Raw genomic sequence first — 72,089 nt, forward strand, 5'->3', positions numbered from 1 at the left:
GAGGCTGTTTGCAGACTCTTCCAGCTCAAGGGATCAGGTAAATCCAAACAGAGAGTGAAGAGGCAGCAAATCTATGGGCATGCTAGAAATTCAGGAGACCTGTGCAAGTTCTGATAATCTAAAGCAAATGATATACAGTGATTGATGGCATGCTATTGATTGATTGCAAAGACATAGACCAGCAGCTTCCAAAACAGGCTTCACAACCCTAGAAGGTTTAAGCAGGGCCATAAACCTAAGTCAGATTTAGGTTAATTTTATTTTAATGCTGTTTAATGCTGATAGTTGTGGTCGTTTTAAGTATGTCTGTAAGTGAGGATTTAAGAAAAAGAAAAGTTGAAAACATTGAGCTAAATAGTGTAACCACAAAATGCAGAAGAGCCCTGAAATTGAAACCCACTGTAGCACCTGCGCTGGTAAAGTGTCCAGTGCCACACAGAGCAGCCCTGAGCTAAGTTCTCTACAAATGTGGCAAAAAGTAGTAGCCATCAGGAGTGCCGTTTTGTGGCATCTGGGAGCCTCACACTGCAAACTCATCCAGACTTGCAGGACACAGCTGGCCCAGCTGCCTACCTGAAACTACATAGTCACCTCAGGGCTCGTGTAAGTCAGAAACTCTCTAAAATGGGAATTCAACTGTTCTTGAATCATGGCAAAGATACAAGAAGGCCTCAGAAAAATACTATACATCCACTTGAAGTGCTGACCCAGCACAGGGCAACACCTACACCTCAAAGCAGATCCATGTAAGCCAACCAGAAGAACCAGATGCAAATTGGAGAAGCCCCTCAGCTCACATCACTACCTGTAGGGAAAAATAACCCTGTAACTAGCAGCAGCAGCAGTAGATCTCCAAACCCTTCCACTATTCCTCCAGATTCACAGACAGTCAGATTCCTACCAGACTCTTGTGTCAGCAGGTCATAAAAAGTTTTAAGTCGCCTTTTCTTTTTCTGGTGTTCTGGAAGAAGTTGTACTAACAATGAGCCACTGCTTGACAGCTCTAAATCCCAAGCTGTTGGGATACAGTGTGACTTCCAACATATTGCTTCCAGCCCCCACCACCCACTGGGAATGGCCTGGCAGGGGGAGCAGCACAGCCTGTTAGGAGGAGCCTTAGTCTAACAAAGAGATCACTTATTCCCTGCACTCAGCTAAAGGGCAGCACCCACATCAGTCAATGCATGGAAACCAGTTCAGCTTCTTGCAGGTCAAGAGATCGGAAGAGTGGTGATGACTTTACACAGTTTTTGTGCTGTGTGGCCCAAATTAAAGGATGTCGAATGAAAGACACCACATCCAGAAAGGATGGTGTGTTTTTTTACCTCAAACTGCAGTTTCAGACCCTTGCAGGAAAGCTAACCCTAGAGGGCTGAAGAAGGAAGAAAAAAATTAAACGCCACCAACTGCTGTCATTGGACCTGGCTTCGCTCCAAGGTCTGTCAGAGCTGAGATTGATTAGGATATATGGTATCCTGGAAACAGTCGGTACCTTCAGCTGGTTATAAAGCCATTTTAATTGTCTCGCTACCACCATGGCAACCATACTCCCAACCACAGCCTCCGGGAGGGGAGACAGGCTGTTGGAGGACAGTCCTGTGCCTATAGACCACATCTGATGACGATGCAGTGATTCAGATGGATAAACGCCAGAAGGGACCAAATTTGGAGAAGGAAACAAAGCCAGTACTATAATACATAGTAAATCATTATCACAGCTAACATTAGGCATAATCGTTTAAATGAACTTTTGGTATTACACAGGGAGGCCCCCATTATGACAATCCCTTCAGCTCTTATCCCACGAACAACCCCTTCAGTGTTGCACACCCATGCGTGGGGTATGCAGGGCCACGTTCCCTGCACAGCAGCAAGGGATGAAGATGCGTGGCCTCGAAAGCATATCAGGGAGTGAAGTCTGAAGGGAAGGGGAAAGGGTGTAAGTAGGAGCTCTGCAGCCAAGGAAAGACAGGTATTTTAATAAAAAGTCACTCTCCTCCTTCCAGTAAGTTTTTGATACTAATATCAGAAAGCTCTGTGTTATTCTTTCTTATTTTCTGAGCCCAAAGCCCTGGCATCTGAAGCCTCTGTGATTCTCATGCTCAGTGCATGTTAATACCCCTTACCTTCTCTGGTACAAGCAGCACCATAGCATGACCAGATTTTCTGACCCAAAAGTCCTTATATCAGCTGTGAATTGACCCCTTTTGCTGCTGCCTGATTTGTGTGAGAGTGGAGCCTGCCATCGGCCAGCTTGCCCATGCCTGCTTGGACCGAGGAGCTATGCTGCCTGGGTTTTCCTTCAGGACATGTAGCCATGGGACTTTATGTATTGCGAGATGCTTCACAAAACCACCTTTTAAGATAATCAAATATCTGCAAATGAATTGGAAACTCTTCTCTTCCCTGTCTCTGAAGGGACATTACTCAGTTGAATGCAACCAGAAAATTGAAGGACTGAGAATTTTCAATCAGGACTGAGGTGATTAATTGTCTTGGAGCACTCAAAAGGTCACCTGTAGAGCAAACAACAAGCTATGACATCTCACGATTCACAACGAGAGTTGTGTCCAGGAGGGACAGCAGCAATCCACAGAGAGAAGAGAGGTGGGAAAGGTCAAATTTACAACACTAAATTCACAAGGTTAATAACACCTTAGCATGATGCATGTTTATCTGATTCCTTCACTTTGGCTTAGCCAGCACGGCTGTCCCTGCTTCTGATGGTACCCTCCAACAGAGGCAAAAGAATTTGGTTTCTTTTAATCTATAGCAAAAATGTTTATGGTAAGACACACCATTGTATACATGCTGTGTGGATGGGCAGTTGCCACTGCTCAGCTGATGCACTGACTTGTTAAGGCACATGAAAAAAGCAGCATACACACCATGAAGAAGCAAGGTGAGAGCTGCATCTCTTGCACACAGCTCTATGGGCAGATGCAGAAGATGGGCACATACGTGTGCAAGCACTGCTGTAGACACCCACTTTGTGGAAACCACACATCTAACCTGGGTGCCTTTGGCCATAATAACAGATCAGAATTTGGGATAGGCTCAAGGCAGGGGCTTCTCTGATGCAGCAGTGCTGGCACTGGGGGCTTGCACATGGTGCAGCTGGTGCCACCCAGGGCCTCAGCACCAGCACATCTCAGCGAGCCTCCTAACCATGGGTTTTCATCTTGATTTGCCACTATCTCTGTGAGGAGCAGGAGCAAAGCCTCACCACACTGTGCAAGGCACGATGGGGGCTGAAGACAGACGGTGTGTCCCACCATACCCACAGGGCTGGGTGCAGCCCCTGTGTGCCACCGAGGCACATCTGCCACCCAGGACTGCACAGATCCTGTGGTGGAGACAGAAGCTTGTGCTTTTCTTCCTTGTGGCCACAAAACCCAAAATAAATAGTTGTTTCTGCAAAACTCAAAATAGCTTTAAAACATCTTTTATTCTGACAGCAGTCACCCCCTGTCCCTGCTCTCCACCCTGCCTTTTGCAGCTCCTGGTGCAGCAACTCAGGAAAAAGTGCAGGCAGCAATGCTCATGGTAAGTGGAGAGTAGAAGTGGAAGCAGAGGGAAAGGTCCCTTGGTGGCACCGCACTGTCCTCACCAACCTCCCTGTAAGATTCTGGTGCCGTAAGGTACGGAGGGCAGCAGCAGCAGCAGTTTCTCTGTTTTATCCAGTGGAGCAGCTTGCCCAGCCCCATGGCTAGATCCTGCCACATCCCAACCATCACCTGCACTGCCCAAGTGCCTGATGGGGTACACAGGCTCCCTAATATCACCCTGGGGTTCTAGTCACAAGGACATCTTCTTCCTAAACATTTCCTGCAATTCCCAGTGTTACTGGGAAGTCAGTTTTAACATCTACCCTATAAATCTCCCCTTACAGCTGTTCTGTCCTCAGAAAAGAATAACTCGCTATTACGAGTCTGGGAACAAAAGTGCCAGAAACAAATGGCCAGCCCATTGCCACGGCAGAGTTTGTTCTCAGAACATCATGTCTTTATGCCCTGAAGCTATATATTGCATACATAGGTTTAAATGGATAGCTACATTTTATACACACTAGCAAAAGGAGCGTTTAAAAAGCACCCAGTGTGTAAAAGCTTACAGCTCAGGAGCAGCTCCTGAAGGAGAGCTGACACAACCACTTTTTGGGTGGCTGTTGAGTTGGGGTCCATGCCCATAACCCTGGCACTGGAAAATATCCTGGTAGATAAACTCTGTATATCTATATCTATATATATCCTTTGGGAAGGAGCTACCTTCAGCCCCAAGTGGGTTCACTGAGTATTGGCACAGATCCGTCCCATCTACTGTCCTGGGTGCATGAAGAGCTGAACGCAGCTGTGCCAGCATTGTCCCACTGCCCGAATTCGATTACCTTCATCATTGCCCGCAGAAACAGGCAGGTGTCTTCCCTTGAATCAGCAGCAGCTGACATTTTTCTCCCCACCAGCCCAGCATGAATCACCCTGAAATGGAGGCCAAGCTCCTCGTCTCCTCACAACTCAATGTTAGCCTGAGCAGAGGAGATCAAAGAGGAGGTTACACATCGCCTGCTCGTCCCCTGCCCACTGCTGGCCGGGCAGAGGCCCCAGTGCCTTCAGCCTGGCCATGCCGAGACACCCCGGGTGCTCTGCGTGCCCTGGGCCCTCCCCGTGTGCTGGCGCTGGTTTCACAGGACCTCACACGATCCAAATGGTGGAAGGGCCTCGCGTGGCTGACACCCACTTCCCCTTCAGTGCCCACGCTGCTCCATCGTGCTGGAAGTGCCGCTCTTGGGAAAGGCACCAGGAAAGGCCTGTTCCGGCAGCCGTGGTGCGTGTCCCTCCTCGGAGCTCCGCTTCCCCCGGGGCCAAGAGAAGAGGGGACCCCCATGGCTGCATCTCTGCTGGCTGAACCCGCAGCTCCGATCGCTGGGTGCGCAGAGGGAGGAAGGCAGGTCTCGGCCCCCCTCACACCCCTCAGCGCCTGCCTTTGAGCTGCTTCCCAGGGGGATGCCCAGCAGCAGGGAGGACCATGCCCCTTCGTGCAGCCCTCGGGGCCGTGTCCCCCCACCACTTCTTCCCAGGATCCTGCCACGAGAGTGCCTCACCCCACCGCCACGTTCTCTGCCTCTTTCCCCAGCAACACAACTACAAGCCGAGCTTCGAACGCTCCCCTGACAGCCTCTCTCCAGGGGGTTCGAGGTGGGCTCCTGACAGCCCCCTGGCAGGGAGGAGCCCCTTACACAGCCCCACATCGTCTGCCTGCCAGCCCCAGCTCTGTGTCCGCTCTGGACAAGGTGGTGACGGGATGCTGCCCACCGGAGAGTGTGTCCCTGACGGGGGCAGGGGATGCAGCTCGGAAACTCACCCTGGGGTGAAACACCCGCCCCCGCCCCCGCCCCCCCCCCAAGAATCCTCCCAAAAAGAACAAAAAAAAAGTTTGTCCTCCCGAATTCAGCATTTTCTCAGCAGGGACTGCTGCGGGGAGGGGCCGGGAGCCCCGTGTCAGCCCCGCACCCGTGAGCAGGGCAAGGGGGGATCCGCTCCAGGGGAGTGTCCCCTCCCGGGCCCCCCTGTCCCGCGCGTGGGCCGGGGCTGGGTGGGGCCCCGCGGTTCCACGCGTGTCCGCAGAAAGTGCGGGGACAGCGAGGGCTGCCGGCCCCACTCCCCCCTTCTCCGCGGGGCGGCCCGGGGCACGGCGGGGGGCCGTGCCGAGCCGTGCCGTGCCGTGCCGTGCCGGGGGGGCCGTGGCTGCGCGCCGCCCCGCCGGCGCTGCCGGGGGAGTGGTTTCCCCGCGCTGGCAGCGGCGGGGCCGGTCTGCGGGCGGGGAGGTGCCGCGGCGGCGGCGGTGCCAGCGCCGGCCCGGGAGGATGCGGACGCGCTGACGGAGCTGCCGGCTCCCCTCTGCCGCCGTGCATGGGCGGCGGGCGGCTGCCGCCTCGCCTCGCCTCGCCTGCCCCGCCGGTGAGCCGGGCCGGGGGACGGGGGGTCTCCGCCGGGCTCGGGGGAGGTGCGGGTGGCGGGGTCCGGCGGCAGCCCGCGGAAGGGCCGCCACCTGTAAGTGCTCCGCTTGCTGCCCCGGGGCGGCCCGGACCCCGGGAAGCTGCGTCCCGCCGCCGCGGGGCAGCGGGGCCGGTGGCCGGAGCCGGGCCGGGGCGGGCGGGGAGCGGGGAGCGGAGCCGGAGCCGGCCGAGCGCGGTCCGGGAGAAGTGTTTCACTTCCCCGCCCGGCTGCGGGGAGTTACGGGGGAAGGCAGGGCGGAACGTGCGCCTCTGCGGTGGTTGATTCTCCAGATGCTTTTATTTGTGAGGAAAGGATGTTAAGGAGAATTCGCTGAAAAACGGGTTCTCCTTTAAAAAAAACCCCACCCAACTCTTTCGGCAGCCGAAAGGGCTGTGTGAAGGAATCCTGGTGAATGAGCGTAGCGCTGAGGGAGTTGTTGGTTTGTGGTCTGCGATCGCCTCAGCTGTTCGTTTATTCATTTTTTTTTTCAAGGCAACTTTTGAGGCGAGGAAGCGGGTAACAAAGCGCAAGTTTAAGACAGTGATGCTTTTGCTTGCAGCCTAGCTGAACTGGGTAAAAGAACACTGAAATCCTGCTTTTTCCATCAGGTAGCAAATACCATGCATATGGTTACTTGTAGAGAAAGAAAGAGCCTACTTTGCTCTGTAAATGAGGACTATGTTTCACTCTGAGCAAGGGGTGTGAATATTTCCCTGCTGCCAAATGAACATACCACAAAAATTTTCTTGTCATTTGGGACAGAGCCGTGTTTGTAGATCTCTGAATGTGGCTACAGTCGCGGAGGGGAGTTAGGTTAGCCTGGACGTAGCATTAACCCCTCAAGCCACAATAAGCAATATACAGAGAGAAATTTGTTTCCATTCGTTTTTTCGTGACTGAGATCTTTACTGCAGTCGTATAGTCAGTGGTACAGTGAAGGGAGCCCTCCTGGCTGTAGTTTCAAATCCTACTGAAGGACCCAGAAGTTGGTGTTCGACATCTGTCCCGTAGCCTGGCTCTCAGCACAATGCCTCCTTATGAGTAGCCTGAAAATGAAGGTGAAGCGGGGAAATCTGCCTACACACAACCAGGCTCAAGCCAGTGTTTTCCATCTCTTAAATTTAATGAGCAACAAATTTTGTGCCCAGAAAAGAATCCAGCTCACAGCTCAGGATTTTGATAATTAATATTCCATTTAAAAACATGTTTTCAGAGTCAACATTATGATAACAGACAGAAAACAAGCAAACAGGGAATGACTTGACCTGGTTTCCTTGCTTTCCCGATCTAGCCTGACAATTTGTCGATCAAGTGGAATTTCCTCTAACGTCTCTGGTACATTACTTTAGCAGAAGAGATGAGTGTGCAAATATAGTCACTACTTTCCCTCCCTTCTCACAATGATCTCTTTGTATTAAGCAACAGGCTTTTGCATAGATCAGGTATCAACCCCACAGTGTCACAGGCTGAAATTAATCCTTCTCTCTCATTTCTGAAATTATGTCCCTGTGCTTGAGCCTATTTAACCACGTCTGTCTATTTTGGAGGGGTCAGTCAGAGAAGCCTTGATCCGGGGCGGATCCTATGCCATGTAAGGCAGGAGGAGCCCTGTCAGGACTTCAAGGAGACCAGCATCTGCCTCAGCAACAGCCCTTCCCTTTGCTCCTCAGGCATGTATACATTCTCTAGAAAAATCTGTAAATGAATATTTCCTGTATTTTCTGTCTTCAAAGGAAGGCTTTATTGCAACCCCCAGGAAAACTGCTGAGCGGTAACAACCAGGTAGAATGAAGAAGACTGATTGATACCAACAGGTCCTTAAGACCTTGATTCGGCCCCCTGTTTCAGCCTTTGTCTCTCTTTGATCGCAAGTCCTTAGGGGCTGGGATCACCTCTCCTTCATGGTTCGGGGAGAGTGTGACCAGTACCATCCTCTGCAGAGCAGATACCAGTGCTGGAAGAAGCTGTGGTCCAGCAGGACAATCCCCTGCTCTCATCAGGGTGCACTGACTGATCCCACAGCGTTTTGCCCTATAGTGCCCATGTCCCTATAGGACTAGGAGAAAATAGTTCAAGTCCAGCTCCTCTGATGAGACCACTGCAACTTCTGTAAGATGTAACCTGAATTTTCAGCTGAGTCCTGTCTCTGAGATGTATACGCATAAACTGCCACTGTGCAAATATTTAGGAGACCTCTAGATCCGGAAGGTGCATTATAATTGGTTGGCAGGAAGACTCATAGTCTTATTAATGCATATTGCTCTCAGTGTTAATGAGTCATTCCAAAAAAAAACATACTGCATTTTTATTTTTTAAATAATTATTTTAGCCGTGTATTGTCCTCACCCTCCATTGTGCCCATTCCTGCTGCGATAGCACGTGGTGTTCTCATATCTTCCATCTCAGACTAGGCAACTTCCCATACTTGGAAATTCAATTAAGGTGACAGAGTTTTAATTCCTAGAGAAAAGGAGCTGCGTCTCTGGTGTTAGGTTGTGATGTTGTGACACCTGCAGTTGTGCTGTTAATTACCAAGAGGGAACATTAAAAGTCTCTTCATTGTCTTTGTTCTCTTAGGAGTGTCTAGTGGGTGTTTGTTTGCTTGTTTTTGAAATCTAACACTTCTGCTGCGTTGGCTTTACTAAATTCTCTACTAACTAAATGCTCAATATTGCATCATATTACAGCACTGATAGCACCGTATTCTAATTTCCCCAAAGTTACAAGGAAAGAACTAGTTTATCTTTTAAGTAAATACTGTTCTACCTGACTGTACATAATCTCTTACCCTATTCTGTTACCTAGAAATGAGCCCAGTGATAGACTGTCCAGAGTATTCTTTCACAGTGCCAGAAAGACGTCGGACATTTTGCAATCCATTTCCCATGACACTTCCATCTAAGAATCACCTACTCTGTGTTGATGCTCTAAGATCTGTTTTTTCCCATTCACCTTCTGCTCGAGGGACTATTGCCTGAATTCAGGACCATCCAGAAATACCCAGGGAATAGTAGAAAGAAGCACAGGAAGCCAGTTTTCATCTGTCACCAATTTCCACAGGTGCTGTAAGGTGAGGGACAATCGTGGTGTGAAATATGAGGGATGAGAGAATTGTCATCTTCTGGAGAAGATCCTAGAAACAAAACCATTTCTTTCTGAGACCCTTTAGTAACGGTTGCTCTGAGTTAGAAGGAATTATATACTTATTTGTAAGGTGCTGCCTTCGTAAGGTTGTTTTGAGAAATTGAAGCCAATGCAAGGTTTACTGCGTGAGCAGAGCTCAGAAACACTCTGCTCAGCACAGGCATTTCTGATCCCGAAAGCATGTTCTCAGATGAGAGTATTTGCACTGCTAAAAACATTTAACAGCTTCTTGAGGCTTATCTCTAATTTTGATGAGGCTGTTTTCTTAATGAGGTCCTCTCACATTAATTAGCTGCTGAATATGATGTTAAAAAAAAGTAAATCCAAACTTTCATTTGGTGCATGGTTCCATGAGGACTCTGTGGAGATTTCCATGATACCAAGGTCTACCAGCATTCAGAGGAGCTGGCTTAGTCATTCTTCCCATCTGCTCTGCTTCTTCCTCCCTCCACTGCTCTGCACATGCTTCCTAGCTGTCTGCTCCTCATCCCTATCTCCGAGCATCCTGGCTGGCTGCCCTGCTCTCCCCCCTTGCCGTACCTATCCCTTGTGGCATCTTCTGCAAGAAAGCTCAGGTAGTTTAGTGCTGAGATCAAAGAGCTGAAATAAATGAGCTTCTTTAAAGCAGCCAGGAAAAAGAAAAACTAAAAAGAACAACCCACCCAGTAGCAAGCAGCATTGCAGACATCATCTGCAAAAAACTTTCAGTTAAATCACCCCAAATCATGAGATTGCTTTAAAAATTGTGATAGTTAGGCACATTTTAGTTCTTTTTCCTTCTTCTTTGACCATTTATGAGTCAATTTTCTAGCTTCTTTTTGCAAACAGGGCCAGTAGGAACTTGGACAAGTACAACAAACTGGAAATTGAGAAGCTGGGGATGTCAGAAGAACAACGGTTCCCTGATGCCTCACTGTGCAACACCAGGAGTCAAGGAGGCTGAGTTAAGAGTGACCTGCCAGTACCATGCCCTTTGTGAGCCTGTGTTTTCTAGTGTTGGTAGTCCACAGATGAGTGTTTGAGAAATTCCCCAGGGTGATATTTACCCCAGTAGCTTCTTTGGAGCAGGAACAGTAAAAACTGCAGCTCGCTGCGAAGTTAGCGGTGAGAGGCAGCATGGTCTGGAAATAGCAGCCTCCTACCCCTTTTCGCTCTCCCCAACTACGTGCTGTGTCTCATGCTGAAATGCCTGCTCCTCCACATCGAGAGTCATTTCATCTTGCTGCTTCCTGAGAGAGATCAACATCTTCTACAGAGCACACGCTGCCAAGGAGAGGAAGGCAGCTTTGGCCTGCGGAGAGCAGAACTCAAGTACTGCGTGGGTGGCCAAAGACAAGAGCTTCTGAAATGAGGGAACAGAACAGATCTCTAATCTCCAGACTCTGACACATATCACACTTTTCTCAGTTGCTTAGGAAAGAGATTTGCATCCAAAAAGAAGTGGGAGGTTTAAATAGGAGTTCATACACACGCGCATTTATCTTCTGTGGTCCATGCGGTAATTTACATTTCGCTAGTCCCATGGAATCCACAACACTTCATAAAGTGCATCCATTACAAATGTGCAACCAGGGGAAACAAAGAAGCTGTCCAAGTTCCTATCCACAGTGTCCAAAAGCTGAGCTCAGTAGGCAGTCATGGAAATTGGAGGCTGCAGGGTGTCACTGAGGTAAGTGCTTATTTTGGGTTGTGCCAAGATGCTGAAAGCGGTGTCCCACCCTCAGCAGAGGTAGTGGGCATGGTTCTACATATGGATGGTCCAGGACACCTCTGTGGCCTGAAGCACTGCAGGGTCTAAGCCATAGCTCCATCCTCCTAGGACACTAACATAGACTAAGGCATAGAAAAGTTGGATCCACAGAAGCACCTGGCCCTAGAAGATGCCAACTGAGATTTCGTTGCAGGGACAGGCACCTTCTGGTGCCATGTGAGCAGCCCCTTCATGGCTTCATCCGCCACAACAACCATAGCTCTGTCCTAGATCTCCCACTCATCCACCCTGGCTGAACTGACAGCCCGATCTGCTGCAGCAAAGTGGCCCAAATAAGACACCCTTTCTTCTAGGTGGAAAAACCTCCTTGGGCCTGTTTGTTTATTGGGAATTGCTGAGCAGGGTTTACTGTGTCGTGTCGAAATTTTCCACTTCACAAAAATCAAGCAGTAGACCATTGCTCCTCCTGCCTAACACCATTCTTATGCATGCCCTGTCCCAATTTTCCTTGTAATCAATAGCAGGGGTTTCTTTTTGTAGCACACACAAAGACTACACTCCTTGAATGAAGAAAAGTTTGCATTTATCCAGAGGCTTTAGTAGGGTGAAGCGGGGGGGACCGGACGCCCAAGGCTGAACTCCTGGTTTGTTTGAGGCACTATCTGAAATCAGTGGGAACCGCATGTGCTGCAACTGCATGGGCAAGCTCCCAGAGCTTGGTCTTTACAGTCTTCCTGCACGCAAGGCTGAGCCTGCAGAGCTGTGTGGGGGATGTCTCTCCACCACAATTTAAATACAGGGCTGGTAAAGCCCCTGGGAATGTCCCGTTGAAATAAGAAGGGGAAGGCTCCTGTTTCTCCGGTGCCAGAAAAATGGTAAATTGGCATGCGGAGCAGTGGTTCCAGGCCAATTTCTACCACCTATCTACACTTATCTCTTAGAAGGTGCACCTTCAATGTGGTATCGTTAGGCTGTTATCATAATGTATCCATGAGTGCTCAGTGGGGGGAACGATTAACTCGGGAATCCCAGGAGGGGAGGAGGCTGTCCTGCAGCCCCTGCTAATCAGGGGCTGTCCCATCAGCCCTGGCACCCTGAGGTCAGGTCTCCCTCTGCCACCCAGTTGTCTCCAACACTGTGACAGCTGGGAGAGGAGGGGTGATGCTTTCAGAGTAGAAAGCATCTCTAAATAAAAGTGACCTGGTGTTGGAGGTGCTGCTGCCTCCCGGGGAAGCATTCGAGGCCCGGTGCCTCTGAAACACAGGGCTCCTTTATCCAGTGGCCGATCTGTGGGCTGCTAGGATTGCAACCTGTGGCCGGTTCCTATTTCTGTTTTGCCCGATGAAGCGTACTTGCCTTAAAAACATCTACTTTGCAATTCACAGTGGATTTATTCCAAGGAAAGGCCTCTGCTGCTGTGCATGGTAGAGTCCTCTCCCCACACAGCAAGGCCAAGCACGACACAGGAGAGACAGCCAGGCTGGGCTTCCCACACACCCCAGCTGGCCAGAATTGCTGCACAACATCCTGCTTCTGCTCCCTGGCGCCGGTTGTCCTCCTGTGGGTGGTGAGACCACCCCACCGCGACAGACCATGTCCTTGTGGTGTAGAAACTCCAAATACACAATGATGCTTTCCAAAGTGGGAGAGAAGCCCAGAGAGCACCTTTCGGTACCTGGGCTTTTGGCCAAGCAGCACAGGTGGAAATCCATCCGTTTGTGTGGGGTGGGAGACTGAGGGCCCTTGATCTGGGCAAAGGGGCCACCAGTGAAGCATTGCTTGGTCTCACTGGTGGAACAAGCTCTCTTATCATTCCCTTGGTTGTATCTCCTCACACTTCGCTTGGTGCTATGGCTCCTAAAGTGGCAGGACATGATCAGCTCTTGGAGTAGTCCCTAAATCAACTGTTCTTTACTTGGAGGTGTAGCAGGGCTCTCCAAGCCCAAAGGAGGGGCGGACAGGCAGCATCACTGGTTTCTGAGATTTGAGACTTCTTGTTTGCTGTTAGTAGCAGCACAACTGTGTTGGTACCCCTGGAACCAGAGAAGAAACTGGTTATCAAGCTGAGGCAAAGGAGGGCAAGTTATTTTGGGGGTGGAAGAGGGTTAGGTTGGGAGAGGGTGCATTGAGTAAATGAGGTCCAGGCTGGGCTAATCAGCAAAACAGCAAAGGTGGGTAAAAGTAAGAAGGGACAAGAAGAGATAGGCGTTACTCAAGTGATTTCCAGACTGTTTCTACTGCAGTAAAGGCTCGTTGCATGGTCTCAGTAGCCGTGCCTTGTTTTTAAAAGATTAAGCAGTATCATAGAAGGAAGGGTATTAGTTTATGTTTCCTCTAGTGTCAGCCAAAGAAGATAATCACATCTGTTAGGTAGATAAAGTGAGTATTTCCTCTTCAGAGAATAAATACATTCTGGTAGTTTTATATACTGGAAACACTGAACTCTTCAACAATCTTGAAATGTGAAGAAGTTTTTCTGTTTTTAAATATGGCCGTGGGGCTGGGAGAAGGGACTTCTTCCATGCCGCAGTCCTTAAGTGATTTTCTTTTTATTACAGCTGAGCTCCAGGGGCTGACATCCCCTCTCAAACATTGCATGCACCATAGGACAGACTTGCCCAAAACATTGGAGAGGAGATTGGTCTGGGATCAGTTCAATCCGGAAGTCCTTTGCTGAGACTGGAAAAGCAATGGATGTGGGTTTAATTCATTCATTACTGCGTGGATCCTTACATACCTCTGAAGATACCTCTAAACGGCAACTGGCCTGGCTTGGATTCCAACCAGTGGCCGTGTGGTGCCTGGTCCATTATCTCTTATACCATTTTGTCTCTCATTGACAGATGACTCAGTGTAATAACTGTTGTTATTACATCCAGTCTTTTCTAAAGGAGAGATTGAAGGTAGACAAGCTCGTGATGAATTTTCATAGGCTTAATAGTAGTGGTTTTGTAATGGGTAGTGGGATAAAAATCTTCTTCCCAGAGTATTGGATAACATGGTATATCTGGTTTCCATACAAGAGACAAGCACTGAGTGTAGTCATGAATTTTTAAGGGACAAAAAAATTAACATCTCTGAAGTTGGTTTGATTATTGGTTAGGAAGGCAAATTGCTAGAGAAGAATTAAACCTTCTGAATTGAATCCTGGGGATGGAGATGTGATTTCCTGCTTCCCTAATTTGCAATAAGCATGGCCTGTGGCATGAGAAGAAACTCCAGAATGCAATGCACAATTTTTCCTCTGTCACTGTTTTTGAATAAAATCAGTGTGCAGTTAATCCAGTGTTATAAATCTTGGTAGGAAGGCTTCCAGAGCAGGTAGATTTGTTTAATCACTTGGGCTGGAATCCAAACCACTGGAGGATATAAAATATATACACTAGTGCCATTCACTTCACTGAAAACACCTTTTTCCCATCCAAGGAAATAGCTGTGGCTGGCATGAATACATATTTGGCAAGCTGTAGAGCTAAACAAATTTCTCAGAAAATCATCTTTGGCCAAGATACTGACTATATTTCAGCACTGTAACCCCTCAAGCTCTTCAGCTAAGACTTTCTGAGAGAGAAGTCATCAGAAATCAGTGATTCACACTTCGAAATGGTGGGAACCTCACCTCTGCTCACCAGGCTCCCTGTCCTGATACCAGTCAGAGTATTACCCTCAGTTTGGAGTAGACCTTTGCAACAATCCCACCTCCTGTGATATCTGAAAGAAACGTGCAGTAATGTAACCCTAAGATATCCTTCTTTCAGCGTATTTTGTCTTTTTTGTGTCTTGACCAGTAGCTTCTTGAGCAGGAATCTTGTTCTTTGATGTTTTGAACCGTGTCTCACTAAGCACACTGATCCTGCCAAATAAGGGTATACATTTTTATTTTCTGATTTTCCAACTATCATCAAAATTCCTGTATGGGAGAATTTCAGAGTGTCCCAGTTTCAGCAGTTTTTATATAGCTTACACTAAGGAATAAGATTTAGCATCACAAAAAGAGTCAGATTGCAAGGTATTTCAGCTAAGAGCTTTGGGTGTTTTCGGAACATTAATTGCCTTGGTAATTCACAAGGTATACTATGAGCTGCATCCTTAGTGAGATCAAGTCACATCTGGCATTGAAAATTATACAGGCCTTCACAGTACGAGTTTCTGCAGCAAGTTTTCAGTAGTATTCTCTCATAGTGGTCACTGCCAGCGTTGTCACTTTGGTTGCATGCTCTGACTGCTTTATTGTCTCTTTCAGGCATTTTTAGGATTTGACAGAATTTGCACGACACTTCATCGACGACGTGAACGCCTGCAGCAAGGACAGTTTTTGGAAGTGACATCTGTTGATGTGATTGAAGGTAACGTGCTCTCTTCTGCCATTGCCCTGTACTTGCTGTTTGTCCCCCACGGAGCCTCATGCTCTGGTCAGGCATTCCCTTTCGCTGTCCGTCCTGGTTCATGAGGTGAGAGCAGGATCAGGCCTCAGTTTGGTGCATGTCTGAGCATCTTCCAGGTTGATCCTTGCTTCAAATAACAACTCTTCCTAACCGTGGCTCAGCCTGTCCCATAAAATGTGGTTTTGTCCCTCTTCTTAAGGAAATCTTTGCTTGCGTCATGCAACCTGCCTATTTTCCATAGCCACATAAGCACTTCACGTTTTTGAATCCTGAAGCTGGTCTTCATTCAAATACTGTTTTGCCACATTTCACAGGTCAGTTTTGTCCTCTGTTCAAAACCTAAAATAAAAATGTCTGTATTGTTTCTGAGTACTTTCTCATGGTAGGTGGTTTAGCACTTGTCAACTTCTATATTGCTCTGTATGTTATTAACCTTGTTAGTGCCATCACAAACAGCAGAAAGCAAGCTGTGCATTTGCTCCATGCCCCTGGAAAAAGATCAGCATAGTGTGGTCCTGCAACTGCAGCAGTTGCATTTAAGATAATCTTCCCTAAATGTAGTTTTCTCACAAAAAAGCAAGAACAGATTTTGCTTTTTTGTTCCTAATTGGTATATTTGCGCTTAATTAAACCTAGGGGAAGTAAACGCATTTCTTAATTCACTGCCACAGGAATTTTAAGGTTCAGAGTAGGTGACTCATCCACCAGAACAGAATTTATTTGTTTGTAAATGCTGTTTGTTGCCTTGTTTTGCATCACTATGGCTGGTGTATGTCACTGGTGATATCAGCATCTACCATACATAAAATGGATGCAAGACCAAATTTAAAAGAGATGTAGTTCTTATAATAATTTGCTTGTATCAGCCACTTTTTTGTTGTGTGTTAGTACACCTCAAATAAAAGCAGCACTAAAAGTGGCTCAGTATTTTTCCATCAAAACTGGCTGAAAATTTAAAAATTCCTCCTGCACATAAATCATATCATAGTTAAAAAAGCCCTAAGCAGCCACCAAACCCTTTTTTCAGATTCTGTGTCTTTATAAACAATTCAGTGATGTCCTACAGGTGATTTTGAAGTTTCAGATGAAATGATTTGCAGTGGCATTCTCATTTATTTTACTTCTAGTTGTTTTTAGCATTAAATACCTAGTTAAGCTTGTTAGAAGCATCACTGCTTTCACAGCCCATATAGATTTTTCTGCTTTCCTTTACTGTTTCTAAGTGGAGACTGAGAACAATTAATTTATTCCCGTTAAAGCCTAATTCTTTTGCCAATTGAATGTCCCCATGTTCTTTTCTGAAACACATCAAGTACAATCACTTCTGCCATCCTATTCAATCAAAGTCTTAAGTTGCATGGATTTTGTGAAATGGCCTGAGCTTCAACAGCTTGAGAGCTGATTCACTGAGGCATCTGCTGTAACACTGGCAGGACTGTCACCATTTTCCTAGCCAGAATCATTTGTCTTTGTCATTTAGAAATAATCTGCGGGGTGTAATGTGGTCTTAGGGAAGCACGGAGCCCCTTATTGCTCAATAATAGAATTTCATGAGGTCTTAACAACATCTTTGAGCTCATATGACACATTTGACAGTGCGTGTGTGGATGTATATCTCTAATGTCCCATGGAACAAGGACAGAGAAGTGTTTTAAACACTTGGTATGTATTGAAAGGCTGCTAAAATAAGTTAGCCAGATGTGGGCAACTGCAGGAGTCTGCTGCTGGCTAGCGGGGACCAACCCCCAGGACATACAGAAATGGGATATGTCTTCTCCATGGTAGCCAAGCCCAAGACTTCATGAATCCCGGCCCCCCACAAAGCGTCCAATATTATTTCCATCCAGACACACACTTCCTCATTTCCCTTTCCCTGCAATCTAGGACAGCTGGGAATGGAGCACTGAACCCCAAAAAGGATCCAAAAAGAAAGATACTCATTTTGGACATAGTCAGAGCAGTGGACCCCATGCTCTTCCAGGCTCACGGCTGGGTCTGGCTAACAGGCAGTCTGAAAGTCCCCCAGACCAACTCTTCCTAAAGAGTTAGAGTGTGAGAGCAGGCTCCTGCTATGGCCCAGCATGGTCATCCTCAGAGGCAGCGCTGGAGGGGCAGCAGGAGGGATGCAAAAGAGTCCCTCTGGGACAAAGGGAGAGACAAGGACCGGGGGAAAAAAGCAAGAACTGCGTGAGCACCAGGGGTGATCAATGAGAGGAGGCAGTGGAGGGAGTGCTGCTTTCCTTTTGGGCAAGGCAGGGTCCAAGGGCACAGCTCTATCCTTTTAAGCACTGTCTCAGGTGGCATAAACAGCTAGCACAGCTGGGCCCATGATCACCACTCCAGGAAAGGGTCTTCTTTCCTGTGCTGTCATCCATGGGTGCCAAGTGGTATGGCCTGCTGGATGCTGCAGGAATAAAAGCACGTGTTGAGAAAATAAATGTATTTTACTGATTAAGTGATTTGTGGTGTCCTGATGTGGTGTCCCTGGGGAGGGGTGCAGGTCCGAGCAAGGGCAGGGAGCTCAAATATCTCTTCCGAGCAGGCAGAATTTGTCACTCTTCTATCGTGCCATGTCTCTGGGAGGATTCAGGCTGTGTGAGCAGAGGGATGCCCCGATCAGGGGTTTGGTTCAGCCTCTTGCTGAGTTTCAGAGCCTGGTTCTGCCCTCCTGTTTTGTGTGTGTGTACCAGGAAGCGTGCTGTTTAATTCAGCATTGGTTGTGTCCAAGGCTGGTGCTTTGGGGCTTTTCCCTAAGCTGATGGATGTCTATGGAGTCGGGTCCTGGCCCACAGCTGAGCTCAAGCGTCTCCTGGGTCTGCTGTGCTCTTTTTTAAATGTGATACAGTGGGAGTGAAAGTCTCTGCGATATCACGCTGCTCTTGCTACAGCTAATTAAAGTCATTGTGAAGGGTTTTGTAGTAATTGCAGATATTGTAAAATTTAGTTTTGTGGGGTAATTGGTAATGTAAGCCTGAAACAAGTTATCCTTCAGATGTTTTAGTTTGCATTTCTCAGTAGGAGCAGCCTTTACAAAGAAGGCTTTTGTGTGTGAAGCAGGACCAGAATTAATGGCAGCATTTAGTCGTGCCTAAAGGGTGCTTGCTGTGGCAGGGCGATGTAATTGAGGATGCCTACATTCTGCCTGCCGCAGGAGGCTCTGGCAGCCAGTAGCTGCTGTACCTGACGAATGCCAGCTAGAGAGTGAAACGCCTGGGGCCAAAGCCATCCAGGGCTGAGGTATTCCCATCCAAAATGAACATGGTCCCTTCAGTCTGTTGGTCAAACAAAGTGGTTCAGACTCCTCCTGAGTGAACGTAGGTTCACTCCTACGTGCTTAATACATGTTATGAAGTTTTCAGGCATCCTCAAATTTTTTCAATGGAATGCTGTATCTATAAATCTCAAATGTGAGGAAATTCTTAACGCCATAGAGACATGCAGCGACCCAGCCATGGGCTGGGCTGAGCTCCCTGCAGTGAGGGCTGCAGCCGGCTCTCATCCCTCTGCTCCCAGGTGCTGAAGTACCCAGTGGAACAAGGAGAGTGCAAGGGCCAGCGCTGTAGTGCCTGCAGGGGGATGTTTAATGGGCACATAAGCAGCTAAGGTTCCTAAGTCCCTGTTTTAAATGGGATTTAGGTCCCAAACCTTCCCTGATGCATTTGAAAATCCCACTCAACACCTCTCTGAACACTCAGAGAAGTAAAGACTACTGAAAATCTGGCCCTTAGACACCGATACAGCTGATATGTCTGGAATTAACAGTTTAGAAAGAAGTGCTGGCTCATGACTAAATGGAAGAGACATCTGGGAAGAGCAAATATTGAAAATGTTATGAAGAATCAGAATGAGAATTTAATTCAAGGCTGATATTTCCACAAGTAACTTTTTTTAGTCAACAGATGCAATTTCTGAGCTCATATATCAGTAATAAACCATTTGCTGATAACATTGGAGGACTCCCATTTTCCTGCTGCTCTGGGACTCTATGAGGGTCCTCTCTGCTGTCCTGGGGAGCAGCTGGGGTCGATGCCCTGCTCTGTGTCATGGCACGTAGCAGTAGCAGTTGGCTTAGAGGGCCAAGGAAACGCTTCTTAGTGGCTGTTTAGAAAGGACAGTCTGTAACTCAGTTATTTTAACAAATATGAAAAGCCAATATCTTTTGTTAAATTAACTGTGGGGCTAAAGCTCAGAGCTGAGTTTTCCCATTCTGCTTTAATATTCACAGCATGACAGAGGTGATGAACACACGGGAACCGGTGATGGAGGAATTCGCACTCAGCCAGACTCCTGAGGAAGAAGGAGGCCCTTCAAGCCAGGTAACTTTAGAAAAACTGGAAAGTATCCTGAGTTGCTTTTCAAAACCAATTTAATACAACTAATAACTGTCATATGTGTAGAGTTGAATCGCAGAGCACAGCTGCCAGAAGAACTAGCCCTGAAATACATGTTTGATCCTACTTAGGTATTTTCAAAAGGTTCTTATTTTTAAAAGGTTCTGGCAGGAGGGTTTTGTCAGATTCCAGGTCTCCAGGGCACGGTGACAATGATGCCCGGCCCCTGTGGGGATGCAGGCAAAGAGGCTGTCACCAAGAGTTCAGATCTGAGCAACCATGTGTGGTGAAGACATCCAGCCAATACTGTACCACAGCTTTTATACAGCCACCCTTGTAATGAGCTAAGTTTCCTTAGGCTCAGAGGGAGCTCCCTTTTTAGGAAAGAGACCATTTGAAACGATTGTGTAATTCACATAAATGGCTGTGGCATCATAGCAGCAGCGCTGGTTGGGACCATTAGCTGGCAGGTGCAAGAGCACTTTCCGTCCCTGGCGGTCTCGCACACCCACTCATGTACCCGCCTGCAGTGCTGATTCCAGCAGGAGGGATCACGATGTCCTGAACCCCCCTTTGTGACAACCCCCACACCCCTGTTTGTGCTCTGTGGTTGTGCTCGTGACTCTCAGTGACACTGCCAGGGACAAACTACCTAAACGTGTCCTGGTGGACCTGAGCTACTCCTCAACACAAGGTGTATTATTGCAAGCAGGCTCAGAAAGCTACTCTAGGAGCAGCCTATTGCAGATTGAAGTCAAGTATTTGGAAGCCAGGGAAGTCAGAACTGAAATTTTGCAAATTTCAAATCACTGTGCATGCAATGAAAGATTGTATGCAATTAAAGAGTGTACCATAGGCTTTTTCATGCCTTATTGACCACACAGGATAGGTCCTGCTCACTCAGAGCACATTTTCAATATTCTCTTTCCTCTTTTTCACTGAGTCCCAGGTTTTCAATATTGTTTTAGTGTACACTGCCCAAACCCTGTGCCAGCTCTGACTCCACCTATGTGTTTAGGACTGTTCTATGGTGCCCCTGAGCATATGCTCCAGAGGTTTTCCCCCAGCTCCTTTACCCTTCCCCTCTGGGAGAAGGTGGTACCATCCCCATTTTAGTGATGACCTCCCAAGGCAAAAAAACCAAAAAGAAATGAGAGGTGGTGCAAAGTCAGTGACTCAGTGGGAAAACTAGGTTTCTTCCAGCAACTTCCAAGCACTCTGGCCAGGAGACTGGTCCTTCTCTTCCTGCAGTCTCCTGCCCACTCGTCACACACTCCAGCTTCCGCAGAAAAACACAGCGAGGCCCGACAGGCAGCTCTGCTTCCTGCCAGTCCTGACTCATTTCTGGAGGGACGTGGTAAATACTGGGCTCTGGTGGAAAAACACATTATGTGATTGGTGTGAGAAAAGACCATATGAGAATGACACAAACAAAAATAGCCAAGTTGAGGCTGCACAAGTGCCTTTCCTAAATTTTGTTGCAGCCATAATAATCAGCTTTTAGTACATTTTTAGATCAGTGTGTGTCATTCCCTAGGGCTTCAGAAAGCAGATTAAAAAGCAGAAATTTTGTTGCATTGGATCCCCCATCCAGGGGTTTCCAGCAGGCTTGGGGATGGGGTGGCTGTCACACAGCTCTCTGGCACCCAAGCAGGCTGAGCAGCAGCCGGGAAAAGAGGTCACTGTCACCGGCATATGCAGTCCTGGGAGGAAATAAGCCAATTTGCCCACAATTTTATGGCTATTTTCTGCCAGCTGAGCCATGAGACTCAGGGAGCTGGGCTCCACCATGGGTCTGAAGAAGAGTGCACTGCTGCTCAGGGGTGTCTCTGGACCTGTCCTGGCCGAGGAGATTTTACCTTGTCTCATATTTGGAAATAGCTGGATTGTATTAGCAACTTCTTAAAAATTCCTCCCAGTCAAGACAGCTGCCATGAAAATGTCTTTCCAAATTATAAACAGCTCAGGAGGAGGCTGTGTAATGGGGAAGTTGGGGGATCTTTTCTGATAGGCATCATGAGTAGCATCGCTTGACCAGGACGAGTTACACCCAATGCTCAGGGAGGCATTAGAAAGCTTTTTCTTCAGTGATTCACTTGGTCTAGTTGAGCTGAAGGGGCTTTCTCACAAAAGAAATTTCTTCTTAATTATGTTTCACTTTGCAACACTAACAATAATATACCACATTTTTCACCTTCGTGTAGATTTGCAAACAGTAATGAATCCCCACAACACTACCTCAGGGAGTGAGACCATGAGGATGATAATTATTGTCCTTCTCCAGAAGTCAGATACAGGTATCACATCAATGATAAAAATGTTCTCACTGCTTCCCAGACATATAAGAAGAGAATTGCCCTTCCCAAGGGCTTGCCTCCCCATGCCAACTCTGATGCCAAGTGGGATGACTAAACCCTAAGCTCTTAGAGAGAGCAGCTACTGGGATGAAGGTTGCAAAAGCCATGGAACAAACATCTCCAGTGGGTTATGACACCCTCAGGTCCCTGGCAACATCCTGGGGGATGTGCCCACTTTTATGGTGATTAGGGAATATCTGCATGTTTCTGCCTGTGCTCGTAGCAGGAGCTGTGCTGAGACTGGCTCACATAACCAGCAGTGCTCAGTCTAACCAGAGACCCTGATTCAGTGGTGAACGTGTTGCAGATGTGTGGGGAGGTTCCCACCAGCACACAGCAAACCTGTGGCAGTGACTGGAGTTAAACTGGGATGGTTCTTGCTCTCAACTCCTAATTCAGTCCTCTAGTCTGCACTTTATTGTTACAAATAAAATAAAACTCAGCTAGCATGGAGAAATTTGCAACCCATTAGTGCAGATATACAGAAGTTTGGGAAGCCAGGAGATAAGGTTTCAGTGAAGCAACAACAGAGTTTGTCTTATGTTAACATCCTGGAGGAGCTGGAATGATTTTTAGCTAAAAAAAAAAAAAAAACAACAAACAAACCAAAAAACCAGGAAAAAACCCAATCCAAAACAAAGTACCCTGAGAGATTTAAATGAACCAGCAATGTTGAAAACAAGAAAGCACTTTTATGTGTTACAGTATCCTTCACTAAAAAGACCTAGTTCAGCTTCAAGCTCTAATCACTGAATAGTGTTTAACCTGCAGGTTCAATGTGACAAATGACAATACTAGCTAACACCATCATCTGTGTAAAGATGATCTCTGGGGCTACCTGTTTTGCATGAATGCATCATAAAATACAGTGTTTCACGTTACAGAAAATAGCTCTGCACAATGGTGGCTTCTTAATAAACTGTCACTGCGACAAAACATGAATATCATATCAGAGTAAAAGGACATCAGCCAGCAGGGCTGCAGCAGTCATTTAGCTTACTGTTACAGCAATGACCTTTGTGTCCTAAAAACCCACCAGAACTGAAACACGAGTGTTTGACAACAAAATGAATTTTGTCTCCTAAGTCTCCATTTTTACTACACATGTCAGATCACACAAGTCAAGGCAATCATCTGCCACACTGGCGAGCAATGTCGGCTCTTTGCCCAGGAAGGGACAGCATGTGCAGAGGAGAGTGTGCTGAGACCTATAGCCCCTCTGCATCAACATCTGGTCAGCAAGGAGCTGGATTCAGCTGCTTTTGAAATCCTCCCTGTGCAGGATTCTTGCCCTGCACCAGTTTGAAGGGGGTTTTTGATGGATGTGGGAGTGCATTTCAAATGTAGAAAGGATGCTAAGGTGGAGCGTGTACTCTGCTTGCTCTGAATATGCATCCCTGGGCAAGGCTTTGATGGGATTTCGTCTCTCACAACACGTCCCCAAATGTCTTACCAGGCCTTCCCAGACTCACGTGAGAAGTACCCCAAGCTGTCCAAAAGACTGCCATCAATCGTGGTGGAACCGACTGAGTCCGGGGAGGTGGAGAGTGGGGAGCTGCGCTGGCCTCCTGATGACCTGAAATCAGCAGAGGACAAGGGTCTTCATGGTGACCAAAGAGTCTGTGTCCAGCAGCAGCAGCAGCAGCAGCAGCAGCAGATGGATCTGGAAGGTCTGAATGAGTAATTTTCATCCTTGTTCCCCACAGGAAAATAGCAGTTTCAGGCCATGCCATGCGCTAAAGTTAATTGTGAACCAAAGAGCAGTAGGTTATTGAAGGTCCCAGAAATGCCTGCACTGGAGAGGGAGTCCTGTGGACTGAAATTTTCCTTGTAGCTTTTGAGCACATGGTGTTTTCACCTGCATCAGGCTCAGTGCTGGCCACTCGCATGGCCAACAGGCAGTTTACTGCACATTAGCCGTTCACTCTAAGTAACAGTAATCCTGTTCAATAGCATATATCTGCCTCTCCATCTCCTGGCCTAGAAGCAAAGTGTTTAACAGCTGTACATTTTCAAAGCATCATGGTGTGCTGGCAATACGTTAGTGTAGCAGGAGCTCACAAATATATAGATATGACTAGTAGTGTCACTGTAGGGTAAATATGGCTTAAAGATAAGAGCTTGTTGGAGTGCAGCTTGCACAGGGAATGCTCCAGTGTGGAACTGGTTTATTTATTTCCATTTTTTTAATCTTAGTGATCTCCTTTTCTCTTAAAGAGTGATTTCAGTGCACCAACATTTGACACCCAAATGCCCAGAGTCAGGATGGGGTGTGCAAGATGCATCTTCCCTTCCCTTTAAAGGGGCAATGACAAATGGTCTGATCTTGAAGTGTCAAATCACCTGCTATTCCAGTTGGCGTTTCTGAGTGGTGGCAACCACAGGGTTTGATCATTCAAGAAGAAATATCAGCCATATCTATGGGTTGACCTCCAGGTTGCACATTATGGCCTCTGTGTCGGTTTTGTGCATTGATGTTAGGACCCGTTCTGTCTTCAGCTCAGTCCTGAAGATTTCACTAAGACAGCAGGTAGCCCTCCCACTACAGTGGCCATCTGTAGGGATCATCACCTCATCTCACTAATATCTGCCCTGAGGTCTCAAGTCCCCTGTAAAGTCAGACTGTGATGCACTCAGAGTTCCCTACTCCAGGTTTAACTACTGGTTTGCAAGTACAGCAAATTGCTCATGTCAAGTCTGGTCACCCTGACGGATCAGCTGCCTGGTGGAGCAGGGAATCAAATGAAGGCTGTTGTATCTGTATGGGGAAATAAATACTGATGAGCCATTTCATTGCAGATACTTTAGCGCACCCAGCTCAAGAAGTGGAAGACAGTACAGATACTCTGGAAAGCAGAACTGAAGAGGATGAGTAAGGACTCCATGGCCTCAGAAGTGAAACTTCATTTTGAACGTTGTTGGAAAGCTAACACACTCTGAAGACATGTCAAAGTAATCTGTATTTAAATCTGCAAGGGTTTTATTTAGCTAGTACCTGGTAAGAAGCGTCTGGGCTTTAGAACTGTTCTTTTCAACATTTTGATTTTCAGGCTGGGATTCATATTATTTGTTTAATTTTTCCTTGGGAAACAATGGGATGTATTAGGAAATATGAGATTATCAAGGAAAAAATGCTCCTAATTTCAATTAGCACATTTCATTGGTTTTACCTTTTTCAAGCAAGGCTGCTTTCAGGTATCAACAGCAGGACAAAGGGGTTACATTTCTACAGGAGGGATGTCTTAAATCTGAAACCTTTCTTGTTTTTAGCCATTTAAAACTAGCACTGTGATATTATGGACAATAGATGTAATATAATGTCACCATTTGATTTTGTAACTTTTGTATAGAGACGCAAGTGTAAGATCTGCCTCCAGGCTGTGGCCCCAGGGCGGCCCAGAGCAGTTCTCTCCCTTTGGTTAACGTGTGCAAATTTGGATGAACCAGCCTTTTCTTAGCTGCCTTTTCAATAATGCTCAAGCCTCTCACTTTGCTGTACATTGACAAAGCGGATTAGCTAGTCGCTGGTGTTTGTGGAGTGAGGCTGTCTGTTGTAGGCTTGGTCGGGTGGATCGTGCTGTTCGTGCACTCTTCAGGCCCAGGTCCAACCGTGGCGTGGCGTGTGCTCTTCTCTCTTGAAGCCAACGAGATGGCTCCCGCTTCTGCCAGAGCTGGATTTGTCCCACCTTGTTAATAGAAATTGTTGTAACAATTCTTCTTTTGGTATGTTTTGTGTGTAACATAGGTGCAGAGGCCCAGCTCTTCTTCCCTTGACCTGAAGCCAGGCAGTGGTTGGGGGTGGGTGATGGGAGCTCCATAGCACAGCCCAAACCTGCCCTCCATTTTGCCTGATGCTGGGTCCTCTCTGAGTCATCCGCAGTAGGAGGGGGGTGGAGGAGGGCGAGGTGGTGGGACACACCACTGCTGACAGGAGCACATGTGCTGGGGGGTGCCCTCACCTGCAGCACGGCCCCCTTGGCTTTGCTTGCACAGCCACCTCCTGGAGACCAGAGCTCACAGTGGGACAAGCTGTCTCTGGACATCTTGGGCCTCCAGTGGATTTTCCTTGGGGATTTGGGAGCCATTTTGACAGGGGTGAACCCCTTTCTGCACAGGGACCTCCCAGAGACTCCCTCCCACTGTCCCAGGAGAAGCAGCCATCTCGGCCCAAAATGCTACCCTTTGGATAGTGTCGGTGGAGATAGATAATGCATGTATTCAAAAGGGTTTGACTGTGTCAGTGATGAGTGTCCTGTAAGCTACGAAGTTGGCTTTCTCCGTCTTTGCAGGGCTGGATGGGGTCTGTACTTCCAATTAATGTTGCAGCCGGAAGAAGCGGCTTGCTGTAGGTGGAACGAAATAACAGGATTTCTTCCAGCGTTAACTCTTAAGTTGACTTCCAAGTGCTTTCTTTTCTCCAGTAATAATTTTCTCTAAAGACAACTTTTAATTGTGTGATGGTGGATAAAATTTACTGGCCAGATGTATTAATAAGTTTATACCTTCTTAGCAACCAAATTTAATATATTTACTTACGAAGAATTCTGTGCAATGAATGTTTAATACAAAAGAAAGAGACTATTTTACTTCAAAGCAACATTAATTTATGTACAAAACTATAGCTCATTATTTGGGGTGTTTGGGATTTAGGACCCTTTTTATAAGCAGTGTAGTATAGTATAATGTGATACTTAAGTTAAACTTTGCTCTCTCAACCTATGTAACAATCTCTTTTGCCTTCTTGATGTAGACTTTCTTACTTACACTGTCACAGAATTATTTTGTTGGATGAGTGGGATTCTGGTCAGAGCACTGAATTTCACCAGAGTAACTGAAGGTTTCAAGAGCACCTCCTAAATCTGGCTGCTCTCCTTGTCACCCCCTCCACTGGTGACAGTGGTGAAGCCAACAAAGCAAGAACAAGCTCAAGCTACGTGTTTGGGTAGCACACGAGCAGCGAGAGGAGGTCCCTGACTCAGACCTGTCTGCAGCTGGTCATGGCAGAAGGGAGCCATGCTGGCGAGGCGGCCGGGTGGATGCGAGGTGCTCTTTAAACGCTGCTTTTGCATCGATGGTCAAGAAGTTTTACAAAGCTCTGGGGGGAAAATGATGATGGTGACGACATATTTTTAGCTGTGTGATTTCCTTTCAATCTGCATCTGCCCAGCTCTGTGAGGAATGACGTTAGACATATCACTTAATTTGCTTTTTGCTTTATAAAAGGAAAAACAGTTGTTTGAAACACTTCCCCCAATTTTATGTGCTCTCTATCTGCTTTCAGACGCTCCCTCCCTTCCTGCTCTGGATAGCCCTTATCCTATTTCCACCTGAGGTCAATGGCACTTCCCTAAATAAGTTTCCCAAAGAAACAACAAAATTCTACATTCATCCTGAAAAAACGCCACGCAGCACTGCTTTTTTCATCCTATTACATAAAGCTGCAGCCCATATAGAAATGCCAGATTTCCTCCTTCCAGGCTAATTACTCCTGTCTTTCCTGTTCCCTCTTTTGCATTGCTCCCTTGAAGTATTTTACCTGAAGAAAATGGATGCTTCAAACTAAAGCTTTCTCCTAAAGCTGTTTGGCCTCAGTGTAACAAGCATGCAAAGCCAAACTCCTCCTCCCATTTTTATTTTTCTGAACATGGGCCAGAGGCCCTAAAATAGGAAAGCAAGATAGAGAGAAAATTGTTTTATACAAACAAGCCCTATTTATTCAACTTGCAGGTCTATGAATGTCCACTTACTTTGTCTGTGTGCAAGTGTTGTCTCTCTAATAAACTCAATAGTTGTTTTGTATTTTTTCTGGATTAAAAGCTTTGTAGAAACTAAAAAGGAAAAAAAAGACATTCAGTCATATTTTTCTAGTCTAGCTTGTAGAATATTTCATGTAGTGCAGAAAGGAAGTTTTATGGAGTAAGACATTGTTGGATTTTGCTCTATTTCTGTTCTTTCTAATTTTGTAAAATGCCACCTGTACATAATACTCAACTAATGTATGTATGTCCTGTAGATGTATTACACCATTTAGCCTATTAAATGCCTATACTGGACCGATTAGAAGAAGTGGTGTGCCCATAGTGTCTTGGTTTAAAAATGCAAAGGATTATTTGTGGGGATGTGCAGCTCCTGTCCTACCACTAATACAGCTAATACAGGGGAACGAAGCCCACCCTAAGCCTGCCTTTGCCCTGTGGCATGGAAACACTCACAGTGACCATCCATCCCACATGCTCCTACACAGATACATTCAGATTTACATCAATGGCAGTTGCCATCTCCATCTCTTTCCTTTGAGGCCTCCCTAGACCAGGCAGCTCAATGCTCACTGCTTCTGTCTTGGGATTTTCTTGCTGCCCTGCTTGGCACAGCCCCTTCGCCCTGGGTGGTACCCTGCCTTGCATGCTGTGCTAGCAACGAGCCAGTTGGCTCATCTTCATTCACCTTTTAATGCAATGCACATTTTAAACATTTTCTTGAAAGGCTATTGTGGAGCCCAGCAGGAACTCACATTACTAGAAACCTATACCCCGTGCGAGGAGAGCGGGGTCATGTGGCAGAGAAGATGAGAGGCAGAGATAGTCTGCCACTGAACAACCAATTTTTTCCCAAAATGTGAAGTTACCAAAAAGCAAAGGATTGAATAACTGGAGGGTGAGACTCCCTCTTACTTTCCCAGTTCAAGAGCAGCTGCTGCTCACAGGGATGGGTATATCAGCATGGCAAAAACCGTTGCTTGGGGTCAAAGCCAGTTTCTCTGCAGCTGGGCTGGGGACCTGCTGCTGCAGGGCTGTGCCTGGTGGGCAGTGGTGGCATGGTGAGGGAAATCTTCTGTATCCCAGGCTGGAGGCATTGAGCCCAGCTTTGGCACTGCAGTGCTTGCAAACCTGATGCTTAATGTCACTCAGTACTGGAGTTTCCATGCACTGCACATGGAAAAATCTCATATCCAGGCATATATTACCCTGGGGGTGGGGTGGTAGAGGGACTGACACTGCCTCCTTCTCACTTCCCTAGGAGCCGTCCCTTCCTTCTGGGGTTTTCCTGCATGGTGTATGGTGTTCAGCCACATAAGGATGCAACAGGTGCTACCTGATGGCTCCAGGGGATGCATTTTGAACAGGTGCTGATTTTAATGTCCCTGTGAGATCTGTGCTGAGTCCTGGCTCTCCTCTTTCCTTGAGTCTGAAGGCAGGGGGAGTTTCTCTGTAATTAATTATATAGGGCAAGCATGGGAACACTGTTGTCTTGCTCCTAACATTTATATTTTAAACTTAAATCCACTGGATCCTCAGGTTCATTTAATGTTATCCCATTGACATAAGACATTTTCATTTATCTTTAATCAGACATCTGCTTAGTTCTTTCTTTTAGATGTATTCTGCTTGACGTATTAGATGTATTTAGATGTATTTAGATGTATTCTGTCTAAAGGATCCAATAACATTTTCAGTGGAATTAGCCTTTATTTAAACCGCTAGTAAGAGATGGCAATTGGCTTTTATGACGTTAAACTAAAAAAAGTCACGTCTAAATCAAATCAATCCTAATGTGTGTTTTTACCATTTTTTTTTTTTTTCCCAAATCCAATATTTATGTGAATTCTTTTGTGGAGAAAGGTGATCCCTGGCAGCTACAGGGAGCCATGACTCCTGTAACAAAGAGCACATCCCTCACATTCACCTTATAAAATCTGTTACTCATATGCACTGCTTCCACCACAAATTAGAGTAGGGCACCCTTCTTCCCTTTGTTTTTGAAAACACATTGCAGCTTTCATTTCAGAGACAGTAACTCTCCAAAGTTTAAATTCACTCAGTTCTGGAAAACTAGGATTTTAGCAAAGATTGTGTTCTTTTCTCTTAAAAAAAAAAAAAAAAAAAAAAAAAAAAGAATTCATTGAAAAAATAAATTTGAAACATTAAAAAGTTGCAATTTTCCTCTGAGAACACTGATAAAACATTTTCCTCCATTTTCTCCAACATTTCTGTCATGAAGAGCCCAAAAAATTCACATCTAACCTTAGCAAACTTCCCTTCTGGAGACCCTGAGGAGGGTGGGCTGGACCAGAGAAGCAGAGGCCTCCAGGGAGGTGGGGACATGAACCAGGAGCTATTCTCCTTATGCTCAGCTTTCAGACCCTAGACCTTACAGTACGAAGGACAAGGATCTTTTTATCTTGCCTAACAATTCATGCCCACACACCAAACAAAATCTGTTTAAAATGCCTGTGATTGCAGTGAGTCCAGCCATTAAATGGATGTTTGCAATCAAGCCAGCATTCAGCTTCAGCATGGCTCCTGGAGTGCGACAAATTCTCTTTATGAATTAGTCATTTAATTTGTGAAACATAGGTTGGATATTGTCACATACCCACGTGTCCTCCATACCCCTGACAACTGTACCCCCACGCATTACTATTAAGTAGGCGATGAAGCCATGAAAGCTCCTGAGACTAGTATGCTGCTGGGATGTACAACCAGACCCAGGAGCTGCGGAAAGCTCCAGATACCACAGGACTGGAAACCTGAGAATAATTTATTGTTGCTGTTAACTATTCACTGATGATGATTTGAGCAGAAAGAAATAGCACAAGCACCTATCTCATCAGCCTAACCTTTCCTTGGCAGCTCTGTACATCCTCCTGGATTAGCTCTTCAGGCTGGTGAGGTCTTGCAAGTACAGAACTGCAACCAAAAACACAGGAGTAGAACAAAATAAACTAAACATGGGATGAAAACCAGCAACTCAGGTGCTATTTCACTGATACTGGTCTTTAACTCCTAGCTTGGGTGTGCAGGGGGAAGCAACTAGCTGTTTTTCCCAACTTCACAATTGAGGCAGAACAAAGTGAATTGGACACAAAAATGTGTCCCTGAGGGCTGGGACCTGCTGCAGAAGAGGTTTCTCTAAATCTCAGGTGTTCCTGTCCACCTTGGTTTAGGTTAATTTGGCCCAGTGCAGCCCGGAGGTGCTGCGATGGCATCCCATGGTGAGACACCTGCTCCTGCGAAGAGTCTGCAGAGAGGGAAGAGTAGCTCCTGGTGCCTTTTCCACCATGAAGCCCTCAAGGTACCACAGGAATGAACAGTCACCATGCTGAAACCAATTTTTCTACAGCAGGAACAAGAAAAAAAAAATCAGATGGAGTTTGGGATGCTAAACACCAGGAGGACTTGGTGCTTAAAGCACAACCAGAAAGCACGAGCAAAGGCAAAGCAGCCATTTGACTCCTGCTGGCCCCAGCACCTCCTTCTAGCTCAAGGCCTGTCTTTGGACCAAACTCAACACCCTCTGTTACTTTTAATGACCCTTTAGTGTAGGGACACATCTCAGATTGAAGCTGTGCCTCTCAAGTGTGATTGTAACTGAGGAGACACATCTGAATTCCCTAGTTCACATAGAGGCTAAGGTGCTGCTTCCTATTTATAGCCGAGCTGGGTTAAATAAAGTGCTTTATTCATCCCTGAGGTTTTAAACAAATTCCAGAGAGGACAAAGGGCCTTGTGTCTTTTTCCACACCCTTTTTTTTTTGGCCTAGTTTGTACATGCAGAGCTAAGACTTGTTCCAAGAGTGATTCAAAATAAGACGAGAAAATTATTTGCTGGCTCAGCATGAACCACTGTCCTACTAGAAATCATCTGTATTATTTTCATACACATTCTGAAAAAAGAAGCTATTAAATTAATACAAAGTTTTGACATGTGGTTACAAACCCTGCTTGCAGATCCACTGACACAAATCCTCTAAATTTGCTGGCATTACTTCGAGTCCACTGCAGCTGAGGGATGAGATTGGGTACCGGGGGGAAGAAAATAGGAATAAAATGAGGATATTTTAAAATCCTGCTTTACAGAAATGCTCAGTAATATATTGAAATAAGCGGAGCAAGAGATGGTGCTTATCACACTAAGCCACTGTCCCAAGCAAGGCCAGTGCTCTCAGCCAGTACAGATTTTATTGCACTCTTCAAAGGTTTTCTGGTTTCTAACAGTGATGTGCTCCCTTCTCACTGCAGAGCCACTGCTGGAGGTGCTTCACTGTCTGAACAACGCAGCAAACTACAGTGCCTAGGTGCTTGCATTTCATTTCAGCAAATAGGAAAGAACTGATTCAACTCACAAATAACCCAGACGTGTAATTACCTTGTTTTTGCAATAGGTGATTTTGTCACAACCTAGCATCTGGCTCCAGTTGTGATAACCACTAATGTAACTGAGCTAAAGCTTTCCTTCCAAGTGATTCGATTTTAAACTCTCTAGGGTAGCAACTGCCTTTTGGTTGTTTTGTGTTGGAAATACCTGCACAGTGCCTGGCGGCAGCAGGCTCTGGTCTGCAAGCAGGAGGATCCCCTGTGGAGAGAGGAAGCTGGCAGGAGATGCCTGCCATGCCCATACCCATGTGGAGGTGCCTGGTCCATACTCTGCCAGAGGCTCGAGCTGTGCCTGCTCGGCTTTGGAGCAGCTTTTGGCATATTGCACTGCTCCCCACTGCCGCCAGCCCTGTTGCTCCCTGCAGCCCACCCAGGGAGGGGGCTGCCAGCAGAGACCAGTTGGGTGGGCGAACTGGCTCTGGTGAGGGCAAAACCAGCAAGTTCTTGCTGCGTTCCCCACTGCAGGTGCCTGGGGCCAAACTGAGAGTGAGCTGAGACCAAAGGAGGCAGGGGAAATGGTCCAAGGGCTGCCTAACATGTTTGCCTAAAAGTACAGTAAAAGCAACAGCTCTGACTCTCTCCAGCTACTCTTGAGTCTCTCCTGGTTACTCTTGAGTTGCCAGGAAAACCACAAATTAACCGATTTGTTGTGTTGAGCTTTTTTTTTTTCCCTCCAGAAAAGCTCACATGCATTTATATGAAGACATAAAGTGTTTCTGCCATGCAGAACTCTGCCAAGAGTTGTGCTTGTTATTCCAGTTTTACAATAAAAATCGTTGTGCAAATGACCTAGATAAGTAGAGTACAGCACTTAAGTGGGGATTTGGCAAAATCCAGCACACATATCTAATCAGAATATACAGGCTTGGGAAAACACTGCAATGTGATCTTACAGAGTCTTAATATATGGATGTGCATAGGTTACAGGAGAAGAGGCAGGCAATACTGCATTAATGCTGGAAACTATCTTTTCTATCAGTTTGTAACATCTGCAGGCCAAAGGAGAGAACTGAGAGCATTTTGAGATGTAAATCAACCTGATCCACCAACTTGGTGCCTGAACTGAAGTAATTTGATTTCTTGTGTCTCAGTCCTAGAAAACTGGATAAATGACTGATTCCCAAAATGAGAACCAGATGCTGCTACATTTTAGCAAAATCTTCTTGCTGGTGGAACTCTTCTTACTTAGAGGGAAAATTCCACAGGCAACACTTTTTTGTGCCGTGAACACAAGAGGATGCGAGCTCTTAGCAGAAGCATGACTGTAGATGGCAGGATAAGGCCCATGCTTTACACCAGAGCAGAATACAGCTATCACTATAATGCAATCCTGCCTGGAGTGTTCATAAACAACAGAGCTTCTGTAGCAACATATGCTATAGGCGATGCATCGCAGTAGGTAGGTTTGTAAGTACTGTACCACTGCAGAGTAGTTAATTTACACAAGTTAAACACACACAAACCAAATGAGACACGCTGGCACAGAGCATATGATGCCAAACATCAAATATTAAACATTCCTAGAGTGACCATCAGCTTTGCTCCAGAGAAAGATTTCAGAAGAAACTGGAAGAGCTCATTTCCACTCCAAATTTACTGTGATTAGCACTGCACTCAAGATACTCATGTTGAAATTTCAGACTTTACAAGGCAACAGTATTTATTTGTTCTACAATATCACCTTCCTTTTCAGTGCATTTTAATAAACCTTAAGATCATGACTAGAATTCACAAATTGAATTTTATCAGGACTGTATATGCTCGCACTAACTTAGAAAACCTCTGAGTAACCGTTTGCTACCAACTCAAAGCAAAATGCTTTGGACATGATATACATGAAAGAGCAGGAATCTCCAGTGTCTAGTATGAAAACAGCTAACTCAGATACTCAACTTTTATCATAAAGGTATAAACCAACACCAGCTGTGTCCATGCTGCTAGGCTAGGTTTGGTGAAGTTGTGCTCTGTGTGGTGGTATAACTCCCTGCCTCTCTTGGGCTGCTCAGTGCTTGGTGCAATTTCCCTACCCTGGACCACATGCCAACCCAAGATGAATTGGGAAAGGTAGGGAACGAGACTGTTAAGGCACTCCCTTAAGCATGCCTAGTTCCTGACCCCTCCCCTTCCACTTGAGAACAATAATAACAAAGGCAGTGGACCAGAATGTTGAGGCACACCTTAAGGCAACAGGCTTCTGCCTCCCCTCCTGCTTGGGAACAGCAATGACAATCAATTACCTCCTGACAGCCTAGTACATCTGTACCTGGGTCGTAGCCCAAAGGGGGTGATACCACAACTTCAAGATCTAGCAAGGGCCTGCACAACCGGTGGAAAGTGCCAGAATATTTTGTCATCTGAGTTGGGCTGAAATGGAAGAGTACCTGATGAATGTCAGTTATCTTGGACCCTATAAACAACAATTCTAAATGGGACCCTTTGAGCTCTCCTAGATCTCAGCAGGCTGTGACCAGCATCTCCCCTGAGTTGGGACGCCTCTCAGGCAGACTCCTCAAGGTTTGAAGATCATCTGCCCACAAAGCTGATGAAAGGCCAAGGTTAAGTCATAGTTCTTCTTGAATCTCCATTATTGCCTGTTGAGAAATACCGATGCATTGCAAGTATTTGCTCCAAACTCAAGAAGAGGGAAATTTTAACTATAGACTATCCTCTTCCATCCACCTGTCTATGTGCTTAAACATGCACATTTGCCTTCACGAGTGTGGACGTCTACATATTTCACCGGATATCCAAATATTTCCATGCTGTTTGTGTGCATACATTTTGTGTTTATACATGTACACATATATATACTTTGATTCAGAATACCTTGTAGTAAGTTAGTGTGAATCTCATCATTCTCGAATCTGTAATTAAGTTGCTATTTTAAACATAACTTTTTACCAAATCACCTTGTTAATCTTTAAATTGATCAATCATTAAGTGCTGCTAAAATTCAACCTTTTGATCCACCTCACACCACTAACAAATCTTGAATTGCTGCTAAATCATAACCATGTCAAATATTTTCATTCATGACACTCTGAGATCAGGTATGTATAGAGGTAATTCTTTTGACTTTGTTGACCTGCTTCTAGATGGGTTTGAATTTGGGCATTTGGACTGTTATTGGAGCTTACTTTTGAAGTGGTTGTGGCCCCGTTCATCTGGTGTGCATTTCTTGGCAGCTTTGCCGGGCCTCCACTGAGAACTTTCCTCATGTGTCTTCTTGGAGAGATCAGGTAGTTCAAACAAAGGAAGGATTGAAAAACACAGGTTGGGATCCCTTATGGTGATGATGTGTTTTCCTCTCCTTTTTGGAAAAATTTTGCCCGAGCTGGTCCCTTGTGCACCAGAGGCTGGTAGAATTGGCCCACAGCCTAGAGTAGAAGTCAGCTAATATGCCCCGTCTTTGCTAAGCAGCTTATTTTCTGTCTTTGAATTCCTACATGACAAGCACACAAAGAGCATATTAAAGATTAATGCAAAAGGCCCTGAAGATTGGAGCTTCCTGAAAGGCATCACGCAGCAGGTCTTCGTTAGCACACGAGAGCAGATGGACACACTGCCGGGGGGCTGACAACACATGCAACGCCTCTCTGCACTTTCTTCTCAAGCCTAATGCTTCTGAACTTCATAAGCAGCCTAAAAACATCCATAAATGATTCAGAAGAAGATGCATTAGCCAGGGGGGAGAAGTGTCGCTTGCTGGGTTGTAGGAGTCCCTAGACCTCTGTTCTGGTTCTTGTTTCACCACCAACCTAGATGTGGCCACTTTGTCTCTCTAAACTGAAGTCACACAAGGAGATTTATATGTTCAGTCCCCAAATTTTCAACCCCTTCATCTTTAGTCCTCTGGGAGTATCTACCTTTCCTCAGCAAAGCACTCTGCATTTTTACATCTGACATCCACAGTCATGTACACCTGTGGGATTCACACACTTTCTTATCAGTGGGGTCTGGTCCAGGAGACAGTGTCTCCACAGGACAGATTTTGGCTGCCTCTTCTCAGGGCAGGGTGAAGGTTGTTGAGCAGTTGTTAAGTGTTTCCTGCTAAGAGCATGACATCGAAATGATACACCAGTTAAAAGCAGTGACACTCTTCTCATTTTTTTGCCTTTTCACCCCAAACTTAAAAGCAGCAAATTATATGCCTAGCATTTCAGAAATGTTTAGAATTTAAAAAGACTACCAAATAATACTTCCAATGCCCACACAATGTGACACTGAAGACTGCTGCTTAGCAAATTGGACAAGACTCATTATACGTGATATAAGAGCATGAGTATAACAACAGTGTTTTTACTTGCAGCTCCTGGAAACGGTTTGCATAAAACATACTGGTGAGGCTGGCATGGTTTAGGGATTACATCTTCAGACTAATGGGTGGAAACATGCATGTAGTTACCAGAAGCTGTTACTCCTCAGTTCTTGACTCTTCTCCTTTTTGACATTTGCTTTCGTGTTGCATTTCTGACGCTGATGCTGAGCTTTATACACAAAAAGTGAAATAGCTCAAATATTCTACATTCCTATCAGCAGTCGCCTGATGTTGCTACACACCCATCTCTCCTCTCCAGGATGCAGCTGCCTCTGTTGGACGTGAACAGCCAAGAAAGAGTTGAGGAGCCAAACCTACAGCTGTAGCAACGGTCAGCCAAACGCTGCTGCTGGCGGTAACCTTGCTGCCTGCTTCGGGCAGGTGCTGGTGCTCAGCCTTCCCCAAGTGCCACCAAACCAAGACCTACAAACTGAATTGTTGCCCTTCCACAGCCCACGTGTGCCTCACACCTTTCTGCTCCACCTTCTCTTCATCCCCATCTGCCGAATGGGCTGACACAACTGCAGTCGCCCACCACCCCAGTCATCGGCAGATGCTTGTGACACCCCTGGGACCCCTCTGGGGCTGTCTTGAGCCATAGCTGCAGGTTACAGAGAGGAGGAACAAACAGCACAGTTTTTGTCAGAGCTATCAATGGGACCTGCCTCTCAGCTCTGTGTCCTGTGCTTTAATGCTGAGATTTGCTTAGTGTGGCTTTCAGGCCCAGCGCTGCCCAGCACCCTGCGTGATGCCACGAGCTCTCCATCCCCCTGCTCTGTGACGATTCACTGGAGCTGCAAACTCGGGCAATGCCTGGTTGTTTTCTGAAATTGCATCGAGTTTTGTGGCAACACTGTATCTTGCTAAATAATCACCCAGCCGCACAATTTAGTCCGCAGACCATAGTATCATGCACATGAATTTTTATTATCAAACGTTCAAAAGGGAACTTTTTTTCAGAAGAACATGTTTCAAAACATCTAGCAATCTCCACTTTTTTCAACACAATGATTCCAAAGAGAGGAAAAAAAAATACCTAGCCCAGCTTCCAGAAACACACTACTCACCATAGAAACTATAAACTAAAACAACCCTACTAGTGATTGCAGATCAATGGAGCATTTTAGTTAATAGGTTATTTGAGTAAGAGGGATATTTGCAAAACATTGCTGCTAATCCTGCCATTTGCTGTATGTGGAAGGGCTCCAGCCGATTTCAGTGGAGCTCCACCCATGCAGAGTAGGCAGCAGAACGAGGGATACAATGAACCTTTTTTACCAAAATAACCTGTCAGCAACCACCTTTCAATGTAAATTAACCAGGAATAAACATAGGATTGTTTCTCCACAGCAGTTTAACTTTTTTTTCCTCTCGGTCCCAGCAGAGCAGTTCAAGATTTGCTTTCACATCAGTTACGCTGTATGACCATCACTGGCTATGGGGTAGCCAAGGCTGGGTGTGAGTCATGGGGTAACCAGCCTCCTGTGCTGCCCCAAACTCTTTCCCTGGTCTGTAGTGTGAAAACTTCCCTGTCTTTCTTGGCACAGGTGAAAAATTACAGGAGTGCTCCAAGCAGGGTTTTTTAGCCTGCATCCTCTCTGCAAGCTGACTCTATTCCTACTCACACCAGCTTACCTGGCTGGAAGTGCCACCAAACTCATGCCAGAGGGTCTTGTGTGCACAGATGAGTGAAATGATAACACCGGGTTCGAGCTCAGCTTAACTGCACAACAAAGAACATGTCCTTTGGATCAGATTTGTCTTTCTGAAGTCTTACCCATTCCATTTAGCACAGGTTGATTTATACCTACCCATCCTCTCTTTCCCATGAGAAGTCACAAGCTGAGTTTTAAAGGCAAACCTCTAAGTAAATTTATAGCCTACATCAGGTTTTTCATCTTGGAAGAAGCAAAGCCATAAATTTCCCATACATGTACTTCAAAAATCATCCCCTTTTTGATTCACTGTGCTTGAAAGTTTTTCTGAGCCAGAAAATGCAGACCTCTCTGGGATATTAATTTTGAAAGTTGAACAAAGGACTGAGGCATCATTTAGTACGTCTGCTCACAATCCACAAGATGAGCAACCCAAATATGCAACTGCATATATTATCTTCCTTCTGACCGAGTGACAGCAGCCTCTCCATCACACAGACAAAAAGCACATGAATACTCCAAAAGAGGCCAGTGCTTAGGAATGTGAACATTCAAGGTATCAAGTGCCTGTTTCAAGAAATTGAAACAGCTTTTGCAAAATATATTACAAATTGAAGACACATGTATCTGTGCAGATATTTGCAAAGGCTGGGTGGTCTAGGCACAAGGACCTCTGGGCTGTAGGATTGTCAACTCCACGTGTTCGAAAGTTCTAAAACTGGCTTAAAATTCTAAGATTTAAAATGACTGGATCTGGGCTCCCTAATTGCTTTTTGCTTTTTGCAGCATTTTCAATCATTTCTCTGCAGCACAAACGGCTGAGAACATCCTTTAGAAAATCCCCAACTTGAGATTCTCCGATAGTCTCATGACTCTAGGTGCTGGATTTCCAGAGAGAGAATGAGAGAACGTGATCTAGTGAGCAATAAACCCTAAATCAGTTATTCTGACTTGGAAGCCAATGTTCCCCCACCATTTCAAGCCTAGTCTGTGATGCTGGGCCAGTCACTGGGTCCCTCTGTGCTAAACCCACACAAGGACATTGGCCCCAGGGCCAGACTCCTGTGCATCCTGCAAACCAGTAGACTCACCAAAGCAGATGTGAAGGGTCCCTGGGAGGCACATGGGAAGACGTAGTGCCTGGGAAACAGGACTCATTACAGCCAGCCTGATACGCATAGGGAAGCCCAAGTTATGCTGCAGGAAACCCTGAGGAAGGAGGTGGTTCAGGTTTCATCTCTCCCAATGACTGACACACCAGTGTTGAGGGGTGTTTGCCTCTGCTTAGTCCTTGCAGCCAAGAGCCTTCTTGGGGCCACCCGAGCCTTCCCCTCATCCCAGCATGACAGAGGGGCAGCCCCCACCAGCAGGGAAAGGCATTTCAGGGCCTCCTCTCCACCAGGTCAGCTGGGAAGAACACAGCTCAGGGGCTGGTATCTGGGGAGATTTGGGAACAAGGGAAAGTGAGACTCCAGGATTTCAAACCTTGCTCTAGTGAATCCTCACTCCAAAATACTTTTTAATTCGCATTTATCTTCCAGCTGGTTGCCCTAAGCAGCAGCCTACAGGGTCTTTCTCTTCCCTTCTCAGACAAACAGCTATTTGATGTTGCACGCAAAGTGCAGTAGGTTTTTTGGGTTTTAAGGTGTTGAAAATAAACTGCAGCCTCACAACTCCCTAGTGCATTACAGAGCAATCACCTCTGAGGCAGGAAATGTGGTCAAATCCCCCAGGCAGATGTGAAAACTCCTGAGGCTTCCTCACATCCCACGGTGTGCACCAGACAGCTGAGCCCCTGTGTCTGAAAGTGATGGCTTCATCCTGATGCTGCCTCCTTGCAGAAAACACTGAGCTGCTCAGACAGGATGGGGAGCATGCCAGTGACCTTCTTCAACTCAGAAAAACTGCAGAATAATTTAGACTGGGAGGGATCTATAGACTTTTTTGGCCCAACCCCTGCTCAAAGCATGGCTAGCTTTGGTGGTAGAGCAGGTTGCTCTAAGTCCCATTGAATGTTGTACACCTTCAAGGATGGGATCTCCACATCCTCTCTGGGTTCCTGTTCTTCTGTTTGTCCACCCTTTCAGAGAAGTTTTTTTTCCCCTTATGTCCTATCCCTTTCTACAATATACGACTGTCACCTTCTGCCCTTTCACCTGAGAAGTGTTTGCCCCTTCTCCATCTAATCACCCACTGGTGATTAGACAAGACAGAAAGGAGATGCCCCTTTAGTCTTCTGAGGATTGGAAAGGTGGGCTTAATAAAAAGATGAACCATTGACCCAGTCCTGGTGCTCAGGACGTCTTGGTTTAGTGACTCACTCCAACACCAGCCTCCCTGACACCATTGGCAAGTAGTCAGAGGAATATGGCTCCAAAGTGTCCAGCTCTCACAGGAACAGCTTCTCTGTGTTCCTAGAGGAGGTCAGTTTCTTACAGCACCATCTGGACACTTTGGAGCAGATTTTTCCCATGTGGTGATCACCTGCCCTGAAGATCATGTTTGAAAATACAGGTGTTTCTTTGACACCTAAATAGCAATTTTTTAAAAATTTACTGGATGTGATAGGTGCGGAGCAGATGGTCTGCAAAGTCTCTGTGCTTAACCTCTCCAGCCATAAACTGGACATTATAAAACTCCCTTTCTCTTACATTTATCTGTCTTCTCCAGGGACATTTTCAGGGTCTTTGGGCAAGGGCTGTCTTTCCTGAGTCCATACAGTGTTTAGCAAAAGGAAACTCTGGTCCTATTTGGGTCCTGTATGACACCAACTATAGAAAGCCAGAAGCTGGGACATTCTCTCCATGGTTGTTGCTGTAGCAATGTTACCAGTGACTCACAAATCAATACGCTCCACTTCCACCGGGTTTTTCATGGGCAAAGGAGGTGTTTCCACAACACAGATGTGGAGGAAGCCATGGTGACAGTATGTGTAGGAGTGGAGCTCTGCAGGCGCCTCAGCTGCTCCTTGTCACACCAACTACATTATGCACTGGCGTTGCTAAAAAGTGATAGAGGACAATAGCTATTGCTATTTTCTCCTGTTGGGACAAGTACCCCCTTGTTTAAAAATCCACACCTCTATGCACACCTACACAATACTCCAAATCATTGCAATATGTAGACTCAGATGATATGAATAATATAAATATTCCTTTGTACTTGAAAGAGACTTAAGCTCTCCCCTCCACACAGCAACCTCTGCATGCCTCTATATATGAGATAATATGGGATTATAAAAGTGTTGTTATTCCTGTGGGATTTGATTATTTAAAATTGTACCAAGCAAAGTTATCAGAGCAATCCTAATGGACCAAAATAACTCTTTGTTTCTGATGTAGTGTTTACAGAATGGGAGCCAAAAATAGCTATTGGCTGGCTGACTTGAAATATTGCTGACCTTTCAGCACATCCAGCAGAATCTGCCAGAGTACAAATCCTTTTGCTCTGGCTGTGCAGAGCAAATCACCCTTCACCCATCTCTTCTATTTGACTCCTACTAAACTTGGGTCCAGTCCTGCTTTCTTTCAGTCCCCTTGGGTTGTGTGCAGAAAGGGAGAGAGATGTCAGCCCCACCTTGGGAAGACTTTCTGGTTTTCCAGTAGAAGAGAGGTCTGTAAGAGCACACCACCACCTGCCCCATTTCTGTGACTGTTTTAGGTGACACAGAGGGTGTCACATCTGTAAATGTCTTTTGAACTGTTTCCTTGTCCACACATGGAGGCAGACCTGGACCTGGATGCCAGATGGGAGCCAGGAGACCATTCCTGGTTCTACTCAGATAGGGTGTCCATCTTTCTGACCTGTGTGGCCCCTTTTTCTCCCTGGTTTACACTCCTCCATCCTCCTCAGGGCTTTGCTGGCCAATGTACTGATAAACACCTAATGCCCCTGAAGAGGCAAAGTGTGCTAGATGTTTATCAAAGTTTAGACCCATGAAGCTCCAATCCCTGCAACTAATTTCTTCTTATATAATCAACCCTAAAACTCTTCTGTTTCCCCTGTGGTTAAAGAGTCTCCCTTGATCAAGGACCATTTTATCCTGTCTCATGCTGAACCTACAGTCCCATACCAAAGGGCAAGGACTTAAGAAATTTCTGCACAGGTCTCATGCCCTCTTCTCAGCCATGCAGATGAATGCGAGAGGTGCCTCCTGCTCATCTTTACTCCTTCTCACAGTGTCTCTTGTCCATCCTTACTTCTTCTCATACCTCCTTAGCTGAGAGAAAAAACCCAGGGCACACATGAATTAAGGTACCTCATAAATCAGGGAGCCAATTGAACATACAGAGACATCAGGAGCAAGTTCAGGCAATAGCCAGAGAAAAGGGGAGAAGTGCTCCTTGTCCAGGGATCTGTTCCTGCCTTGACCCATGGGACCACCAGTGGGCAAGTCCAAGAGGCAGGGAAGACCCTGCCGGGCTGCATGAGTCACATTCAGAGGAGAAGCATTGTGAGAAGCAGGTCCAACTTTTCCCTAACCACCCTTTCTTGACTTGCCATAAGGCACACTGCTTGGTTTGCAGGATATAAAGTGATGTAAGACAGGACATCAAGCGAAAATCTCTTTGCTGATCATGTTTGAAGAAAACATCTGCTCATGCTGGATCTTGAGGGAAGCTCCAGCTGACATAGACTGGACCCAGAGCTCTGGTGATGTGCAGAAGTGGCTGCGGGGAGCTGAGAGTGCAATGCTGCTTTGACAGTTTCAAGGCAACCTTCCCTGCAGTGCACAGAGCTCATGGAAAGAAGAGACTCTTGAGGAATTCAGCTGTGAAATTCCTGCAAGCCTTTCCTGAGAAAACTGTGATTATTTTGAAGGTTCACACATTTAGCTTCATCTAGGGGAATTTTCACAAAGAAAGACAGCCTTGATAAAACACACCCATCAAATTTCAAATCACTCCTGCAATTGTTTCATAAAATGGGTAAAACAATAAGTGTTTTTATGCTTTCTCAGAAACTGCTACTTTAGGCTAACATTTTTACATATGCAGTAAATATCAAAATACCTGTCTCAGAATGCTCTTAATGTTACATTTCAGCCCAAACAGGAAAAGGCTGCAAGCTAAACAAAAGGGGGGAAAGGGTCTTATAATCAGAAGCATCGAGCAAGCAGCTTGTATAACAGGTAGCATTAGCAGGACAGTCCATAGCAGAATGCTGATGGGCCTTTCCAAACACGATGCTGTCAGCACAAGTATTCCTAAACGTGCTGTAGGAGTACAAGAGAAACAGCAAAAAGAAGGAACCTGAAAATATTAATTAATTCTACTGATTTGGATAATACTTACTCCTCCTGTAATACTGCAAGAAGTGCACAGCTACCGGTCAGACACTGTGAAAAATACCTTCCCTTGAACCTGCTGGGAAGGGACTAGTCCTACTTTTTAATTAATTTCTAATGGTGTTCGGATCAAATTGGTTGTTTAAGGGCTATTCCTTGACAGAAACAACCCCACTAGCCTGCCTCAAATTTGTTTTTATGTAAAAGAGACAAAACTTGGGGAAAGAGAGTGTGAAAGCAGAAAGGGATCAGCATCTAACCTTTGAAACAGCTAGTTTGAAACCTGGTTTGATTCACATCGGTGCTGTGGATCACCATGGCAAAGTTCTTACTCCCTGCCTGACACCCCTGCTGACACCAGTAGGTATTTTGCTTGCAGAATATGAGCAGGAATGTGCAGCAGATAGATACTTCATTACAGACTGGATCTTTCATTAACCCTTTCAGTGGTTATGACAAATTCTTGCTCTACTGCTTTGATCGCAAGTTGTCTTCAGGAATTATGCACATCAGAATCTGGCTCAGGCAACATCGATCTCAGATTTGACCTGCTTGTCTTTTGTTGCTTCACATCCTTATTTTATCATTCTTCAAAGACAAGCATATTTTCTTTGTAACAAGACCATCTTGTAGAGGGTTAGCATACAAAGGGCAGATTACCGGAGAATCAAGAGCAAAGCCCTTTGGGACACTTGTGTAAATTGCAGCTGAAGCAGATGGTATTTAAACAGAAAGTCTGGGCATAATTAGCGGGGGAAGAGGAAAGCCACAGAGGACCTGGAAGGCAGACTGACAAGATCTTGTAGCCTTGGCAACACCTTCTCTTGATTGCCCACATCAAATGCAGAGGATAGGGCATGAAGGAGGTCGCTAATCAAGTGCCATCTTTGACGATCTTCTTTATTTCTGTCATTCTACTCTCAAGAGCTCCTGCCTTTCTCCCAGCCCATGGAGAGGCGGTGTGGATTTGCCTGGAGGATCAGCGAGCAGCTTAACTACCAGAATAAATAACTGAGAACCTCCAAGGAGCTGCATGAAATCGTGTCGATGGCAGGACAGAAATATAAAGGACACACAAAACAAAGTTTTTCAGGCGTAACTGTGGTCAGGAAGGGTTTTCTATCTGCATACCTTGTTTGCTCACTCCCTGACCCATGGTGACATGCCTTGGCAGCACACCGGTACCTGGCCACCAGCTGAGCTGGGACCAGCAGCTTTCAGAGGCGGCTGCACAGTGCACCAGCAGCTGGGAAGAGAGGCTGCTGTTGTCAAACCCACTGCTCAGGCATCGATGGGCTGGAAAGCTGGAAATAACAAACCAGGATGAGCTTTGCCTTCAGCAAGTGCTTAGGGAGGGACAGAAATAGGCTACTGAAGGACTCAGGCCTTATTATCCCCAAGCACACTGAAACACAATGATTTCCTAAGAGAGATGGCCCCAAAACACAAACACAGAAAAGCAAAGTCAACCTCCCTTTAGTGCCTTTGGTAAAATTGATGGTTGAGATATGGAGCAAGCTCTTGGGAAGCAGGTAAAGAGGAGCCCAGAGAGGGCAGGCGTCCAGGCAGGCAGGCAGGTCCCCTGTATTAACTTCAATCATTTGCACACACCAAACTATTCCCTTTGTAGTTAGTGGAGAAAAGAGACGTTCCTAAAGGAAGTTCCATCTCATCTTCAAGTAGATGTTTAAAATGAAGGGAAACAAAGAGGCTCACTGCCTGAGACAAAGAGAACTACATGCAAAAATTGTGACATCAGGGGTCTTAAGGGATTTCCAAGAAAACTGGAAAAAACACAGAAATATTTTCTCTCTGCCCTCTCTAGCATTACATGGAAAAACATTCATTTAGATGACAGAGAGATGCAATTTTAAATCTGATATCTCTAAATTTCAGAATAAAACTTTCTGCATCACCTGCTAATTTACCTAAAATGTGCAGCTTCAGTATTTAACTTACAAAAGTCTTTCTAAGGCTTAGTCTGTTAAAGAAAGCAGTGGATAAACAATCTGAACTCTAATGTAAGCAATTCTTATTACCCTGGGATTGTAGGAGGAGTAAATAAACAAGGAAAATCTACTCCAAGGGTAAGCATTCAGGGGAAAAAATGGGTAAAGAAGGAGATGAAAAATCTGAAAGAAAAAAAAAAAGGATTTGATTATTTTCAAAATCCTCCTCATCTTACACAAAGCAGTTGAAGGGGATGTGGATTTAGGTCCATTTTGCAGGCTGCAGTCCCTACAGGACCGAGCAGCCACTGCTCTTCACCTCTGCTCTGGTACATAAGGTCCAGGACCATCTGGCCAGCACAAGGATAGAACTCTTGCATGAAATTTCCCCATACATTTGTCTTTCCTCCTTCAGTGAGATCTGCTCTGATCTGTTCCTCTTCCCCCATGAGTAGCACTCTATCAGCAGCATAGATGAGCACATTTTGCATTCCACAACAAGTCCCAAATACAGAATCCTGGTTGGCATCTGAGCTCTCATCTTCACTGGCACTTTGGTCTCACTTTTTAGGACTCTCCTGCTGCTTAGATTTACATGTGTCATACAGTGGCTGTGGGATGCTCTGAGCACACCTGCAATCCAGCCCCCCCACCCCACCCCCATACTTTAATACTGGAGACATACACAGCTTCAAACAAAGCTTTTAAACCTTTTCTGAGAGCCAATATGGTTGTAAACAACTCTTAGAGTTGAGGACTAAATCTCTTAGTCCTCCCATTATGGACTATTGACACAGCTGTTCTCTTTCATCGCTTGGCCTATGTAGCAGAAGTATAATTCCAACATGAAAAGAAAATTATTAAAAATTTCTCTGCTCCTCACTAAACTTCTCTTTCATGTTAACGATCTGCAGTGTTAGATTTGAATAAGTGTCAGCGCTCGCAGCATCTGGAGCTTGGAAGATGCGGACATCCCTCCACAGACAGCAAGGAAGGTGACAGGCAGAACGGCATGGGAGCAGGGGCAGAGGAGGAAAGGCTGAGAACACCTCCTGCAGCTCAGGGCCTGGCTGTAAATAGCTTTGTGTGGCTTAAAATCCAGGGAGGGGAACTGGGGAGTCATGCAAGCAGACACCTACAGTCCCTGTGTCCAGCTTAACTTGGGAGGTCAGCTTCCTCCCTTGCAGAAGTGGTCCGGGGATATCTACATGGAAACAGGATAACAACATGAGCAATATTGAAAAAGGGTGCTTCATTAACAAGAGGACTTGCATGCAGACCTATGCCGAAGCAGTGAGCCAGGCATCTCGCAGCTGATGGTTACTTCTGCGAGGCTGAGCTGCAGATCTGTTTCTGCAGATGGAGGATCCAAGAGGCCCTGTGCACCCCGCTCTGCCTTCACTCTCCCAGCAGCTCCCTGGCAGAGAGTATCCCTTCATTCTCTGGGCACTGCCATACCCAGCACAGCACCAGTGTCCCTGGCCCCAAAGCAGGATGACACCGTGGATGTCCCAGGAGCAGGAGCAGGTCTGAGCCGGCACCGTTTTTGGGATATCTTATCAGACTTTTTATTTTTAAAACAGGAGAATAATATTTCTCTTTGCCTGTGTCGGGAGCATTCTGGGTGGGTTTGCAGCACTGCTTCTGGGAGAGCATCCAACGTCTGCCGTGTTTGGAAAGGGTGGCTCCCGCCCCACCGCCAGGCCTGCCGTTGATGACATTGGCAGCTGCGTCAGATTGGGCCCATGAACCTTGCTCTCCTGGTTGGGTTTCATCCCATCTCTCATGTTTTTTTCCCACCCGTCCTCTTCCCTCCAGGGCAAAGATAAATGTCTCTCTGGCTGCTCCTTGCAGTTGCCCTCACTGTCCCCCCCAGCAGCTGGTGCCACGCGTGCGTCCCTGGGTGCTAGCAGAACCCCTGGAGCCACCACAGCCCCTGTTTTCCAGTGTGGCAGCCAGCCATGTGGGACGCAACCTGAAACCCCACAGGAAGCTCACGCCTGTTCCCATCCCTTGCTAGTTGGGAGTCGCCTGTTTTTAGCAGCTTTCTGTACTGCAGTGCTGTGAAGGTAAAGAACAGCCTCTCCCCAGACCAGGACTGGTCCAGGATCCACATCTGTCCAGTTATAATAGCGTGAAAATACTGATTACTGAGGTTCACAGCAGTAGGAGCAGCCCCATCCAGCCAGCAGCCAGGCAGGGGGAGAGCATCCCTAGGGCTAGGGGAGCAGGCAGAGAGCAAACGCTGGTAAAGTGACCTGCAGCCTGCCCAAGACAAGGAGCAGCAGGGAAGGATGGAGACACACTCTCTGCAGGCACGCTGCAATGAGGAAAACCAGAAAAAGTGGGTTAGCCCCTACATGGATGGCTCTGCAAGCCCCCTTGTGAGAGCATGAACATCCTGCCTCCCTGAGGGACTGATGCTGTGCTCAAGCAAGCATGTACAGGGTGTCCAAGCAAGCTCTGAGCATGTCCGTGTCAGTAGCAGAAATGCCCTTGCAGTCTGGACGCTCACAGAGCTCCCAGCCACCTGGAGCAGACCAGTCCCCACTGGTGCTGGTGCCTCTCGTGGTGGCCCAGCCTCAAGTCAGACAAATCTTCAAGGGAGCCTCTTGGCCTTTTTCCCCACCCTGAGTTCTCCAAATAAACCAAAATTCAAGAGCCAGGTTTTGTGAGCAGAAGAGAACAAAGAACCCTTTGGTGTAGAGAAGAATCAAAATGAGTCAGAATAGAAGCAAATGGTATTTGCAATTCAGACTGCTGCTGCAAAGATGGTTTTATTCCCTGGGTTTCCCCAGCCCAGCAGCTGTGTCTCCCTGCATGCAGACCAGCCTTTCCTTGGGACCAGTGCTCTCTCTTTCCATCACCTCCAAGGCTGGGCTGTGTGCCACCCCTGCCCATACCAAGCAAACAGAAAGCTTTCTGCTCTCTGTCATCCCTCATAGGCTTCATAGAAATATAACATAAGAACAGAAATCTCCCTGTGAAAAGACCATAAATCATCTGTCATATCTCTGCTACACTTCAGCACAGATTTAGCCTGATACCTGCTGGTCACTGAGCCCCCTCACCAGCAATTACCTGTGTTAGCTGCTGCTTTGAAACCACCTAATTCTCAGACATTTGCATTTCTCATGATAGCAAACCCAGCTCCCTTCTTTCCCACATTCGGCACTCAAACCAGCACCAATACATAGTACAAAGAGGTGAAATCAGCACTGCTGTTCCCCCCCTCTTAGGAAGCCCCTTCTTGGCATCTTCCAGATGATGCACTGTTGGTATGACCATAACTGCTTGGAGCAGTTCGACACCTCCAGTGCTGTCTGATGTGCAATATCAGCAACACCAGAAGTCCCAAATCTGTTCTTCAGAATTGTGGAGGTGGCTTTAAAAAGTCAAGGTATGGTACACTGGGTGTGATTCAAAATACATTTAAGTTCCTTTTAATTTGATAGTTTTGTTTCTGTGCAGTTAGGAGCAGTGCTTTATATTTTATACAACTCTGACAGCTGGGAACTTCTTTTTCATTTAAACAGAAGTGAAGCTTCTGCATCTAGGAACTGAGGCTTTAAGAAAACAATGAATGACAATCACAAGACTTTGCAACACTCCTATTAGTAACAGCCATTTTCTGAGAACACCAAATGGTTGGGTAGCCAAAGACCAGGTTATGAGATCTGTGTAACAAAGGCATCACCTTACTCACAAAAACACTCATCTTCCATAATTCCTTTCTGTGTGCCAGTTGGAAGGATGCTCTTGTAAGGAAACTATTTACCTGGATTGCTCAACAGCTCAGGATTTGTTTCCTAGCTCTGCTGCAGATTTTCTTCTTGAGTTCAGGAAACTGATATTCAAATTCTCTCTGCTTCAGTTTCCCTATTTGAAAACTAAGGAAACTAGTGATCTCTCAAAAAGGCTAAGACTCTGAAACTATGTCTTCTTTTATTCAGGTTTCCAAAGAACTTAGAAAATGTCACACAATCAGAACCATAAATTACAAAGCATGATTTTTCATATGAACTTTGTCTTGAACCAAACTTTCCTCTTTGACTCATTGTCCTTAATTGACACTGGCATGTTCCTTCCTTCAGGCCTTTGACTGCTTCAATGTTTCATAACTACAAGACTTATAAAAATTAATTAAAATGTAAATTAAATGATAGCTTGCGGGAAGATTGCAATTACCATGATTTCATCTTTCACTGTTATATTCTGTGGTACCAACAGGTCTGTGCAACAGGTGTGCCAATAGCAGTAGCAATAGAGATGTCTGCAGTCACTTACCTCGCTGTGCTTCAGGTTATTCAGTAACTGTTGTCTTGCGTAATTACTATACAAGTACCTATCCCAAGTCTCCATCTCCATCAGATTGAGAGGTGAGCGAATGAGATCTTCATTCAGCAAGAAATGAAAAAGAATCATGTCCAAAACAATGGACAAACCTTTAAGAAACTTTACAAATTATTTCCTTCATGATAAACAGATGGGTGCTGACATAGTTAAATGAAGCAGGATATTTAAAGTTTTATTTTGTCACCATGCTTTCACCTTGGACTAGCTGAGAATGGATCGGCCTTTCCATTATATCTGTGTATTTAGAGCTGTTGAGTTCAACATGTCTTTAGGCTGAAATTACCGAGTATCAAAAAGAATGTCAGTAATTAACTTGATTACACCAAATCTGAAAACAGAGTTGGGGGAGTCATGTTTTTTCATGCTTACCTGGAAAATTAAACACTTCGAACAGGGACATGAAAAAAAATCACCTGGGCATTTCCAATGAAGTGTAGTTTATTGACAGCCATCAAAAAAAACCATCAGTCTTTCTGAAAAAGGGGAGTGGAAACTCAAGTTGTTTAGCATCAGAAAATCCCAGAGCTTGTGCTCTTCACTGTCTGACAAGCCAGAGATGGCAGTGTGCCTTCAGTGGGACGATAGGTGCAGCAAAGGAGAGCGTTTTCACACAGAGCTGGCTGGATACAGTGCATAGGGGTTTCTGGAGCCACTCGCAGAATGGGTGAGGCTGACAGGGACTGCTGAAGACCATCTGTCCAACCCCCTCCTCAGGGCAGGGTGACCAAAAGCAGGTTACTTAGGACCATGCCCAGTCAGGTTTTCCTCTCCAAGGATGGAGACACCATAACCTCCCTGAGCAACCTCTTCTGGTGTTCAGTCACAGTCAAGGCTGAGCTTAGGAGAGAGTGGGAGGAAACAGATGCCTTGTGTGCAAGATGTCTTTTGATAGAAATGTATGAATACAGAGTTAAAATTTCCTGCTTGTGGGGTGTGGAGAAATGGAGGTTCTGACTGCAACACGGGCACTGAAGGAAACACTAACCTGGAGATGCAATAGTGAAACTACAGGAGGTGAGGGTATATCTTTTGGTCATGCTGTGAAAGACTGTAGAGAAATAAGGAAGCAGGATATGCAACAGACCTGTATAATTTTAGGGAATAATGGTCTACTGAGACTGTTTTGGGCAGCTATTGCAAATTCATCTGGTCATGGACAAATATTGCTGTAATGATACCAGGCAGAGACATGCTGTAAGAGTCGTACACTATGGGGGGCTCTACTGCCCCCGCAGCATCCTGGGAAGTCAGTGCAACTGATGATGATATTTTTGACTGTCATGGCTCAGAAACCAATGAGGATTGCCAAGAATCAGGCTGAGTTAAACCTTGCACAGGAAACAATAATACAGAGGTCATTCAGGTACATAAATAGAAGGAGAATAAGGACAGAGCTATTCTGTTATGTGGTGAGAGCGTGGTAGGTAAATGAGGTATCTCCCCAAAACCAAGAGAATGCTTTGCTTGAGTGAGAACATTGATGCTAACAGAGAAGGTGGGCTAGGTAATGGGAATAAAGACAACAAAATGGAAATCATACCTAAAGTAAAAGCACAAATCCAAGATGTTGCTGTGTTAGAGTCAGCAAATGTAGTGGGAGGAATGGACAGAGAATAAGAGCAATTAACCTCTGCTGGAGCCTTCTGGCATGTGAAGTCATGGTCCTAGTAGCAAGGTTCCTCAGGGACGTCAGAGCAGGCACACCTGACTAGGCAAGAGAAAATGTAGTACATACATGCCAGGATGCCAGAATGGTAGTAAAAAAAGTATGAAAGGCTTTAGAACACATTCTGGAGAAAGAAACAATTAAATACATGGATAAAATGGGATGAAAATGAATAAAATTATTTTACTTAACATTGGGACAGACTAGCCTGACCTCTTCCATTTGTGTAAGATTTTCCAGCTATACATTTGAGGCTGGAGAGCAGCAAAACATTCTTACAGAATCACACAGAAAATACAGAAAATGTTTATGGCAGACAGACATCAGCAGAAGAACAGAAAGGCCATTTTTTCTTGAAAGACAGTTCCATCCAAACTGTGGCAATCCACCACAGAAAATCCCCACTTCTAAAACAGTGTGAAAACACACATGTCTTTATTTAATAATTTCCTGTACTATGGTAGTGCAACAACACTATTGTGTATTATCCTGGATCCCACTGCCCAGGTTTGCAGGAGAACCTGAAAAGAGGAAGATATTTCTTTATAGGCATTTATCTGAGCACCTCACAAATGAGAGGGTGAGAAGAGATAACACATGGATATGCTCAGTCACAGTTTTTTGAGAAGGTTGCAGAGGTCAGCATCAGTGACGTATCCCTTGAAACAGGAAGGGTACTAGCCCTTTCCTCCCTTGAGGGCTATGAAGGACCTTGCAAGGGAAGCCAGGCAGGTAAGATACAGTGACACAAAGAAGAGGAAGGCATGGGAAGGATGCCAAGGCAGTGGCATACTCAAAGTAATAGTGAGGTCAGTGATCTCTGCAGTAGCAGCATGAATGGATCAGGGCAGGGCCACAGACCATTTGTCTGGATCAAGAAGAAGGGGGCTTGCAAGGAGCAAAACACAAAATAACATGTATCTGGGCAGGAGCTTTGGTCCTAGCATGGCTAGATGCACCCTTCGGTAGAAATGTAACATGAGAAGATATTCAGAGGGTTTAGTCACGACCTGGATGCTGGGGCAAGAGAGATCAATAACAAAGACAATGCCCTCTTGGCCATGGCCTCTGTGGAGGCAGGATGTTAGAGAGATTGCTAAAGCAACTTAACCAAATACTTGGTTAAGCACTGGAGGACGAACAAATCCAACCAAGGTAGACATACATTTCAAGTAGGCAGTCATTTCAAGTGGTGAGAAACTGAAGAGGCCTCTCAAGAACCAATGACTGGACTGTGATTTACACCACTGTAATAACAGCAGGATTTGGCCGAGTAGGAGTAGTTATTATAGTCTTTTATCTGCCTCTGTATAGAACATTTTTGCTATGAATTGTGAAAGCTTCAGTGCAATAAGCTCTCCCTGATTTCTTTACTTGGTATGGGGGAAGAGGCTGAAGGTGATAGTACAAATTGGCTCATAAAGCACAGTAGCCAGTCTATGACAAACAGCTTGCTCGAAAAGCTGGTGTGCTTCCCCCTGCTGCACAGAGCCACCGGAGCAATGCCAGGGCACTCTGGAGACATTTACTCTTGTGCTACCACTGCACAGAAGAGCTCCATGTAAGAGCACTGAAGAGTTCAACAGGACCTACCACCTATGGTGAGGTGTTAATATGTAAAGAGCCAACATTAGGACAAATAGTGGTTGAGAAATAAGACTGCAAACTTCTTAGGGAGCACCTATCACAGTAATACTGGATCAAAATGAAGGATGATGGACTGCAGGTGCTACCAAGAGAGCTCACCTGGGGACCAACATTTGGGGCCGTGGGCTGGGTCAGGAGGTGGCTCTGTGCAAAACACCACTCACATGCCAAACATGCAGCTCTGCACCTTGGCACTTGTAGGGCACAAAGAGAAAATCTGCTGTATTTATGCACTCCCATCTGAGCAAAACAGGGCCTTCAGAGAAGCTGACAGTGAGTCAGGATAAAATCCACGAGATGTTCCCTTCTCTCTCCCATCCCCACCCCCGCACACAAGAAGCTGCATCCTTGCTTCCCATTTTGCAAAACAAGGAAGGTATTTCCATCCGTCAGGAGGATAGGGCTCCTTGGTTTGCTTTTTTAAGAACATAGACAGGCCTTGATCCAAAACAGCGCAGATTTCAGGGAAGCTTGGGGTGTAGGTTCTCAGTTCACATCCATCTTATATTTTTAACCAGAAAATGTTTCTAGTTAAGATATCCTCTAAACAGCAAGCAAGGAAGGAAAAGGAAGAAAAATAACCCATAAATAGCCTCTACCTGAGCCTGTGGAAGGGTAGAGAACATGGGGACATGGAGAAATGTTTCTCAGAGACACTGTCCTCAGAAACTGGGACCTACTGCAGTGCAGCCCATCCCACCGTGCTGCACTGGTGCAAACTGGGACTTTGCAAAGTCTAACTTCTGTTTCAAGGTGGGAACAGGAGCCCTGAAACCCTGCCACCCCTACAGTCATCCTTGCAGCTTGGGCAGCGTAGTGAGTGCTCCCTGTGGGAGTGTGGGCTGTATGTACAGCTGCAAGCTTTAGTGCAGGGTCCACAGGCAGCTCTGGACACATTTCCAGCAGATGTCCCAGATAAAGCCCTCCATGTCTCTGGGTGCATGTGTCCGCACATGGAAAATCAGCATTTGTGCCATGGTGCTATCTACGTATGCTGCAATTTGTCCAGTTCCTGCAGTCAGACAGGCCTATTTTTGTAGGGCTGCTGAAAACATGGCCCTTAATTACTGCCTTCAGCAGGGAGTGGGATTATCTAGCAGATGAGATTAGCAGCCTTGCTACTCGCAGGGATGACATGTTGGCCAGCTGAACTCCAGTCAACAGTCCTGCTCTAAGTCACGTTTTGTGCCCTCTCCAAAAGTAATAGTGCTCTTTTTCAAATTTATAGAAGACTTTATCCCTTGTACTTTTGTAATCAGTTCTTTCTTGGCTTTTTGCATGAAACATTAAAAAAAAAAAAGGTTTAAGACTGGCTTTTATACTGTGATATGGTCACTGACAACCGTTAGTGCTGCTATGGTATGAAAATGATGTATTTAGTCCTACAGAGATTCATATGAAAGGGAGATTATGACTGAGACCTGTTTCTCCACCACAGGCACCCCCATGAGAAATAGAACCAGACTGAGGAGATCAGCCCATCAGAGGAAACTGGTCAGGACAAAGAAACGGGGAGAGAGGGGAAAATATCAACCCTTTTCAAATTTTATGCATTGCCATGTCAGAGCAGAACACCTCCCCTTCCCCACCTTTTAATGCACTTTCCTTTTGCATTGCTTTCCCTTCTTCCCTGTTGCTTCCTCTTGGCCGCTGACTGACATTAATGTTACTTTTTCTTAACTAGGACTCTCCTACTTGTGTCCCTGCGCAAGAATGGCTCCACACACGTCCTAGAAAAATCAGCATTTTTGTTTTCACAGTTCTTTTTTTTTTTCCATTCTCTAACTTCTCCAAATTGAAGTTTTGAAAGGTTAGACAGTGGAAAAAGGAAGATTTGGAAAGCATATCTGAACATTGTACTTTCCCTGGCAAGCAGATGGAGGAAAAGTTGAGGGGAGGTGGTGATGAGAGTATGGAGTGGAAAATAAAAACCTGACTGAAAGGAAAAAGAAAAGAATTTTTTATTTTGAAAATTGACAAGCGGAGACAAAATCAATATTTTCACATTTCCTGCAATTTCTCATGAAATTGTTGTTTTGCCAAAAATGAAACTTTCCCATGACTTCCCTCCCTCTTGTAACAGTATAGTATATTCCCATTGGAAAATATATATGTATCAAGGCCAGGATAAAGAACAAAATAATGTTGTAGCGCTGTGCCCAGGGAAGAGGGTGGGTGCAGTGGTGAGCTGGGCTGCTGCCATGCCCATAGGAGAGGTGGCTAGCACAGCAGGCGGGCTGCTCGCCAGCACTGGTGGGCTTGCAGCTTCCCTAGACAGGTCAGTGGTGCAGGAGACCCCCATGCTGGGGATCAGTCTGCAGTAACCAGACAGCTAGAATTAAGGGGTACAACAGTACCCTATGACTGCACTCAACTGTACTCAGTGATCAGTCGCTCACGGTAAGACTGGAGGTATTTACAGGCCAAAAGACATCTTTGCAGGGTCCTACATCCTTTAGTATCTTCATGACTAATGTCAATAATGTGATAGAAAATATTATATTCACAGATAGCTTCAACATGGGGCAGGCTGCTCCATGCTGGATCCCAAGTGGAAGTAATGTAACAGCAAAACATCAGAGAAATATTCTGAAAAAAGATATGGATGAAATTCAGTGAGGACAAATTCAAAGTCCCAACTGTAGGAAGGAACAGGCACTCATGTTTATGGGAGATGCTACTTTGGTATCAGCTGGGTAGGAAAGGATCTGAAGGTTTTAGTGAGTCACAACTTGACTGCAAATCAACATTGCTGTTGCAAAAAAGTTAAATACTGTACTATGACATACAAACAGGATTGCTGCTGAAAAGACACATGAAGTAATTCTCGTCTGTCCAACACTGGTAAGATTTTAGCTTGAGTTACTGCATTCAGTTTGGAGGCAATTTAAGAAGGTTGTGAGCTTGCTGGAGGAGTTCAGAGGAGACAACAGCTGCGTGAGCAAGGAACCAAAACCACAACTTGCGTGGGAAGGTCAGAAGTGGGTCTGTTCTGCCTGGAGAAGAGAGGATGAATTCAAAGGACTTTAAGAAAGGAAGAAATACATTTTTTCCCATTTCTACAGTGGGTTGGACAAAAATAATGTGCTTAAGTTTTAGCGAGGGAGATTCAGACAAAACCCAGCAGAGCTTTGGGTTGGTGGGAGCAGCAAAACACTGGAGCTGCTGAGCCGAGGTGCGTGGGTCTCCATCTCTGGACATTTAAGAAGAGATTGGACAAGTACCTTGAAGAACGGCACAGGTATGTCACACAAGATAACACCTTGTCAGTGCCCTTCCACCCAGTTTCCTGTGATTTTTATGACAGGTGTTATAACAGTTCAGCAAGGGATGATTTTTTAAAATAGCTCCCAAAAGACTTGGATCTTCCTGAAGACGCCCAAACCTTCTCTCTTTCTGCAAGCTTTTCCCACTGCCTCGTATTTCCACTGGCTTCAGTGAAACGAGGGCTTGCTGGCTGCAGCTCTTGGACCACATCAATGACTGCTCACAGTCAAACATTTAATTTACCTCCCAGCCACACTCGGAGGCTCTGGAGTGAACAGCTATTTTTAAAGCCACCATCCTGCCACATTGGAACATTTGCTCGGCAGTAGAGAGCGAGCTCGAAGAAATAATGACTGCCTTTTTATCCAAAGACTATTATAGCTAATGTTTAAAGTTCACTAAAAAACATGTTTCGGTATATTTGTATGGAAGGTATATTTAAGGCAAACCTCCCTCAAACTCTACTCAATAAGCAAAGAGCACACAGCAATACTCCACTCTTGACATTTTAAAGAGCCCTCTGATGTTCTTTTATTCCTTTAACAATGGGGCCAATTTTCCCTTTCCTGGCTACCAGCCTGCCCTCGCTTTTTCTTTTAGCACCTCTTGAAATTACCTTGACCTCACCTTTAAGCACACTCTCCTCCAGGACATTGAGCTCAGACGGGGTGGGAGGTGTTGCTGATGGAGGAATGAAAGATCAGACAGTAGCATTAAGGGTGAGAATATTATCAGCACTCATCGTTTTCTCTAATGAGGACCCAGCAACCCCCTGGGGCCACCATTAATATCGATCATGGGCCTTGCCTCTGCCCTGTCACTTCCCAGGTCTGCAAATCTTTGATGCTTTCTGGCCACCTTTCTCCTTTCTCCATCAGGGCTGACTGACTGCCATATGGGCACTTATGTTTGGGAGAGGAAAGCAAATGGACCAGATTCAGTCTAAGCCCCTTCCCAGCCGTCATCATCGTGACACAGCTCAGTCTCTTGTTATTCTACTGCCGACCTGACAGAGACAGACGCTGTCTGCTGCTGCCACACCCTCATCCTAACTAGACCAGACCAGACCACACCAGAGGTAGTCACCTCTCACAGCTGGAAAATAAGCAGTCTTCTCACTTAGAGGTTTAAACACCACCAGGGAAAAAAAAATATGAGCCTCCCCCTGACAAAAATAGAAAAGTCATCTACCAAGAGGAGCCCAAAACTGTGACTGTGTCTGTGCTGGAGGAGTTGCGTTCCCAATTCATAGGCATGTGGCCAGCACAGATCTCCAGCTGCAGCTGTCTCACTTTAGGCCAGGTCTGCTACAGGTTTGTCACTGCCCAGAGACACCTGGATGATGTGCTTTGAGACCAGGAGCAAACAGTCACGCTCTACCTGTAACTGCTTCAGTAAAGCATTGCATTGAGGTCATCTGCTCATCAGTAAGCCCTGCCATGTCTAAAAAAAGATTTGGCTTCTGAAAAGAATGGGAGACCTGAAGCTGGTAAAAGACTTCTCCTTCACTATCACTATGAATTAAACCCTCTATTTGTCTTTCTGACACCAAACACCACTGATCCAACCCCATCAGCACAGCTCAGTCCCATTCCAGCAAAGACTTCACTTGGGCAACTGTCTCCACTGGTTCCATAGATCCTGGCCTGACTTTTGGGCCATGCCTATACTTGAAAGGCAAATCAGATTCAAGCAGGGTGTTAATTGTAAGTGCAATCCCCATTCTTAAATATCTCAACTCATCCAAAATGTGTTAAGCTAAAACAGAAAAGGGCATTCAACCTAGAATAAAATGGATCAAGCATAAAAACAGATAGCTGCTATGGAGAAAACTAGTCCTGAGTTACTTCAGAGAGAGAAGCTCTGAGCATGCCAGTGAGCTTGGAAAATGGCACATTTGTAAGGTGTTGGTCAGAAAGGAGATCCAGCCCATATTCACTGGACCAAAGAAACTTTGTAGGCCTGGAGGAGAAAGGCTCTGCACCCTGTTAGCAAGCAGTCAGTCCACTTCTGAGGGCATTCTTCTGAAGGCAATTAGCAACTCCCACCTTGCCAAGGCTCATACAAATGGGTTATCCAATTTTTTTAACACTCTGGCCTTCTGAAGAATAACATAGGGCCATTGTCTACAGACAAGTCCTACAGCTGGTTGACAGTGGGGTGCTTCCTCATCACCAAACACAGTAAAACATTAATTCAACATGCTAATGAAGGCTCATGTACACCTTTTGCCATGGGTGACTCGCCCTCCATGGCGAGCCCCACGTGTTGCCTCAGGGCCTGGCAGCCTTTTCTTCCTCCTCCCTGCAGTAGCAGCTGTGGCTCCAAGCCCCAGTCCTACCCTTGCAGTGTGCTCTTACTGAAATTTTTCACATGCAACAACTGAGTCTCACTGGGTGGTGGGACAAGCAGCCCCAGGGAAAAGTGCTCATCCTCACACAGCTCCTCCTGTGCCCCAAGGTGGTGGGCCATACTTCCCTTTCAATGTGCAAATCCCCACTGCTTTGGCTGCAAGCTTCTTCACATCAGCATCCCAGGCTTGTGAAACCCAATGGCCTGTGTGTGATGCTGTGGTCCTCCCAAGGCGTTGTAGATCCCCGTGTCCTTGTCATTGCTTTCTCACACAGCACTACCAACTTCTCTTTTTTTCTTCTAAATTTGCTGGTCCAGTCACAAGCCCTGTAATTTTGGTTTGTGGCTGTGGGCTGCTTGCTGTATAAAAGGAAGCAGGAGGAAGGTCCAGCCTGAGTGTGACGCAGGGGTAAAGAGCTTGTAGTAACTGTAAGGAAGAGATGTGAGCGTGCCTGCTTATCACCTTCCAACTGATTCAAATGACCAAGGACAGTTGAAAAAGCAGCAAAGCACACTGCTTCAGCTGATCCTAAAACAGTGGTGTGCCAGCAGTGGGACCAAGCAGTAACCATCTCCTTTCTAGGGAGAACCACCTGCACATGTGGCTGCCACCATTTCTGGGTGACCCTTTTTGAGCCAAATCAGCTCCAGAGGGTCTGTATTTTTATTCCCAGGAGATAAGCACCAGCAGTTTGCACAGCCACCAGCACTGTGGTCTGAGCTGGGCCATGAAACTACAGAAGATGGGAAGAGGTGAAGAGAGAGGGCAGACTTAGAAATCCAGACAAAATTTTCACAGCTGCACAGTCACTTTACCATACTTTCAGCTCTCATGAGGTGCTCAAGATGCAAACATAAACACAGCCCAACCTGTACAGAGTCAGTAGTCTCACAATCATGGAGAAGACAGAAGACCTTGAGAGACCTGGCAGATCCACATATGATGTGTGACATGGAGTAGCGATACACTGTGGGTGACAGCAGAGACATGTTATGGGCAGATTTGAGCAATGACACTTCTGTGGCTTGATTAATTGTCTCTCTTTCCAGTAGACAGAGGCAACACCCCAATCCAGAGAGCTCACATTAGAGCCGTGCAACAGCTGAGTTTTTTTGGCTTTAATCCCAAATCAAAATATTTTAAGAAATCAGAATCAGAGCAACCTGGAAAAAAAATTGTTATTCTTTTGGGCTAAGTAGACTGGTTAGAGTCACCCATCCTTCTCCTCTCTCCTGTGATACTGCAGAAATATTTGTGTATGGATGCATTTATTTTAGGACACTCAAAGAAAAAGACAAAAAAAAGAAACAAGAGGGCTGTCTTCCGCTCTGCTGCAAATAACTGCAGGCACCTTCCCTCCCTGAGCCCTTCACAGCAAGTGGCTGGTGTCTTGGGGCTCTTGGCCCTCTCAAGATTTTACCACCATGCAGATCAGGGTCAGAATGCTAGATCCAGGAATAAACTCACACAGACATAGAAGGTAATCGTAACCTTGTAGAGAGTCCAGAGAAATGGAGAAATCAAGACTGAGCCCATGCTTAAAAGGAGGTCCTAGTCTCACTAAATCAAAGACTAATGGAATTTGTACTGACTTGACTCAGGAGATGTTGCAGAGTGATTATAGAGGAGTACTGGTGTGAAGATGTCAGAATTGGGCCAGCTGAGGAAGGCAGCTTGTCAGTACTGGGCGGGAAACCAAAATTCTGCTTTGTAGCAAATGCCCTATTTAAAAATCTCAAGAATAGACCTGATTTCGATCAAAACTTTGAGTCAAATATTTAAGAAAGAATTTTAGAGCATTCATTTTGATATAAAAACCAAATTTGAGAACAAAGATTTTCTGAACCGTTCTCCATCCTCAGCAATTCCATTCCAGTAATATCAGTTAGATTATCAAAATGCTGTCATTAAAAAAAAAAAAAAAAGTATTTCTGCAAAAAATTTCAGTTTTCTGGTAGAAAATAATCTTTTGGTCTAGTGCTAGGAGTTATTTGCTGTTCTGTATGATGAATGTGCAGCACAACTGGGAACCCATGACAAATGCATGCATATGACCTAGTCAACAGGAAAGTACTACTAGGAAGAGGGAAAAGCAATTAAAAATTTTAATTGTATTATCATGAATTGTGGTTAATTTTATGGAGTAATAGGATTTTGGCAACCTGATTTTTTTTACATTGTTAAAAAAAATTCAGTCTCTCAGAAAACACCCTTTTACTGGCATTTACTAAAATTTCTTTTAAGTTACTTCTTTAAAACATAATTGAGTTTTCACTTCCTCTGGAGGTCTGCAAGTATCTTAAGCATAGGAGAAACCAAGCTGGTGACCAACTGCACCATGGAAGCAGTGAAGCAAACTGCACCCACTGCAACTACATGCAAAAAACAGACTGAAAAATAGGAAAACCCTCCTTTTTCTGAAATGACTTCTCAGTTCTAGTCATGCTGAACGCTGAAACAAAAAAATAGACATTGACTTCTTTCATAAAGATCTTTGAGGTCTCTCAAAGAGGAAAAAAGCTCTATAAAAGCTATTTACATTGTTTTCAGAGAAGTGTGATTTCTACCTTGTCAGCAGGCCCTTATATTCTCAGGCAAGGCTTGCTTCACTTGGTGCTTTGCAGCCCTGTCACTTAAGAGTTGAAAAGAGACCTTTTTTTCCCTTCTCACCATTCAAGTAATGGCAACGGATGCTTAAGACTAGGGGAACAAAATGTCTTTTTCTTCCAAAAAAACATCATGTTCTTGTGTGGGAGAATGGTGTGGGGGGCACAAACAGCTTCATGCCTTCCCCTAAAGCAGCATTTATGGACCTTTTGCATTGGCCCCATTTATGGACCCCTTGGGGCCCTTTTTAATTGCACATCCATCACCTTCTCTTCTCCCAGGCATTGCTGTTTCCCTCAGACAGCTTGAACGGTCCATGTACCTTCTCCCTGGACACCAAAACTCCTTCCTGGCCACAGTTTGCCTCACCTGGGACCCACACCACACCCTGCCTGGACCTGGCTCATTGCTTGCTGTGTTTGGGACTGTTGATGGACACCACAACCAGCCCTGCTCTGTCTGTGCCTTTAGTCCCCGGGGGACCATGTTGCTGGGGAGGGAACATTCCACCTGGGGCCGTCTCAGCTCCTGCTGCACTCCTGCACAGGCAGCCTGGCTCTGACTGCTCCCTGACACAGGAGCACATGATGAATGCCTTTGTATCAGGAGACTACCATACACAGCACCAGTACAGTCTGAATTACAGATAATTTCAAATTGCAGAGGGAAGAAAAATATTTAGCAAAATTATGTAACCAAAGTTCAAAAATAGCCTATTGCCATCTGGTTGTGCTATTTTGAAGACCAAAAACCCCTCAAGTCTTTTTAAAGCTAGCTATACTGTTTGCAAACTCAGCCAAATTTTTTACAAAATCTCAAATTTCACATGCTTGATTTACCTCTGGAGTTTTTTGAACCAGCTTTGCCTGCACACAAGCCATACCCAGTCATACAGCTCCATTCCATGTCTGCCACACATATTTTAAAAACCCTGTCACATTCCTGTAGAAGTGGGTGCATGACATTAGGAGATTGTAGAAAAAAAATCTAAAATAAAATAAAATATTAATAAAAATAAAATAAAATAATAAAAAATAAAATAATAAAAATAAAATAAAATAAAATAAAATAAAATAAAATAAAATAAAATAAAATAAAATAAAAATCCCTCAAACACTATGGCTTAATCCCCAATCCACTGTCCTGCCTCCACTGGACATCAGGAGACAGCTATTTTAACAACCCACTCTGCAATGAAAACACCACCCCTTAGCTGTTACGTTTGTTAAAGCAACTGGGAACCGCAGAGAGCTTGAAACAGTGCCCAGACATGACCTTCCCCATTAAACAGAGGATAACTTCATGCCATTTGCACCCAGTTGACATGTCAGCATGGAAGGGAACATCGCTCTGAAGCCCCTCCAGGGCAGCAGCTGACACCACGGGGATGGAGTCAAGCACCTGGTGGTGTAACAATGTGCCAGGAGGTGAGGGTATCCAGCCTATCCTAGATCAGCCACATATCACCACTTCTAGTATTCAAATAGCCCTAAAATATAGTCTAGTATTCAAATAACCCTACTGACCACTAACCTTACCCAGAAATCTCTAGAAATCACTTTCCTACAACTGCAATTGAATCTCAAAAGTCGTGCATCAGTGAGAGCGACTTGTATGGAAACCTTTAGCATTCAATATTGGTTATGTATCATTCTCCAGCATATAGGAAAAAAAAAAAAAAAAAAAAAGCAATGCTTTCAAATGGGTTCTAACATCATCTAGCCTGAATCTGACCCCTGCAGCAGGGGTGAGGGGCAGCACCTACTTGCTCTGCTCTCGGACTTGCCACCACAGCACTGAGCTAATGACTTCCACAGCCATCATACCAGGGAAAGATTGTTTCCCTTCAGCAGTTTTATGTGTATTGCCTTTCAGCCTTATTACATAAGGTTAATTATTTCTGACTTGCTTCCTCTGTACGCGTTGGCATTATGTGCCTATTGCCTGCCCTGATGTTTTGCAGTCCTGACCCCTTTTCACACTTGGCTTCTGAGACTGGGACACAGGGTAGTCTCCCAGCATAGACCTTCATCACCTCTGGAGACACTATCTGCTTCCACTGATGCTCACAGATGCCCAAACCTGGAGGGAAATCTGGCCTGAAGCAAAGCCTGGGACTGCCCCATTTGCCTCCAGGAGCCTGGTTGAGGTCCTCCTGAAGGAAGTGCAGTCACAGAGCTGCAGGCCCAGTTGTAGGTAAATGCTGAAAGCAAGTTATTTAACAGCATTGTTATAGCGTTAATCTCTTGGAGTCAACTATTAGCTAATAGTCAGGTCTTCATAGGGTTGTTTCTCCCTGGAAAAATTGGGAATCCGATTAAGATATGTCCCAGGTGCAATTCTGTTTATGGTGACTGTGTACAAAGCCTAGTTTTGTCAAGTGTGGAAGAAAAAAAAAAGACAACAACAACAAAAAGAGCTTAGTCCCATTTGCCAAAGGTGCCATTTTCCATGGGAGTTTATAGCTATCTCAATGGAGGCTGCTGCTACCTTGCCTCCCCCATCCTTGGTCCCAGGTTGTGTGGGGCTGTCCCCTTCCTTAGGATATGTAGGGTCTGATCAGCCTGCCAAGAGGGTCATGAAGGAGGTTGCCATAGGAGTATCAGCTTCAGCTGCCTGAAGCTTCATTCCATTATCATGTCTGGGTTTCCAGTGAGCTCTATCCCTGATGGACAGCAGAAGTATTTCTTCTGCTTTCTTTCTCAACCACATGAGGCTATGACTAATTAATCCCTCTGACCTTGCGATTACAATCCCAAAGAAAAGCCCTGCCACTCACTGTTCCCCTGAACAAGGGTCCTGCTGGCCTGGGCTTGACTTGAACGGCCATGCTTGCTGGTCATGTTGGCCATCAAGTGACAGCACCTGGCCATGCCAGGCTCTCAGAGGGAAAGAGGTGCTCAGCACATCTGTCACCCCTACCAGTCTGTGGATAAAGATCAAAGACCTGCTTGATCACAGCCATTAAGTCCTGCAGTGCGGTGTTTTTTCAGCCTCGTTTTCCACATCTCCTCAGCAGCCTAACACCCTTCTCACTGCCCCCACCTCACTACTGCTCAGGGAGCCTGAGCTGGCTATCCACAACAACACACTGGTTTGTTTTATCCTTGGGCTGTCACAGTTAATTGGAAAACCCAATAAAGTATAAGCACTTCATATTAATCTTCTGAAGAGCCATTAGTTAGCCTCTGTCAACACTGAATTTCATCTGAGCCTTATTTGGTCCCTTGCTAACCTAGATACAGAGCTTTGTCAGCTCCATCCTTGCCCTCCCTTGGAGGTCACTCATCAAGGTGATGAACATGAGCCCGTTCAATACCCTCTCTCACCCCTCATCACCAGACATTTGTCCTGGCAGTGTGCTGTGCCTTGCTGCACTCTCATCACAGCCATCCCAGGGGCAAGGCTTCTCGCCTGCCTCGTTAGCCTCTGAGACAGAGGCTCTTTAGTCAGAGCAGCTCAGAAAAACATTATTCAGTGAATTGAAAGTTTGACATGTTGTGCTGCTCCAAATGAAAACATGCTGAGTTCAAGTCAACAGTTCCAGCTGAAAAAAGGTACTTTAAAAAAAAAATAAGAAAGCTTTATATCAGCATTTCTGACAAAAAGTATCTAAATGGCATTTTTCGTTTGAAACTGACTTTTTTTCCTTGAAAAGAGAAAGTCAAAAGGTGAAGAACCACATGGTCAGACAGAAGTTTCCCTCCCTCCATCTGTCTCCATATCACGCAGTCTCTGCAGTACATCACCCTACAGGAGGGAGAGGGGACAATCTGAGTTACCCATTAAAAAAAAATAATTAAAAAATAAAAAAATGACAAGGCACTTAATGTGCTCATAAACCACCATCTTTCCAGCAAATGCTCCACTTCCAGTTGTGGCTATTAAAGTTCTTGATGAAGTGTCTCCTTCAGTCCAGGACAGAACCTCCCGTCAAAGCCAGACATCTCCATGACAAACCCACATTCAAGCCATTGTCCCACTGTGGGCATGGAAAATCCCCACTGTAACCAGGGTATTCCCTGCCCTGAGCTGGCTCCTCTCAGAGGTTTCCAGCCCCCTCTATCTTTAAAGGGCTTGATTTTGTTTCAGAAGGGAATCATGTTTTCATTCTGGTTTCAAGCTAGATCCAGCACACATCATCTTCATGCTCCATAATTGTTACGTGCATCGCTTCCCCCTCTGTAAGGCACCATCATCTCTTCCACTTGTAATTAAGATAGATGAGTGGCAATTAAGAGTGCAGAGGTTAACGGCAATTCAGTTCACAGTACACCATGGGCAGCGCAATGGCGAGTGGATGGATGTGGCCACGCACTCATCTGTCACCTCCTCCACCAAGCAGCGCGCTCCCGGTGAAGGTGCATGCGCAGTGTGAGTCCATCTTCCCTTAACTGTTATGCCTGACTTGCACCTGCTGTTCCTACCTTTGAGACAGTAGTTTGGTGCCTAATATTAGGTGGGATGATCCCAGGCTGTACACGAGGCTCTGTCTCTTATCTATCCACTGTTCCCCGCTCTGCCCTCCCCCGGCAGGTAGATCAGGAAACCCAGGCACACGCAGGCTGGATGCAGCATCCAAACTGCATCTGTACCAGTGCCAAACACAGAGGAAACACAAGCTCACCACTCCCACTTGCTATCTGCTTTATGCACCAGAGAGTTGCGTGAGCTCTCAGTCATCAACACAGCACGCACCCACACCCCCTCTTATTGTCCACCGTGACCTCCCCTGCTGTATCTCCAGCAGCTTTCAGAAGTGCTGGCCTCTCTGAAACCCCCTCCCACTAAATAAGCTTGGCCCCAGCTCTTTGCCTCTGGATGAAGGTCCCTATATTTGGCCATGCTGACATAAACAAAATAATCTAATTTACCAAGAGGGTCCACACAGCATCAAAGTCCTCTTCATGAGTTACCACTCTCCCAGCACCTACACCTGCAAGCTGTCAAGGTTTTCTTTCCAAGCCACTCAGAAAGTTAAATAGGATAGGACAAAGCTCCAGAACTGCCCTCCTAATGTGATCACCGGCATGATTTCCAGAGACTAGTCAACTCAGGAAGGCACCAGTCACTGCCTCCAGCCTGCAAACTGGACCTTCAGAGAAAGCATTTCTGGAGAGGGGTTCTTTGGACAGCCTTTGTGGTGGGTAAGAAGGGTCCATCCACTGGTGTACACGGTCAGTGACAGGGGGATTTTTTGCCTGTGCTTCACAAAGTAATGAAACCACTGTAAGGATTTGTGTGTTTAGCCTGCAAGACCTAGAGTGACATCTGAGCTGTTCTGGAACAGGTCTGGGGGATGTGGGATGTTTGGCAGGTTGTACTATTGCTTGTGGAAATGTTACAGAAGTCAGGCTTAAAGCAGGTTTCACATAGTGGGACCATGGGATTGCAAGGGGTATTTGAGGAGAAAGGGGAAGAGCAGGAGATGCTGACATTTCATCTTCTAGCAGTAGAAGCACTGCGAATTGGACACATGCTCAATTCAGAGATGCACCAGGACTCTACATTCCCTAGCTTACCACATATTGAAGCTTTTATTTTACTTTGCAGAACCTAATGAGGGTTTCCCATGGGAGTTTGATAGATTCATGTCACTTCATTAAGGGTTAACTGGAAGCATTGGTATTTCTTGACCATCAGTCAAACTATGGTTGCAATGGCCCTATGAAGGAACAGTAGCAAGGGAAGGAGATTAGAAAGCCAATCTATAGGTGTGCATCAGAGTTTTCTCATGCAAGAAAGCTTTTTATGACATCCTTCAGGATGTCTAGAGACTGAAAATGAGGAAGAAGTGAGCCCACTTCACAAACAAATCAGCTTTGGGTTGTCCAAGACTGACCCTACAGCAGGGACCAGTTGTGCAGCATGAGTGAGATGCCAGAGCTGCTGCTCACCTGTGTCTGGTAAAGGTTGGAAAGAGGTAACAGCCTTCCTAGAATCTGTGGTCTGGTAGGTAAACAAACTTGTGGAAAAAAAGAGCTTTTGGAGGTCTTTTCTGCCATCTTGGAATTGACATTGCCTACATGTCAATGGGAACAGGATATAACTTCTCATGCATAGTAGGAAGAAAGCAAGCCTAGCTGCTGTTAGTGGTTAGGAGCCTGCAGTGAAGTTTCCCAACTGATAGCAGGTTTTAAGGAGAAGAGTTTCTAGACAGGAAAGAGAAGCAAAATAGGCTTTTAAAAAAAAGTAGTATTACAGATTCCTGTCACCAGCTCTGGCCTGGCATGTGCAGGCTGCTGCCCTGCAGACTGCTTGGTGGCCCTGGCACAAGCATCACCCCACACCAGCCAGGATCTAATTGCACAGGGCTCATTCAATTGTCCCAACTGAGATCTCACCCATGGACTAGCCTGGGTTGGGAGCCTCTTCCATTTCCTTCACGTGAACTTTGACCACAGCGGAGCAGGAGGCCAGTTCCCAAGGCCTGGGCATAGCTCATTTCACCCCAGTACAGCCTCTCCCCAATGCTGGCAGGTGACTGTGGGGCAGATGCTCTCTGCCTGTCATCTCCTCGGCAAGCCCTTGGGAAGCCCAGCCACGCTCTGCTTTGGAAAAAACCTCCACAGCCACAAATTGCAAGAGAAACAGTTAACGGCTACAGAAACAATGACTGCATGGGAGACCCAGAGTCTTCAATGTGGGCTGGTGGCATCACTGGAGTTCGTCCTGAGCTGTCAAAGACAGGATCTTGTTTGCTGCCAAACATTCAGGAGCCTGGGAAACCCCCTACTTTGGTGCCCACCCTGAAGAACAGGGTCACATGGGAGATAGCCCCGATACTGCTCCTGCCAGAGAGCCATAGCAAGGCTGGTGGGTAGAGCATGTAGCAGAGTTCCTTGGTTGTCTCTGCAAGAGTACATGTTTAGGAAAGATGGGAAGGGAAGCAAATTGGACTCATGCCCTGTTCTGATTCTTTGTGTATGAGAGGCTGGAAGTGTTTTGTTTTCTGCTTTTTCTTACTTAAAAAAATATCAAACATCAAGTTGTGTTTTGGCAGAGGTCTCCTCGGAAGATCTAGAGAAGTGGAGTGGGAGGTTTTGCAGCTTCTAGTGAAAGGGGGAGAGGAGGAGGTGTTGAACTGCAAAGATTTTCTCTTCCAACTGTTGGTTAGGAGTGGAGTTAGATAAATGTTAGCTAAATACAGACTGCTTAAAACATTTTGTGGGAAAAGCAATTCTACTCGAAATTCGTCAGCTTTTACTTGCACTGTCATAATACTATTAGTTCTCCAGTGAAGAAAAAACAAACAGGATAGACAAGACTTGAATTACTAATGTGAAAACAAGAAACAAAACAATTTTTGTACCATCCTCACACAACAAAGAAGTTGACTGAGTGCCCATTTCTCCTTGCCTTTGCATATTGTTTGCTACTTCTTCCTCTTACTGTAAGTGTAAGAGAAAGGAGCACATGGGACTTACACTTTACTTAATTGCAGTGCAAGATGCCTCACCCTCCATGTGCTCCCAGTGCACAGGAACAGGGGGATTTCTGACCTTGACACTGACAGGGGTCTGGGAGATACAAGCATACAGGCCAGGCAAGACTGGTTTCTCAGGCCTAGAAATGGAGATGAGGTTTGGAGCCTTTAAATGGAGGACAAAGCTGACAACTCAGCCTAACAGAAGATATTTCTCAGGTGGAGGAAAGAGCATGCTGGTGGCTGTTTATGAGCTTTGGACCAGTTAGTGGTCCTCTACTGATTGGTCCTAACCAAACTGTCTTGGTCAAAAGTCAGGACCTTGAAGAACAAGCCTGGAGCAATAGACTTATTACAGATAAGTTTCCAGAATGTGCCTACAGAGATACCAAATGGAAAATCAGCTCAAATCATAGGCAAGATGGAGCAAGCAGTGATCTGCTCAGCTTGAGTGCGTGCAGACAGGAGTAGGTAGTATCAAACTGAAGAATAAGAAAGTGATAAACCTCTGAGACACCCTGACTGGAGGAAGAGGGGACACTGCCCTGCCTCTGAGTGACACTGTGCAAAAAAAGACCAGGAGTAGGTGCAAGACTCCTGACACGGATTATGCTGTTGAAAATCACCCAGCACTGCCCCTAAACAAGAAGGGTGCAGTGAAGAAGATAGAGACAAGTGCTATCATGTCATCAGAGACTTTGTTACAGCAAGGTTATAATACCAAACCTTTCACGGACAAGGTGGCTGTAAGGATAGATAAAGATGAAATAAATAACATCAGTGGGCCAAAGGGAACTGTTTCATACAGTAGAAATAAAGACAGGAACTTTGCCAACAAACCACTGGCAACTTCTAACTTTTCTCTCCCAAAAAAATTAAAAGTGAAATGTGTTACCAGGTAAATTTTCTCACAATTGTTAAGAGCTTGTGTAAGCATACAAGGCAGCTCTGGACAATATTGCCAGGAACCCAAATGCTTCTCCTGCCCCCAACTAATTTTATAAAAAGCAAACAAATAAAACTTCTAAGACATATAAGAGAACTTGAACTTCCAGCCCTCAAACAACTTATCCACATGGGAACCAGTTCTCAATAATGTATGCCAGGCACACACTTGTGAATATTGCAGTTTTGTGATTTCTTAGGATAGGAGGTAAAAGGTAAAACTTATATCAAAATACCATAGGAGAAGTCCTCATGAAAATAAACAGGCTGCTCTGAATGTCCTCACTATTAATAGAAAGCAGAAAAAAGACTGATGAAATATATGTTCCAGGCTAATCCTGCAAAAGATCAACTAGAGAAAAGAGCTAAAGCTTATTGACAGGTTTGCCCAGGAGCATGAGATGGCAAGCACAAAAGGGTATGTGAGCTCCCTTCCAAACCTCAGAGACCTGCAAGTGAACCAGTTGCAACTAGAGTGACCGACATGGAAATATTCTCTCTAGCTATGAAGGACAAAGAAAACATTAAGTAGACCTTTTTATTCATTATTTTGAATAGATATTACCTGAAGCAAAATTCACCTTTATCAGCATAAAGGTAGAATTTTACATTAATCACAAGCAAATATCACCTTAGAGGATTTCAAACCGATCGCCAACAAAGTAAAAACTCACAGAGCAACACACCGGGATAAAATTCCTGCCATTTTCTTCCAGAAGCTCTGTAAAGAAAGCTTCAAAACAAAGCTACATCTCCTCAGCAGAGCCTGGGAAAGGAATCTACCCCTAAGGATGGGAAAAAAAGATGTTCAAAATTTTCTCAGCAGATTTAAACTACTGTAACAATCAGGATGGAAACATGCTGTTGCCTGTTCCAAGGCAATTCTTTTTGCATAACAGCAGTAAGCAGAGCCCACAACGCTGTCAAGAACAGGCTTCCAATGCAACTTGGGTTTTGTCCTATTCTTGCATTGACCATATTTTCCACATCATTTAAACAAATGGAAGAATAGCAGCTATCATGTGTTCATATTATATTGGCTTTCAGAAATTCACTGACAGGGCAGACAGAGACTTTCCATGGCAGATATTCTTCAACACCAGAGCAGTCACACTGGGTCACACAGAAGGGCCATCTAGCCCTATATCCTGACTCTAACAGCAGCCAACAAGAGATGTTAAGGAAAGAATACAGGTATGGAGTATGCATAGATTCCCCCCCACCCCACCATGTACTTCCTTCATTCTCCACCCCAAACATTCATGACTTAAGATCTTACTGAGCCAGGAGACCATCACTATGTTTAATTGCCATCAGTGGATTTTTATTTTCGTTGTCTACCTACTCACTTTGTGAATCCTCATAAAATTCTGTCATCTACAACATCCCCTGGCAATGCAATTCACAACTGAACTGTGTGGTGTAGAAAAAATTAACCTCTTCTATGTTTTGAGTCAACCTCCTGCTAATTACACTTGATGATCTACAGTTCTTGTACTGATAGAAAAAGGGTATGATCATCCTACATTCAAATCTTCCGTTGCCTCTTATGATTTCATAGGCCTCTCTTACATTCCCTCTATTTCTCTCTTTCAGGCTGAAGATTTGTAGTCTGCTAGAAATCCTTAGTTACCTAAAGCTAGAAGAATCATCCAGACACCAAATCTCCATTCATGAGTTAAGAAATGCTCAGTGCTACCACTGAGTAACAAAATCAAATGTTTCTCCTTCCCTGAGCTGGAACCAGTACTCACTTCTCTGAAGGAACTGGTCTTTTTCATGGCAACTACAGCTCCAGATTTGGACAGCGTGTTCAGCGATCTGGGCTTATCTAACACTTATCTCCTGAGTGATAAATGGGACGGCACAGCATACAGACAGCCTAGTTGGAAGCTGCAAGCAGCAAATGAATCTTAAAATCAGAGGGGAAAAAAGTCAGTGTGTTCTCATGCCATCTCATAGAAACAGGATCCTTGAAAATTTCTGATGCATTTACTTACGGAGGCAGCAATTGACCTAAATCTGATGGCTTCATCCATAGTGGATAGCACTTTTTTTTCAGGTTCAGCAGTTGAATTCCAGCACCCCAATCACCAAGCTACAGCTCTTTAGCAATAGTGCACTAAGCATAGGTCAGAGTCTTAGAAGAGAGGTAAGTCCAGCCAACAGCAGTTAAATAACTTTTATCATGAATGCCTGCAGCAGATGTTCAGAATAAAATGGCCAGACATAATGAAAACTGATGAGATCTTATAATACACAAGTCCACCCACAGCTGTACAAACAGCACAGGAGAGAATTGTCTTGGGTGTATTCTACAAAAGCTGAGCAACAGGGTCTCTAAACAAACTCTGTTATAGGCAGACCCCAAATGAAAACCAGCTTAGTGTGATCCCTGCAATATTAAGAAAACTGCAGCAATGATTTTATAAGGGAACAGTTTGAGAAAATTAAAAGCATTTATCCATTACAGGGCTGTCTGGCAGGAACAAGCTCTGCCTCCTGCACCTGGCAGGTGAGATGTGCATCACGATG

The 72,089-nt window shown here is 45.5% G+C and overlaps 1 protein-coding gene across 1 annotated transcript; it reads left to right on the forward strand.

Moving 5' to 3' along the window:
* The first annotated feature begins 5,804 nt into the window (after positions 1-5,804).
* Positions 5,805-27,990, forward strand: LBHD2 (LBH domain containing 2). The gene is made up of 5 exons (XM_074868852.1): positions 5,805-5,957; positions 15,095-15,197; positions 19,462-19,552; positions 23,381-23,594; positions 24,724-27,990. The coding sequence occupies exons 3-5, from the start codon at positions 19,463-19,465 to the stop codon at positions 24,798-24,800; spliced, it is 381 nt and encodes a 126-aa protein (XP_074724953.1). The 5' UTR covers positions 5,805-5,957; positions 15,095-15,197; position 19,462; the 3' UTR covers positions 24,801-27,990.
* Positions 27,991-72,089: the final 44,099 nt, after the last annotated feature.

Source organism: Strix uralensis, chromosome 4 (genome assembly GCF_047716275.1).
Source record: "Strix uralensis isolate ZFMK-TIS-50842 chromosome 4, bStrUra1, whole genome shotgun sequence".
Lineage (NCBI taxonomy): Eukaryota > Metazoa > Chordata > Aves > Strigiformes > Strigidae > Strix > Strix uralensis.

What these genes read in the sequence shown, in the direction of transcription:
- LBHD2 (XM_074868852.1), top strand. Translation starts at nt 19,463, where the DNA reads ATGACAGAGGTGATGAACACACGGGAACCGGTGATGGAGGAATTCGCA. An exon ending in AAGGAGGCCCTTCAAGCCAG is followed by an intron (nt 19,553 to 23,380) that starts GTAACTTTAGAA and finishes ATGTCTTACCAG; the next exon opens with GCCTTCCCAGACTCACGTGA. An exon ending in GCAGCAGATGGATCTGGAAG is followed by an intron (nt 23,595 to 24,723) that starts GTCTGAATGAGT and finishes ATTTCATTGCAG; the next exon opens with ATACTTTAGCGCACCCAGCT.